The 72,089-nt window shown below is 41.3% G+C and overlaps 1 protein-coding gene across 1 annotated transcript; it reads left to right on the forward strand.

The window, feature by feature from the left end:
- The first annotated feature begins 19,445 nt into the window (after positions 1 to 19,445).
- On the forward strand, positions 19,446 to 43,327 carry OLFM4 (olfactomedin 4). The gene is made up of 5 exons (XM_004604677.2): positions 19,446 to 19,649; positions 26,032 to 26,184; positions 33,025 to 33,237; positions 34,429 to 34,591; positions 41,381 to 43,327. Exons 1-5 carry the CDS (start codon positions 19,446 to 19,448, stop codon positions 42,190 to 42,192), a joined length of 1,545 nt encoding a protein of 514 aa, XP_004604734.2. The 3' UTR covers positions 42,193 to 43,327.
- Positions 43,328 to 72,089: the final 28,762 nt, after the last annotated feature.

Genomic DNA, 72,089 nt, shown 5'->3' on the forward strand with positions numbered 1-72,089 from the left:
CCTCTAACCAAGAATATTTTACCCAACTAGGTTATCACTTAGAGTGGAAAGATTGACAAGAAAAAAATTCAGATAAATAACAGCTAAAGGAATACAGAGTCATTTTTGTATTGTTTTGTTGTGGGCCACATCCAATGATGCTTAGGGTTTGCTCTTGACTCTTCCTCAGGGATCACTTCTGATGGTGTTCAGGGGACCCATGTGTAATGCCAGGCATGCAACCATGGTCATTTGCATACAGGGCAAGAACCTTAACTGCTAAGCTATCTCTTTGGCCCCAGGAATCCATAGTCATTAAACCAGATCTTCAATGAATACTAAAGGATCTTCTATAAAAGACAGAAATCTCACTTAGAAGTAGCAAGACACTAAGACACAAAATGTGGGAAAGGAAGCAAGTAATTAAAGAGTCTCTTAGAATGAGAGACTTGCGTCCTTTAAACTTAAAAGGGAATATAGACTTAAAACACACTGAAGTAAATTTCACTGTAATAGCACTGTAGCACTGTAGCACTGTTGTCTCATTGTTAATCGATTTGATCGAGCGGGCACCAGTAATGTCTCCATTGTGAGACTTGTTACAGTTTTTGGCATTTCGAATACATCATGGGTAGCTTGCCAGGTTCTGCCATAGAGGCGGGATACCATTGGTAGCTTGCAGGGCTCTCCGAGATGGACAGAGAAATTGAACCCTGGTTGGCCATGTGCAAGGCAAATGCCTTACCCACTGTGCTATTGCTCCAGTCCTTTCAGTAATAATCAGACAAAAATATATAGAAAAATAAGAGGAAAATGGAACCTGATCACTATACAGTAGGCAGATATCAAAGTACAGGGGGTAAAATAAGAGAAAGCCAAGTAAGGACAACTACAAAAAAAAAACCCTATAAATCACTAAAACTGGCAATACATTTCTTAACATCAGTCATTTCTCTAAGTATTAATGACATAACTTACTGACCAGAAGGCATGGATCAGGAAATAAAACTCAATCTTCTGCTAATTATGAGATCTAATTTAATTTCAATGATAAACAGGGGCTCAAAGTAAAAGCTTGAGAAATGATCAAATAATCTTTTTTTGGCCAATGATAGCTTTTAAAAAGCAGAAACAGACATATTTATATAAGAAAAAGTAGATTTCAGACTGAAAATCTACTTTTATGAGACACTGATGTACATTATTTAATTATTGGGAAAGTAATAGATCAGAGGATGTAATATGTATTAATATATTGCATCAAATGAAGGGGCTTCAAAATTTACAAAGCAACTAATTGGGGTTGGCAAAATAGGACAGAGGTTAAGTCACTTGCTTTACATGTGGCTGACCCTGGTTTGATCCCCAGCATAGCATATGGTCCCCTGAGCAACACCAGGAATAATCAATCCCTGAGCACAGAGTCAAGAGTAAGTCCTCACCTGAGTATCAATGCATTGCCTGTAGCACTGTCGTCCTGTTGTTCATCTATTTGCTGGAGTGGGCACCAGTAACGTCTCCACTGTGAGACTTGTTGCTACTGTTTTTGGTTTATTGAATATGCCACAGGTAGCTTGCCGGAAAACCAGGAGAAGAAGAAAGCATCTAACTTATCTGTACAGAAATATTAGCAATTACACATTAGTTTTCTGACATTTTACCACCCTTCTCATTACTGGACAGATCAACCTAGACAAAAAAAAAAAAACAAACAGTAAGGAAACAGCACCTTAAAATGGAGTGTTGGAAGAGCTGCACATAATTAGATTTTCATAATGATTCTCCACTTCCATCCTCTCTAGGGCACATGTAACATTCTCCAGGATAGACCACATGCTGGAACACAAAAGAAATGTCCATAATGTCATGAGGATTGTTATCACATAAAGTATCTTTTCAGATCAAAATGCTATGAAGGTAGAAACTGACCATTAAATGAAAGGTAGGAAAAACTCAGGCACATGAAGATTGAACAAATTTGGATTAAAGATAAAAATCAGACAAAAAGGAATGAATTCCTGGAAACAAAAAGGAATAAAGACACAAGGTCTCAAACTATATGGGACACAGCAAAAGTGCTACTAAGGGGGGAGTTTATAGTTATATAGGTTTGAATCAGACAACATAAAAGCCTCAAATATTTAATCAAAGCCCATATCTAGAGGAACTCGAAACAAAACAATACATAATGCATTTCTTGCAATGCAAAGAATCTTTTGGAGATAGGAATTCTATGCCTTAATTATGTAATTATGTAGTAGCACTCCTAGATGTATACAACTGACAAGTCAATGAGTTGCTCTCTTTAATAGATATAGTCTTTTTTATAAAAAATATTTCTTATAAAGTTTAGTTTTGGGTGGTGCTCAGAAGCTACTCTAGTGTCAGTGCTCAGAGGAACAAGCATATAGCTGGGAATCGAACCCAGTCATTCTGCACTTCAAGACAACTCTCTGACACCTCAATAGTCTTAAAAAAGCAAACTGCTACATAGATATAGAATATTGATAGAGGAAAATGTACAAACCACAGGAGCACAGCATGAAGAATTTTCGCACAGCAAGCTTCCCTGAGTAACCAGTCTCTGAGCAAGCACAGAGCTTGCACACTCCTCAGAGCCTGCCCCCACCTGCCCTCGGGGTTTACCTGACTTGATTTCTAGCACCAGGTTAGTTTTGCCTTTATTTTAGTTTTCAGTGATGGGAAGTACAGTTGTTCATTCACCACAGCATAGTTCTGTATGGAGACATAGGTGACAGGAAATTATCTGGAGGAAGATCATTTCAGAAGATTCTGTTCCTTCCTTCCATCTCTTCTGGTGAACAGCAGACATAGCTTCTTGCTGACCTGGGCACTGCCAAAGGCTGTGGCTGCACATGGTTGCCCAAGAGTCATTAACAGGAAAAGAAAGTAGAGGCTTGTGGGGGTACTTAGAAGGGGCCCTACCTCAGCAATCTTGCAACCGGCTCCAGCACCTAATGGGTCCCCTCTAAGTGAAAGCAGAGCCCTATGAAGAAATGGTGCAAGGCATTTGCTTGAACTTGAACTTTTCCTTTCTGGCCCAGGCTCAATCCCAGATGTTCTGCCACCTGTGACACACCTATTCTAGCCTCACAGGGGCCTCTCGGTTGTCCATGAACTGCTGATTTTTAAAAGTGTTTGCTGATAAACATTGTAGTTGATAACAGCCCCTGTATTACCTGTCTGATAAGATGCCATCTTTCTTTTTTTCTACACCTGAGCGAGAACTCCTCCCTGGTCTATGTTTAGGGATCTCTCTATGTGGTGCTTGGGGAACCACAGCCCCCTGCGATTGAACTCCGGGCTTCTGCATGCAGAGCATGTGCTCCGTCCATTGAGCTGCCTCTTCAGCCCAGGTGCAGTATATCACAATATAATAAGCCAACAAACGCTAGCTCTGCTCTAGTGGGACCAGCCTGGGGCTTATTTGCTTCTTTCTCCTATGGTGGCTCCTCTTCTCCTCCAGACCCTAAATATGATATTACCCAAGGCTGAATCCTCAAGGTCCCTCTCTTTATTACATTGCCTTCCATCACAGATATTATTATTATTTTTTTGAATCTCTCATAAGTGCATACTAGATGCATTTGAGAGAGTCTGCATTTCCACTGCTAGAGAATCTTTTCCTCATGAGGATCTTATCTATGCTTCGGTCTCCAGCTCCTAAAAAAGTCTCCCCTTTTCCCCAACCAGCATGGTCCATCATTCCACACAATCCATGAATCATCTTCATTCTGCCTACAAAATGCACCTAGGCTTGAGACATTGCCCCTGTTCTTTCACCATTACCATCCCTCCTTTCCTTTTTAACATCTGTCTGTTGGTGATAGGCTGCCCATCTGACCTCATCTCTCTCCATCCTCTTATTCCCTGCATCATCAGAGACATTTTAAAAAGTCAGTCTTCAGGTGCTCAGTGACTGTGAGATAAAGTCTCATTCATTGACTGGACATCCAAGCCCTCTGTTGACCCAGCCACAGACACTCATCTCAGTGGAGAGCCCATAATTTCCCCAGATGCCCTCACACATAGATCAGCATTTCCCACTCTTGCTTCTGTTAATGCTGCTACTTCTGCAGGATGTAATATTTTAGTGCCGAAAAGATGAGAGGGATCACAGAGCTCAAGCCTCTCATTTCATGGGATGTCCTGGAACCTCTCACATTCCAATCGGTCAGTTGTCTTGGGAAACCTTTCCTGAAGATCAGGCAGAAAATGATCTTTTGTTTCTAGAACCTCACAGCATGTATGATCCTATGGTCTTTAGCTATCTTGATGTTCATTTTATATGTGAAGGTTTAATTTCCCTGTGGTTCTTAAATAATGCTCACCTGCCCCAAAGATGCCACATTCTAATCCTTGGAGCCTCCTGAGTAGTTTGTTAGTTACAAAGAGGAATTAAGGTTCTAAACATCTAGTGTAGAGATAAGAAAATGATCATGGATGGTCCATGTGGACCTAATATAATCATAACTTTTTAAAAAGTGGATAAGGAGCAAAGCGAAGAGCCAGGGTCAGAGTCAAGTGGAAGTAGAACTTCCTTCACCTTCTTGATTCATTCTTCAGTGAAAAAGAGACTTGGGGCCAGAGAGTTAGTACAGCAGATGAGATACTTGTCTTGCATGCAGTTGACCTGGGTTTGATCTCTGGCACCCCAGATGGTCTTCTGAGCCTGTCAGGAATAACCCCTGAGTACCACTGGGTGTAGTCCCCCAAACAAAACTAAACAAAATACAAGAAAACAACCAAAGCTGAACAAACAAAAGTAGGGGCTTGAAGTTGGTGAACCTTGAAAATGGGACAACACAGATTCCCCATCAGAATTCACTCAGGACTCCCTGTCACACCCAGGAGGAAGTTCAACCTCCTTCTTAAGGCTCCTAAGCCATCTAATTTACCTCAAGGGCCCCATCCTCACAATCTCTCTCAGATTCTAGGCTGCAGCAACAATGAATGACAATGTTCCCAGAGTGTGCCACATTATTGAATTCCTAGGTCCTTCAGGTGTGGCGTTTCCATCTTCCTCACATTTTTCATGCTCATTGCTGCCTCTTTCTTCCATTGAATCTGACTTTTGGAACTTCACTTCCTGAGGTAGACAGGTCTTGCAGATGCTGCTGCCTCTGATCTGATTAGTTGACACTTTCATACAGGCTACTAATGTGCAGCTTTTATCTCTGTTTTGACATGATGTGAATGGCCTGCTTACTCACCTGAATCCTCTTTACCCTAATAGCCTATATGTTTCTTCAGGGCGAGACATGTGATTTGTTAACTGTGCACTCTTCAGTGTCTAGAATTCTACTAGCTTATTTGACAGCCTCTAGTCACAGGTAGTTTCTGAGTGTACTTAAATTGTGGCAATTTTGATTTGAGGTGTGCTGAAAGTATGAAAACACATACTAGGCTGGAAGGTTTAATGGATAAAAAAGAATATAAAAATAACTGTTTTGAATTTTTGATTCCTTGTTGGAATGATACAATTTAGGATACACTTGGTTAAATAAATAGAATTAACATTAATTTTGCCTGCTTTTAAAAAATGTGACGATCACAAGAAAATAAAATATTTAAAATAGATGGCTTGCATTTGTGGTTTGTCAGCCCTGGTCCGGTGTGGAGGGTGCTACATGGCACACCTGTTGAATGAGTGAGTATAGGTGGGTCTACAGGAAGGGGTGGGTGACTGTTGTCCCACTTCAGTCTCCACACAGGCTGTGCTAAGTGTTGGTTATGCTTCAGTCATTATGTTCCTACTCTGGCTAGGGAAGCCTGACTCTCCAAGGCCTATAGATTGGGTCCTCAGGAGAAGGAGCACCCTACACTCAGGGTTCAGTCCTTCAGGCAAGTTTCATGCTTTGTCCATATCTCCAGGAATAAAAGATAACCTTGACATTGAATTGGGGATAGGCAGATGCTCATTTAAATAGTAGTAATCTCCTTTTTCCTTCTCAGTAATAATGGGTGAGGGCACTTAATAGAAATTCCTCATTGCATCCTATCTTGGCACTATAATTAAATAAGATATGATTATTGATTTGGGAATTTTACAAGGCTCTGTAAAACTTTTTTTGAGAACCCCTTTCTTGTAGTTTTCCTTGTATATAGAACTTTGACTTGTTCCTCATAATATATTTTGTGAAGTGATTATAAAACTGGGATGGGAAGGAGTTTGGTAGGTATTTATCACTTGGTTTTGAACTTTGGTTTTTGGGATTTGTTTCTTTTGGGCCACACCTTGAGTAGTGCTCAGGGCCTATTCCTGGCTTGGTGTTCAGGGGTCACTCCTGTAGGTTCTGGGAGTGGGGTGTCTACTTTCCTGGGGATCAAACCTGGGCCTCCTTCATGCAAAGCATATGCGCTGCTTGTTGAGCTATCTCTCCTGCGCCAAACTTCTATTTATTTGTGTATTTAACGATTTAGTCGTAACTTAGAATGGCCATCGTAATAGTGTGGGCATCTGGCAAGCTACCGAGAGTTTCCCGCCCACATGGGAGAGACTCACAAATTCTCCATGGCGTATTCATATGCCAAAAATAGTAACAATGATGGGTCTCATTTCCCTAACCCTGAAAGAGCCCCCAATATGGCACCATTGGAAAGGATGAGTAAAGAGAGGCTTCTAAAATCTCAGGGCTAGGATGAATGGAGATGTTGAGACTGCTCAAGAAATTCGATGATCAATGGGATGATGATGATGATGATGATGATGATGATGATGATGATGATGATGATGAATAGTGTGAAAATAAGCTTCTGAGTATCTAAGGCTTTAACTGTATCACTGTATCACTGTCATCACGTTGATCACTGATTTGCTCAAGTGGGTGCCAGTAACATCTCCATTCGTCCTAGCCCTAAGATTTTAGCAGCCTCTCTTTACTTGTTCTTCCCAGCAGTGCCACATTGGAAGCTTTTTCAGGGTAAGGGGAATGAGACCCATCATTGTTACTGTATTTGGCATATCGAATATGCCATGGAGATCTTGCCAGGCTCTCCCATGTGGGCAGGATGCTCTCGGTACTTTGCCTGTTTCCCTGAGAGGGAGAACTAGGCTATAAGAGGTCGTGTGGCTGCATTTGCATTTGCAGCCACACGCTTCCAGGAGCGTTGTTTTATAGTCTCTGGATCTTGGCTGTTGATGGGATCACAGCACTGGGGGGGCAGTTTGTGGGTGTGGCTGCCAAGCTACTGGAAAATGGGAGGTCTGGGTGGAGGAGGGCCAGTCCCAAATTGAGCAGGCTTGGAGGACCCGAGGACCTGGAACCCAGGGCTGAGATCTCCAAAGCTTTAACAAAATTCAAAAAATTCTTAGACCTAGTTACATTTGAAAGAGAATATTCTTTTTTTTAAGTTTTTATTTTATTGAATCATATTTTATTTTATTTGAATCACCGTGAAAAAAAATACAAAGCTTTCAGGTTTAAGTCTCAGTCATATAATGATTAAACCCCATCCCTTCACCAGTGCACATGTTCCACCACCAAGAACCCCAATATACCCCCCTCCCACCCAGCTGCCACCTAAGTAGCTAATGATCTTCACTTTATTCTCTCTATACTTTGAATACATTCAATATTTCAATAGAGAACTCGCTATTATTGCTTGGAATTTTCCTCCAACAATCAGGCCTGCTGAAAAGACATCATTTAATAATTTCTTTTCATTGCTGAGAATGAAAACTCTATGAGCTCTCCATAGGTTTTGGATTTCTGATATTTTAGCTCAGTTCACAGTCTAGATGTATTTCTGTAAGAAGCCGCTCTGGGTGCCAAAATGGGTTAGAAGACCTCTTGGATCATAGTCTTTAGGAGCAGAGGGTCCGTTTCGCGTGTGACAGCTCTGAAAGAGTATATTCTAGGACAGGTTTTTGCTCCTTTCATTGGCATTTGCTTATGCAGAGAGTATTATAGATTTTCAAAGTGCTTTTATACATGGAATTTGGTTTTTAGAATCATTTGGCTCCTCCTTTAAACAAACTCTTTGATAGAGTTGTCTGTACTTACTCTCATCAATTTATTTCTTCTCATTCTCAATGAAACCTTTTCAAACATGATTTCAGGCCCATCTGAAACAGTGCTCTCTTGAAGGGCTTGCCTGTCACACACCTCAGTAAACCCAGCCATTAATTGTCAGTCTTCTCATTTTTCTTGACCCATTGAATCATGTGACACAGTAGATCTCTTCCTCTTGAAATTCTTCATTTGGCTTTGAGGATGCCCCACTTGCCTGAATTTCTTCTGGTGTTATAGGACATTCTTTATCTCCTAGATACTCTCTTCACAGCCTCCCGCTTAATCTTGGAATCTTCCAAATCTTAGATCTAAGATGATTTCTTTCCTTTGCTAAAAAATATGTAATCACTTCTTAATTTTACCAACTCACATGATTTTAAATATCATCTACACACTAACAAGAACTAAATATTTGATTTAGAGAACTCTCATTCAAGAATCTTATATCCAACTACCTGCATGGCAACATCTAAAACATCTATCTCCAACTTTACATTCTCAAACCAAATTTGTTCTCTAAACATGCTCCTTCTGTCATTTCCTTGATTTCAACGAATGCTAACACCATCCTTCCATTTGCTAAGACCAGAGAAGTTAGAATCAACCTTGACACCTCAGTTCTGTTTCCTTTTCTGTTTTGGGGGGTATTTTTTGAAGGGGTGATCACAGGTGGTGGTTCTCAGGAGTACCTCCAAGCATAGTACTCATGGCAGTATTCAGGGAAACATATGTTGCCAGGGATTGATCCTAGCATGTACAAAACAATTCCTCAGCCTTTTAAACTATGTCTCCAATCCGACACTTCTGTTTTACATGATAGCTCACAACACATAGTTTCATCTCTACTATCAAGCTTCATCCAGAAGGAATCCAGGTCTCACAGTGTCTACTGTTGTCACTCTTGTCTGCATGGCTGTCTTCTCTGCCTGGATCATTTCAGGTGTGTCTCTATAACTTGCTCAGCGCAGTATGATCTCTGCAGAACAGGCAGAGATTTTGCTAAAAGAAAAGTCATGTCACTTCACTACTCTAATGGCTCCCTGTTTTCCTGACCAAAGGTCAACATTTTCCAATGATCCAGAAGACCCAGAGCAACATGGTTCTGCTTCTGACAACATCGGCAATTCTCTTTATCTTCCAGGTCAGCCATCCTGGCCTTCATGCTGTGTCCTTGGTGTGCAAGTGATGTACTCACCCTGGGATTTTGCATTTCCATTTCCCTGGAAGGTTTCCCCTTATTATAGAGCTTCTTGTCTTTCTCCCTCCTTGTCTTTCCTTTCCTACTTTACTTTTTTCCCCATCGCACTTACTGCTACCTAATATATATTTTGCTTACCTGAACATATCTAGTATTTGCCTCATACTAGATTCACAAGGGTAGAGATTTATATTTTATGTCTGTTGCTATATCACATAGTACCTGAAATTGTACCTAACACATAGGATGCATTCATTAGATATTGCAAATAAATAATTGTATCACATAAGCATTTCTATGATTATTTCCTCCTTTCTACAAAATGAATTTGGAATTTAAAAAAGACCACAAAAAAACCAAACTATCCAAGTAAACATTCACATATATACAGTTACATTGTTCATCGATTTGCTCGAGTGTGCATCAGTAACATCTCTACGCATATGAAATAATGCTTACCAAAGCACAGGAATAGAACTACTAGTATTCTATTCTAGACATTCTAGAATAGAATAGAGTTCTAGGAATTCTATTCCATATTCTAGGGATACAGAAAATGACGGGCCCCTTGTTAAGATTAGATATAGACTATATTTGGATCGATCTAGTCACCAGAGGGTTGTAACTAAGCTGTAAACTTTTAAAAATTCAGGTTAATGTTTTATAAATGTTATTTGTTTAAAAAGTAATCTTGATAGGGCCTGAGCAATAGTACAACAGTTAGGGAGCTTGCTTTACACGTGGCCAATGTGGGTTCAATCTCTCGTGCCACATATGTTCCCCTGAACCCTTCCAGAAATGATCTCTGAGTGCAGATCCAGGAAAAAGCTCTGAGCATATTCAGGTATTCAGGTATGGCCTAAAACCAAAAATAAATAATTAAAATAAAAAATAATATTTCAAGCATTTTATTGAATAGTTCTTTTTAGGATGAAATAAAAGTTATTATTTTAATTTTAAGTATAGTAGCAAACTATATATCCGTTAAGGAATAGTTGAAATTATAAATTATTATATGGCAACTGAAGTGCAGGATTCTTAAAAGTCAGATTAAATCTAAGAAATCCTACTTTCTCTCATCACGATGTATCTGTGTTGTTTTGGTTACCAATTACCAATTAGTTGCCTAATTAGCTGCCTCGTAGATATGGTTTAGAAAATAACATTTCAGGTTTCATTTTGGGATCTTACCTTCTATTAGAAGACTTTATTAACTCCCCAGAATTGATTATCTGTCCCAGGCTGTAGTCAGAACCAGATCCACGGTTCTGTAAACAAGCAGTCCCAAGAGCCCCACACTTGGAAGGGCCTTGACCTTGTTTTAAGGTTTGTTATCACTCTCTTAGATTTTTAATTCATTTTTTAAATAAGACACCCACATTTTTTTTCGCATTGGATTCTGCATGGAGCAGTTCTCATTGATAAATCAGAATTGGGCTAGGGAAGGAATGCTAAGTGAGACCCCCAAGGTGGAATCTGGGATCTCAACAAATAGCCAAGTTCAATTATGTTTAGATCATTATAGATGAGGTTGAGCTATTTGATAGTTTTGCAGTCATAGTTGCATAAATTTCCCGCACATGTTTGGCTATTGCTTCATTTTATGATTCATTAAGTTTTGTTCTATTTAAATAGCAGTTTCGGAATTTGTTTCATTGTATTCTGATTGTTTCCCAAAACTCATAAGTCTAAGTTTAGTGGTATGGCATGTAATCCTTGGTAATACATTTTCACATTATGTGTTTCTGCTGTTGAAATCGGGAAAATACAATATCCAATTTGGCAGTCTTTTTTTTTTAATTTTTTTTTCTTTTTGCCTCTGGAGAGCTGGTTTTCTAAATTGGAAGCCTTAAGAATAGTAATTTTATATCTGAAAGGTGTAGAAAGGCTAAATATAAGTCAGTCATATGAAGGAAGGAGGCTAGGTATAAGGGATTATGACCACTGAGGAGTAGGTGTGTGATTTTAAGGGGCAGCTGCTCAGGCCTCCTGCTCACTGTTTTGGGGAAGGTGATCTATTAACAGAGCTTTCTTTAACCTCCCAAGGAACTCCAAACAGAAATTTGAAAAAATCCTTTGAGTTTAAAAATCTGGACTCAAAATAGCCAGTGACCACTCTTGGAGAGTCAATTCTTAACATGACTTCTTCAGTTTATTCCAAATAGCTCTGAATTATTTCTCCAGTCTCTCCTATAAGATATAAGGGAGAAAAATATGTAATATTTTGAGGTTCTTTAGAAAGATTTTTTGTGACATTTAACATTTATAAAGAAATGTTAAATTTGAAATCCAATGACAGCAGTGCACTTGGTTACCTAACCTCCTGTCAGTGGAAAGAGCCATTTTGTACAACTTTTCAGATTTCTGTCCACTCCAGAAACTTCTCCATCATAGCTAATAATGCTGTGGCCCTGCCATAGAAATGAAATGTGAGTCATATATATAATTAAAAGTTTTCTGTCTAGAGGGTAGAACAGGGCTTAAACAGGAAGGTAAAACAGCCTTGCATGCATTCGACCCTGGTTCAATTATCCCAAGCACTGCTGCAAATGACCCCTGAGCACAGAGCCAGGAGTAATCCCTAAGTATATCCAGGTATAGCCTAAAAGTAAAACTTCCCCTGCCCCCTGCAGAAAGTTACATTAAAGTCACATTAAAAAATAAGAAGGATGAGCTAAATTTTATTTAATTTTAATAAAATATTTTATTTAATTCAATATATCTAGAATACTACAATTTTAAAACATGACCAATATAAAAATTACAAATGCCATCTTTTATGTTATTTTTATTCAAACTGAAAGTTTGAAATCAATTCCGTTTATAGTTCCAATACCTCTTAGTTCGAATTTGTGTAGCAGACACTGGTGACTGCCGCTAGTGTCAACAATGTTAGAATGCTCAATTTTCACAAATTCTGCTTTGCTTATTTACCAAAATCACTCACCTATGAAGCTGGTTGATCTAATAGTTTTGCTCACTGTTTTGGACTCTGCCCTTCTCACTGCATTTACGGGTCCCCAAGATGACAGAATTCTGACACCTTGCTTGGATTTGGCCTTTACGGAGCTTACGAAGGTTTGGGCGGAAAGAGTGGAAACAGAAAAATTAAGACAGTCAATCGGAAAATGCTGTATAAGAGTGCTATATTAGCAGCTGCAGTCACATCTAGAATTTCCAGGTGACAACTTCTCAAAGGTGCAGAAAGAGCTGGCTGCTTTCTCGAAGTGAGAAGTGCCTAAAAGTAGACATGTGCAGCTAACTGCAAGGGAAACAGGCCCAGCTGAGGACACCTACACTTTTCTAGAGGCTCTTAGGGGCTTCCGAGGTGAGATGAGCAAAGATTTTGCACTGGGGCAGATAGCAGGAGGAAGAGGCATCCTCACTGATGGGGGAACCGTTGTATCTGGCCTTTGAGGGGTCGATCACTGGGTGGTTTGCTGTATCCTACTCAGGAGAAATGTTTAGTTGCTGCAGTGGGCTGGAGTCAGGTCACAAAACCTCCAGGTGTGAGGAGTGTAGCAAGCAGTTCTTGGTATGGGCAGGGATAGAGAGTTTGGATAGAGTGTCTCTCTGCTGGGGTTCAGAGATAAGCCTGAGGTTTGGGGTTTCCTGGCCATCCACCTAGGTGGTGATGAGTGGTTCCTGACTCTACACAGATAACTCTAAGTAAGAACACTATGAGCCTTTTGTGGCTCATAGTCTAAATCAGTTGTTTTTTCTACCTTTTTTTCAGACCAGAGCCCCCATCTATGTGTTCCCTCCCTGTGGCCCTGCTGTCTTCCTCCTGGTTGGCCCCTTGTGCTTTGGTTCCCATTTACATGATTTTCACTTGTGGCCTACCTGGCATGTACTGGTGGCTTGCAAGGGCCCATATGGACCCTGGTAGAGAAACGCTCATCTAAACTATCTCTCTGGAGAAGGTAAAGCTCTCTTTTTCTTAAATTAGTGTATGTTACACTTGGGTTGTGGTTGTTGCTTTTCAGTGTCTGCATATATTTCACACTGGTTACCATTAGTTGCACTGTTTGCTTTATTCTGCGTTTGTCATCACTGATGATTTTGCTGCTAGTTGAAAGAATAGGTATTTGGTTGGAAAATTTGGTGAGTTTTTCTTTGTTGTTGTCGTCTTCACCTTGGTTTGGTTTGGGGGCCACGCCTGGCTCTTTTCAGGGCTTTGCACTCAGAGATCACTTCTCGAAGTGGGACCAGAAATTTAACCTGGGTCTGCTGGGTGGTGTTTTGTATACTGTACTTTCTCTCTGGCCCCAGGAAATCTGTATTTTGACATTTGAATCTTCTAAACTCTAATGGGGTGGCTAAATCCAGGCAGTTCCTAATGTAATATATGTTTAGGGAATTAGAATGTTATTTGGGGGTTTTGAGGCCAGACTGAGATACACCCTTAGCTTGTTAGGGATGGCCACATGGGATGGCAGGGGTTTGGTTGTAGTAGCATTCTGGAGATGCTGCAGGTTGCTTGAAGTTTTTTCTTTTTCTTTTTTTTTTTTTTGGTGTTTTTATTTATTTATTTATTTAAACTTAGATTAAATATTTTTTTATTTATATATATTTTTAATTTTATCACCATGTGGAAAGTTACAGAGTTCTCAGGTTTATGTCTCAGTTATACCGTATTCAAACACCATCCCTTCACCAGTGCCCATATTCCACCACCAAAATCCCCGGTATACCCCCCGCCCCCCACCCCAACTGTATAACTGATGAATTTCACTTCATTTTCTCTTCACCTTGATTACGTTCAATATTTCAACACAAAACTCACTATTGTTGTGGGAGTTATACCCCCAAACAAGATAACCCTACTAAGGAAGCATTTGATAATAAGTTTTCCATTAAAAGATTGTATGTTTTCAGGTTTTAGAAGAGGACGCGCGGCCGCTTATGCGGCCGCGCAGCTTGGATGTGTCCCAGTCCCGAATCCTGGAGCCGTGTTAGTTGCTGCTCAGTGTCGCCAGGACTCCATCTGGAGAAGGTGTGCTGGCGGCACGTCCTCCTTCCAGCTCCCCGGTGCTGCTGGCCCCAATTCGGGTCCGGAGCATTTTCCGGGCCGAGTTGCTCACCAGAATGCCTGCCGCTTCTCTGTTGATTGTGGAAGATGGCGCCGAGGGTGGGTCGAGGGCGTGACTTCCGGCGGCCGGGACCACTTGGAGTTTTGGGCTGGCGCCGCCCCACTCCAGTGCCCCCCCGCGGCTCGGATGTGTCCCAGTCCCGAATCCTGGAGCTGTGTTAGTTGCTGCTCAGTGTCGCCAGGGCTCCATCTGGAGAAGGTGTGCTGGCGGCACCTCCTCCTTTGCTTGAAGTTTTTTCTTACCTAATTTTTCTTGCTTGGAATTCGCTGCCCTTATGCCAACACTAATGGTTTAAATTAATATTTTCTCTAATAATGTCTAAAGCCAATCAGATTGGCACCTTTGTCCTCTGTCCAGTGGGGGTTGGTCGCAGACATAAGATTATAGACAAATACACATGGGCTGTCCAAGCATTAGGGTCACTGGGCAACCTTCAGTTGTCTCACATACCGGCCATCTATTTAATACTCTATCACTCCCATACCTCTCACTGGACTTCTAAACAGTGACCAGTATTGACAGAGACATTAGGGACAGTTAGTTGGCACATTCAATAGGTACATGCAGATCAGAGGCTGGCATACTCCACATAGCTAATCAGGAGACATTTAAAAGACTCCAAACTGTTTATACTATTCTTTTTTGGGTGTATTTTGCTTGCTCTGTTATCTATTTTATTATTGCCTGGGTGCACTTTTGCAAACCCTTTGCATTCTAAAACTTAATCTATTGTACCTTGGGGTACAATTATCCCATTTTTGGGGTTTTTCTGTTCACATAAAAGTAAACATTTTCTTCACATTTCTTACTAAAACAATCCATTTATTTACTCCCTTTTTTCACTTGTGCATATATTTATTAACACCTCCATCCAGTATATAAGCTCTAGACTAGGTGCTAGAGGTTTGAAATTAGAGGACCTTTGTCCTTATCTTTGAAAAAGTCATCAACTTGCAAATTCTCCCCACATTATCCCACTTGACTGGTTCACTGGACTCTACTCAGGCACAACTTCTCCTACTGCTCTACTCAGGTACAACCAGAAATGTGCTATCATTTATCTTCCATTTGTTGTGGATATTCCTAGTCTGGTCTCTGAGGTATCTCTTTTAAGTGACTAAATATTTTCCTTAGGAAAAAGAATGCTTTATTCTTTCTTCCTAACTCTTCCTAGGGCCTGGTACTTGGCACAGGGGGTTCTGATAGATATTCTTAAGTTTCTCTTGAGGATCCATGAAAGGTGTTAGTTGATTATTATTTTTGCACATGACGGATGAGATTGCTACTAGGGATTTGAGTTGTTGGGACTGGAATCAATAGACTTAAACGGTTAACTAAGTACAACCTTGAGAATCAGTTTGTAGACTAAACACTGTCTCTATTGTCCTTTTACACATCACATATTCTTTAGATAGTCTCTTCTGAAAGTTCCAGAGCATGTTTTTTTATTTTTTTAAAGAAGACATTGGTTTTTAATGAGGTGATCTCTATATGGGTATTTTCCTTGTATATTGCAACTCTTGAAGAAGTACAGCATTAGGGATTTCTCTTAATGAAGTATATACACAGTAACTTTCCTTCAGGCTGTCAGAGAGGAAAGCTGTATTACTCAAGTGAATTTCAGTGACCTCTTGCTCCAGAGGGAGCCCCGTGCCGCAACAGATTTTTATAAATAATATACTGTTTGCATTGCAACACTGATAATTTCCTCCTGTCTTTGAGGCTGTCAGAGAACCAGGAAGCTTGTTTCTTAGGACAATGGTATTTGCAAAGGAGCTGTTCCAACTATTATTATTAATAATCTCATTATGGAGGCATCACCAGTGTTTTTGTGTGTTTGTGACTACTAAATAGATCAAAGTTTCACTCTGAGAACTATGGAGGCACATGGGAACAAAGCAGCTTATGCACACTGTGTGCTTGTGTGAGTGAGTGTGCATGTGGGATTGTTCTTTCCTTGATAAGGCACATTTGTTTTTGAGAGAATCGATGCCTCATTCTTGCAAGAATGCAGCCCCCACCCCAGGAAGGATTCTCCTAAGAATAGGACAGAGAACCCCCTGGAGGTAGCCATGGCTACGGACTCCCATTGTGCATCAGATTTTTTTTCTTTCTTTTTTTTTCTGATGAGGCCACTGATATGCTCCTTGTAAAAGGGGACAAGGAAATCTCATTAGGGCCCTAGGCAGAGGCTACTTGCTAATGAGAAGGGAGTTTGTCCTTTGCTTTGGCGGGAATCAGAAGAGGGGATTTGTGATGAGAGGTAGAGAAAAGCTTCGGCCTATATCCATATTCATAGCATTTTAAGCCAGGATAATGGATTCAACCTACCAGTGTTCATTCTCGCATATGCCCTATGCTTTTCAAATCTTGGACTGAGTGTCTATATGTCTAGAACATTCAGTCGAAGAGGGCAAGGCTGAACTGCTTCCCACAGGGATCAGTGAACATCATCATTTACTTATTGCCCCAGGAGGGCCTGCCCAGGGGAAGCCGGCGGTTTTCAATAAGTGTGGTTCCCAGATAACTACAGTATGTCTAGTTTGGTTTGAATGTAAATAAATAACATATTTGTTTTAATACAAGTATATTGAAAATATTTCACGGGAAAATATGCTAAAAGTGGTACATTTTTAAAGACTAAAATTCACATTGCGATGGGTGTCCTCTAGTTTTATTTGCCAAGATGGTACCTTTGCCTAAGATAGAACAGGAAGCCCAAGCAGGGCTTCTCATATTTGACCTTGGTCATTACATAGATGGTCTTTGAAACATGATGCTCATGAAGGCTGTTGTTTCTAGAAACTTCTGGGAAAATGTTCCTGTTCTGATTCAGAGCTATAGTCCAGTGGGAAGGGCATTTGCATTGCACATGGCCAACCCGAGTCCTATCACTGGAACCCCTGGTGGGGGGTCTACCAAGAGTGATCTCTGAGTGCAAGACCAGGAGAAGCCCTTACCACAGCCAACTGTGTCCCTAAAACAAAAAATATAAATGAAATAAAATAAGAAATAAAATGCTCCTGTCCTTTCTAAGTGTCTGCCCCTAATTTCTACACCTATATGAACATAGGCAGAAGACTGGCCTGAGAGGACACATTACCTCAGCAAGTCTATTCAGCAGTGGCAGCCTGGACGGCTGTGGCAGTATGGAAAGGAAAATGGGGAAGACCCATCTAAATGGGGTTCATTTAGTCCACTGGGGTGGGGCAGTGTGGGTATTGACCTATGTTACAACCTAGTGGGCCATGGGTTACTACAAAGAACTTTTATTTTTCTTTTCCCTTTTTTCTCATTCTGTCTTTCCCTCTCTAGCCATTCGGCTGTAAACCTCCTTTCTAGGTGGTCCACTGAGAATCAGAATAGTGTAACAAAGGTGAAAGGCTACTTCTTGTAAAGTGCAGTGTTTATTCTGAGAGTTATTGTGGTCCATGAAGTGAAAGAACCTTCACACTCATTATTCAAAAGTGGCTGAGGTTGCTGTGATGGATATAAAATACCCCTCACCTTCTTCTCATGTTTTGAACTCAACAACTTTTTATAGCATGTCAGCCTTCAGAAAATTTTTTTTAAAAAGTAAAAAAATACATTAAAAATTTTTAACACTAGTATAGTATTTCAGAGCTTGTTAGAAATTTTTCATGTAGGAAAGTATCATGCTAAGTGAAATGAAAGAGAGAGACAGACATAGAAAGATTGCACTTACCTGTGGAATATAGAATAACAGAGTAGGAGACTAACACCTGTGAATAGTAGAAATAAGTACCAGGAGGTTGACTCCATGGCTTGGAGGCTGGCCCCACATTCTGGGGAGAGGGCAACTCAGAGAAGGGAACACCAAGTAAAATGTGGTCAGAGGCCATGCGGGGGAAGGGTGATGCATGCCGAATGTAGACTAGAGATCGAACACAATGGCCACTGAACACCTTTATTGCAAACCACAACAGCTAATTAGAGAGAGAGAACAGAAGGGAATACCCTGAAACAGAGGCAGGGTGGGGTGGGGGGAGATGGGACTGGGGAGGTGGGAGGAATGCTGGGGTTTACTGGTGGTGGAGAATGGGCACTGGTGAAGGGATGGGTTCTCAAACTTTGTACGAGGGAAACATGAGCACAAAAATGTATAAATCTGGAACTGTACCCTCACGGTGATTCACTAATTAAAAATAAATAAATTTTTTTAAAAAAGAAATTTTCATGTACCTCGCACCTAATTGTACAGTTTAGGAATTGTTACATCAGGGAACTAAGTGACTTGACTAAGGTCAGCAGCTGCATGTGACAGTGGTTAAGTGGTTTTGAATATCCAGGTCAACACTTTTTAGGCTTCACAGAAAGGAAGCAGAGGTGCCGTGATGTGCAACACAGAAGGGGAGAGCAGATGGGGCCTGAGGACCATTCTTTTTTCTCAGTTTCATAAGAAATAAGTCTTAAGCATTTGAGGGCCTGGCCAGCTAACGAGAGGGACAGAACCCTGGAGGTGTGATAGACTTGTCTCAGTGCCCATGGCTGGCTGGGCGTGGGCACTCTCTGACTGAAATGTAGCAGCTTCCTGCTGGGGTTCTTTCTCCTCCATCAATCTCATGAGGAGGCATACTTGATAGCGCTGAACTGAGTTTCAGAACATGGTGACCAAACACCTGAGATCGCTCTTCAGAGCTATTTGTTGAGAGAACTCGGCCCCCGAATCAGACCCTGCAAGGGAGTGGTCAGGACCTCCTGGGAAGAAGCAGCAGAAGAGAGCATCACCTCCAGGAGAGCCGCCATCTCTTGCTCCTTTTCCCTCACATTCTCTAGAGGGAACCGTGAATACAATGGGGAAAGGTGCTTATCTTCCTGGGGCTGCCATTTGTCTCTCTTACAAAGACTTACTCTGAGTCCATCTCTCTCAAGGAAGTATCAGGTGGGAAACCAGACCCTGGACCTGGAAAAGCACAGTTAGTTAATATTTGGCAGGAGATATGTGGGCTCAAGGGCAAGGCCAGTGTCAAGGTGTGGAGGTTGCACAAAGTGTGAAGGTTGCTGAGCTTTGTGACACTCCTGGGTTGGTCAAACTGGCCATGAGGAAATCCCTGTGAGGCCCTATAAGAAGCCCTTGGGCTCTGGGTTGCAGGCAGCGGCTCCAGCTCAGAGGACAAGATGGGGACAGGCCTCCTCTACCAGCTGACCCTTCTCTTCCTCCTTGGCCTGGCCAGGGGGAACCCGAGGGTTTTGAATTCCCTGGCTTCTACCCGCAGTGCCAGCTCCTTTTCTCCCACTACTCCCTTCCCTGAGCCCCACTTCACCCCTTCCTCCACTTCCAGCACAAGCAGCTCCAAGGCTGACTCCGTCTCTGAGTCCCAGGTAAGAAACGACCCCCCAGAGTCTGAGAGCTGCTTTCCATCCCTTCCTCTTGCTCTTTTTGGGACCGGAATATAATTTCATGGCTGGCTGGGCATGGGCACTCTACAAGATTTATGACTCTCTTTGTTAACTGTAGGGAATGAATTAAAACCCCTGTTGAAATAATCAAATAGTTAGCAAGAGAGAAAACATCCAGTCTCTGAGGGCTGAACAGGGGGCCTTTAGAGAGATTCTGAAAGTGGGCTGCACTCTAGAGTCCGGGGGTCCGTGTGGGGAGAGTTTACAAAGTAGTGCTGTCAGGGTTCTAGTCCCCCACAAGAACGTGAGGGGAGGGGCTTCTCCAGCAGCAGCTCAAGGATGGGGGGCAGTTTGTCCAGTTGATTCGTGCCCATTCAGATCAGATGTGGCCCCAGCGCTCCTGTGAGATCATGGCTATCTGAGCGCTGTCTGTGAGAAAGGTAAGTGACAGAAGTCCTCATAGACAGAAGTCTATGGCTTCAGGAAAGTGCATTTATACACAGATAAATGTATAACCCCCCTATAACCCCCTGGGGGAGTGTGGAATCTTTCAGTCTTCTTTGAAGGAAGTCTTTAGAGTGAACTTCAATGAAAATTAATGACAGCAGAGGGAGCAGAGGCTAAAGGAGGTAAGGGACTTGCCTTGTGTGGGTTAAATTCCCCAATCTATCTCCCCTTCTACCAAATAAACATTGAGGTCAGTTCCTGCACATGGTCCCCACCCACCACTAGGAGTGATCCCCGAGCAGAGACAGGAGTACCCTGGAAAACCACCTGAACCCATCTTCATTCACCCTGTCAGCCCCCTGCCCTTGTTCCCAGCAATAGCAGCAGAAAGCAATGAGCATCCCTACACTGGAAGAGGCTGGACCAGTAAGGCTTCATCACTAGCCTTAGGGATGAGCCTGGTGCCTTGGGTGGTGGGGATAAGTCTTCCTGGATTCTGAAGAAATAGGTAAGAAGCGTTTCAGAGTATGATGTAAAAGGGGCCAGACACAGTTTCTCATATTGAGCACATCAACTCTGGGCCTTTCTGGAGGAGCCCTGAACTATAGGTTTCTCTGCTAAGGTGTAACTTGGGGATGGGGCATCCCACTTCCGGAAAGGTTTTTATGGTTCGTCTGTGACCTTCACTGACCAGGTCAGGTTGCTGCCACCTTGATGTGTCTGAGTGACAGGGCTAGCTGGAAGGAAGGAGGAAAAGGCTTTGGTTAGTCCTTGGTATTTTTTGCCATCAGGACTGTAGAGGCAAATGAAAGCTGGTTGATTAACAAATGGTTTGGATAGAACCCAGATAGAAACAGCAGCAACGATGTTCATTGAGTATCTAATAAATGCCAGGATTAGGTTAAGTACATAATATATTATTATCAGTTTTCAAGCTTAGAGAAGTGGAATCATTGACTTAAAGTCATTAAACTAGAAAGTTATAGAGCTCCAACTCAGTCATCACATGTATTTACCATCTCTGCCATTCTGTTTCTTTATTTTCAGGAAGTTGGATAAAAATAGTTTGTTTAAAGAGCAAAGTGGTTTAGAAGTCATGAATGTTCACAAACATTCTCTGTAGTCAGAAGCCAGATGCATTATTTTATACATGATAGTAAGTGATTTCTGGGAGGCAATTAGGATTTGTTAACTTTTTTCTTCTTTCAAATGAGGCTTACAGTAATAATTTATTTTAAAGTATCATCACCACTCAGATACCAGACAAGATCATCAGCTAAAATAGTATATACTATTTTATATATAAAATCTATATGATTGTGTATGTATATAGATATATAAGCATATATATACACAATCATATAGAGATAGATAGGTAGAGAGATACTATTTTGTATATATATGGACTGGGGACATAGCTCAAATTGTAGAGCGCATGCTTTGCATGTGGCAATGCATGAATTTGCTCCCTGATACCACTGGGGGCCCCTCACCTCAGCACCTCCAGGTGTAACACTGTGCCTCTCCCTCCCATGAGTGTGGCTTTCAGAATCTGGCTAAGAGGGTTGTTTAATGTAGAGGAGAGAGAAAGACAGAGAGAAAGAGAGACAGAGACAAACAGAGACAGAGAGAGACAGAGACAGAGGTGCCTACTATAGAGAGGGGTAGAAGGAGAGAAACTGGGGACATTGGCCACCTGCTTTCAGCTCTATCAGGACTGGCCACTGAGCTCTGTTGATGTGGGTTCTTATGTATGAAAAAAGAAAATTTAGGTCAAGACACAGAGACATTCAAAATGCCTATTGTCTTGTAAGAAGATAAATATTTAAAAGTAGATAAGGAATGGTAGTTAAATTGTACTTAGGGGTTTTAATTTCCTTCCTGGTTTTCTTATCTCCCTCTGGTGAGCCAATATCACAACTCCAACTTCATTTTTATAGCAGACTAGGTGTCACTTCCACTATAAACCTAATTTTCTAAGGCTGCCTGTCAGCTTGATGAGCTCTTTGGAAAGTGGTGGAAAACCCCTTTATAACTGTCATTGAGCAAGTTCCAAACGTATCATTTTCTGTGCTTTGAAAATGTTGAGTACCATTATTTTATGCTCTGAATCTTTACAGGCACTTAGACTTGGCTGCTAATTAGAGCCAATTACAAACTTAAATCACAAATGTGAGTCGCACCTTCTGCTGTAGCTCTCAGAGCTCTCCGCGGCCTCAGATGTCGCCCTCCAAAGAGGCGCTCTCACTGTCCTCACTTCATAGGCAGAAAGGCTTCATGCTTTGCTCCACCGGTTACTGGCAAAGTCCGAGCCATGAATCATGTGCTTTTAATGTAGGGGGGTGGGAGTGAGAGGGGTGATGAGAGAGAGAGGGGAGAGAGAGAGAGAGAGAGAGAGAGAGAGAGAGAGAGAGAGAGAGAGAGAGAGAGAGAGAGAGAGAGAGAGAGAGAGGGAGAGAGAAAGAGAAAGAGAGAGAGGGAGAGGAAGAGAGAAAGAGAGAGAGAGGGAGAGAGAAAGAGAGAGACAGAGAGAGAGAGGGAGAGAGAGAGAGAGAGAGTACCTGCCATAGAGGAGGGAAACTGGGGACATTGATAGTGGGAAATGTAGGAAATGTACACACTGGTGAAGGTATGGGTGTTGGAACATTGCATGACTGAAAAATCATAAACAACTTTGCATTTGTAACTGTGTGTCTCACAGTGATACACAGTTTAAAAAAATTAAAAAAATTAAAAAATTAAAAAAAATTAAAAGAATAATAAGTTTTTTTAAAAAATGTAGGACACCAAGCCTTCTATCATTACAATAGGCCCAATGAATAGGTCCGGATCTGGGAACTATCCCTTTAGTTCACATTGTGTTGTGAACATCAATAAATGTTAATTGACCAGGTGATATATAGTAAGTGAGAACCCTCCTGTAAAGGGCAACTTGTAGGGTACAGGGCCACATATTCAGGGCTCTATTTGCTCTCCACCAGGGGGAATCACATATCCTTGTAGCAGCTAAGGGAACAAGCGCTTGTCTTTGACTCTCATCCCCCGTTACGCTCACATTGAGTTTAAGCAGTCAGTGCGGAGAGAGACCCATCACCATTAGCTTCATTGTCTTTGAACGCGAGGAGCAGAAATATCTCTAATGGGAAACACTGATCAAACTTATGGGCCATTTTGATGTCAGCCGAGCACACTGGACGGATGATAAGCAGGAGGGAAGCTGGGGAGTCCACAGTTCTGGGACAGCTATTCAATAGTATTTGGTGGAATGACTGTCATAGGGCTCATAATTATTTGCCTGCCTTTCAGGTGAACTTCAAGACTAAAAGTTGTTAGCTCTGGTTTCAACTGATTGTCTAGATACTGTTTGATAATCACCACTGATTGTTGAATTGACAAAGCCTTTCCAAGAACCCTAAGAATGGCCCAATCCTGTCTTGTGCAGCTAATTAACCTCCTCTTGTCAAAATGAAGTGCAAGATTTTTTTGTTAGTTATTATAATAAGCCATTTCCTCAAAAGTCTGTGACATGTTGGTCTTTCCTGTATAGCCTGGGCATCTCTCTATCTTCAGAGAAAGTGATAAAGCTGATTCCAAGGGAAGCCAGCCTCTCTAGCAGGCTCCCATTATAGCTTGTCTAGTCCTTATTAATGCCTGGCAAAGACCCTTCCCATTCCCCTTCTTGTCCACACATTCAACATTAACCTGTTTATTTCTTCTCCTAACTGCCCAGTTTCTGTAAGTGTGGGGTGTGGTTGGAAAAGAAAATCAAGGTCAATGTCAAGAACTTATCTGGAATAGGGGTTAGAGAGATAGTACAGTGGGTAAGGTGTTTGCCTAGCACATGGTAGACCCAGGTTTGATGCCCAGTACCCTATATAGTCTTCCAAGTTCACCAGCAGTGACCCCTGAGTGCAGAACTATGATAAACCCCAAGCTCTGACAGGTGTGGTTTCAAAACAAACAAACAAACAAACAAAAAGAGAACTTACCTGGAATAGAGAGTTTGGGTAAATACATGTTTGTCTATGCTAATTTTAAAGAAATGTAGGTTCAATTAACCAGCAGCTTAATTGCAAATGCCTGCATTGTTCAGAGTTCATTGATGGAATAGATCGGAATCATCTAAGCTTGTTGAGTTAGCTTGTTTGGAGTCTGGAGGCTAGCAGAGAGTAATGTTCAGAGCACACAATGTCAGCCACAGTCAGCTGTCTCCCGCACTTTAAGCGGACTATCCTTGGACTTTCCTTTTATTTCTTCAGACTCTGCAAGCCATTGTTCTTCCTGGGAATTTAAAAAAAAAAATGTCCCTTCAGTTTGATATTCAATGGGTGAACTTTAGGCTTTGTATCAGATGAGGTCATCAAAAGGAACAGCTGGTTGACTAGCAAGAGTTCCTCTTGGTAGGCAAAAGTAGCAATAATAATAATTAATAATGATGGTATTAATAAAGCTAATTTTGCCAAGATCCCCTTGGGGAAGTTCAAAAAAGGACAGAAGGAAAACAGGATCTTTCAATCCTGTCATTTTAAAATATGCAGTGGTATCAAAGTGTGAGCCTGAATATCTTAAAGAAACATCAAACATTTTAACATGACTCTTCTGCAAGTGTTAAGCTGGAAAACTTTTTGAAAAATTTGCACAAGACCTTCAAATTTATACACTGTTCAGCTTTTAATGAATGAAGCATTGTTTCTGTGTTGAAGGATGTTTATTATATAATTTCCTGGTTGAAGAGAGAGGATGTGAGTTTGCATTATATATTTTTCCACTGTGATCCTTACCCTTAATGTTTCCCTCATTCCTAACTGGTTGAAGTTAGGGCAAAGGTGAGGAAAAGAAAATAAGTAAAAAAAAGTGAAAATATAATTTATCATTATCTACCACAGACTGGAGAAATAGTGGGTAGGGCGTTTGTCTTGCACGTGGCCGACCCAGGTTTGATTCCTCCATCCCTCTTGAAAAGCCTGGAAAGTTACAGAGTATCTCGCCCTCTCCACAGAGCCCGGCAAGTCCCCCATGGCGTATTCGATATGCCCAAAACAGTAACAACAAGTCTCACAATGGACACGTTACTGGTGCCTGCTGGAGCAAATCCATGAACAATGGGATGACAGTGCTACAGTGCTGCCATAGGTCAGGGTCTTGCTTTATGTTACTAGTAATCTGTTTTGGGTGGGCACACTCATTGGTTGTTGGGGATACCCAGGGGAAAATTTGGGGAACCATGTGGTTTTGGGATCAAACCAGGGCTCCCATATGCAAAGCCATTTGAGTTCTCTTTCTGGCCACTAGTTAATCTTTTTTGGGGGTGGGGGACAGGGAAGGCATACATGGATGTTCTCAGGGTTTCCTCCTCATTCTGCACCCAAGGATCACTCCTGGTGGTGTCTGGGGTACCATATGGAGTTTGAAGGATTGAAGCCAGGTTGACTACATGCAAAACAAATGCCTTACCCCTTATCTGCTGTACTACCTTTCCTGCCCCACTACTCAATCTTGAGGACAGCCTTGCAGGTACTCTGGAAGAGGAAAAAGACTTAAAAAGGGTTCACTTCCAGTAGGTGGTAAGATTGGAATTCCAGTTTAGAGCTCATCACTCTGGATTTCCTTCTCTTTCTGTCAAGACAGTGCCAATATCCTTAAGATTCCTCAAGAAAAGGAGAATCTTGCTTTAGGAAAAAATGAATTAGCCTTATGGTGGGGGGGGCGGCGAAACCATAAGTAAACATTCAGTGCAATGACTGCCTATGAAAAATAGTGCTTTGAGCTTCTATTTTTTATAAGATTCTATTTATTTATATTTAAATGAATAGAAGAACTCGGAGCATTCTTTTGACAAGTCAGTTTCTGCCACTCCAATTGCCCAAAACATTATTTTCCAACTTAATACTGATATTGAATTTATTTTTCTTTTCAGTGGTCTTCAAATTTTACTGGCTCCTTGGATGAACATGGGACTTGCCAGTGCTCTGTTATCCTGCCAGACACTACCTTTCCTGTGGAGCGGGTGGAATACTTGGAAATCATAGCGCACAATCTCACCGTGAAGTTCGAGAAGGAGCTTTCTAAAGTAAGCATTTTATTTTGCTTCCCCCCCCCTTTCAAGAAATACTTGATAAGAACAAAACAAAAGACTTTATTCAGGATTTTTGTTAAGCTGCTGTTCTCCACTGTGTCAGAAACAGCAGGTCTGCATCCTATAGAGGCTTTGGCATTTATTGTACAGTATACCTAGAGAGCTCTCTATAGCAGAAAAAAAAGTCCAAGAAGAAAATGGGAAGGAGATTATGCATGCCGTGGATAAACTCATTTCAATATTGTGCTTTATGCAGCTGAAAAGAAACCTCAAGCTCTCTGCTTGAGAACCTCCGTCCTGCCATTTTTATTTCGTTTTGCTGTTTCTTCTTTCATTTGGTTCAGTCTTGCCCTTCCAGGTTATGTTTTATCCACTCTCTTCACCTCTGTCCTCTATGATCTATTTTCCTTCTTTATCTGTCTTCTTTCTTTCTTTCTTTCTTTCTTTCTTTCTTTCTTTCTTTCTTTCTTTCTTTCTTTCTTTCTTTCTTTCTTTCTTTCTTTCTTTCTTTCTTTCTTTCTTTCTTTCTTTCTTTCTTTCTTTCTTTCTTTCTTTCTTTCTTTCTTTCTTTCTTTCTTTCTTTCTTTCTTTCTTTCTTTCTTTCTTTCTTTCTTTCTTTCTTTCTTTCTTTCTTTCTTTCTTTCTTTCTTTCTTTCTTTCTTTCTTTCTTTCTTTCTTTCTTTCTTTCTTTCTTTCTTTCTTTCTTTCTTTCTTTCTTTTTTTGCTATTTGGGTCACACCCAGCAATGCACAGGGGTTACTCCTGGCTGTGAACTCAGGAATTACTCCTGGCTGTGAACTCAGGAATTACTCCTGGCGGTACTTGGAGGACCATATGGGATGCTGAGAATCAAACCTGGATTGGCCACGTGCCAGGCAAATGCCCTACCCACTATACTACCGCCCCAGTCCTTCTGTTTTTTTTTATTCCTTTTCCAGTCCTTGTTCCCTTGGTTCATTTTATATATATGTATATATATGTGTATATATATGTATATATATATGTGTGTGTATATATATATATATATATATATATATATATACCCTTGCTACAGTCATTTGCCTTGTCCATCGCTTTGTAATTTTTCTTCTTCCTATCTCTGTCCCTGCTCTCCCCTTCCTCCATCCCTCCCTCTCTGCCTGCCTGCCTGCCTGCCTCCCCCTCCCTTTTTACTTTCCTTCCTTCCTTCCTCTCCTGCTTTTATCCCCTCTTCATCCTATTCCTCCATCTCCCTCTCCTCCGCCACCCCTCCTCTTTTCTTCTCTTGCCATCTCTTATTTTGGAAAGCCCCTGTTTTTTCTTCCCCCACTACCTCCCCGATCCTCTCCTTCCCTCTCCCCTCTTCTGCTCTCTTTCCCTTCTTTTCTCATCCTCTCCACTTCCATCTTCCCTTTCTATCTCCTTCCCTTCTTTTCTACCCCCTTTTTTCTTTTCTTTTTATTCTCTTTTTTCCAATGAACTATCTTCCTTCTCTAATTTCTCTAGGTAGTTTTCCCTCTATTATCTAAGCATGAGTATTAGAAGTGTTTAGCATTAGACTAAAATTGAAGACTTCCCACAGAATTTAAATCAAGACTAATAGGCAATAGAAAATTGGTGGAAATTTTGACTTGAACCTCTAACTTCCCTCTAACAAGGGGCAGTTTTCTTGCAGGGGTTGCCTTTCTCTGAGCTGGTTGGAGCAATGTGATTTTACAGTTCAGTTTTGATTCCTTTCTACCTTTTAGTCAAGTTAAAAATCAATTAGAAAGGCTCCCATTTTATGTCCAGGTAAAGTCCAAGCTATAATCGTGCATGCATTATTATGATATGCATTATTTAATACAGCTCTATTAATTTACAAGGAGCTCTGGCTTCACCACACAATTTGAAATAAGTTCTTTTTTTTAAGAGAAATTTGCATGTAGCTACTTCAACATCCAGCCAAGTTGTTCTTTACGATAAAAATAATGGTGAGACTGAAGACACTGCCTTCAATCTGAATTGATAGATAAATATTCTAAGTTTAAATGAGTGTCCAGGAAGATGTGTTTGACTACTCTGGGAACTTAGCTTCTTAAGAAATAAAATGTCCTTGAATTAATCAGTAGAAAAGGCACAGCAGTAAATTATAAATTCCAGCCATTAATATTCATAGTCTTATTCCAGCATAATCAAGTACAGATAAGGAGTTATGCATAAAAACATAACAAGTGGAGGAAAATCCTAGGTAAAGATCTTTTCAGTTTGAATCATTTGTTCAGAAACAGTGGAAGTTAGGATTTGCATGTTGTCAGGACTGTAAGGGCAGCTTAAAAGCCCACACTGCTCCAAGGAGAGTATGTAGCTCACCAGCTTTGTGAGTCAGTATTAGATATTTCATCCAATCTTATAAGTAGAGGCAGGTGGCATCTGTATTGCTAAAAATTGGCAGAGAACTAGTGTAGGGTAAGTGGGAAATTGTAGTTCTGAAGATTTTCAGTAATTAGGCAACCAAAATTTGTGACCTATGCCTCAGAACAGGATTGACTTGGACTGAGATTTTCATAATAGGTCCAGTGTAACAGGCGAGTTAAAACAATAGCATTAACAATATCTTTTGTTGCTTTTCTAAGTATTTTGGGATTCTAGTCTACTCTTTTAAAATTTTTTTAATTATTTTTTAGAGCTTTGCAAGACCATTCATAATTGAAATTCAATCATGCAGTATTCTGACACTCTCCACTAGTGTACATTTCCCAACACCGGTATCCCCAGGTTCCCTCCCATCTCCCCGCCCCCCCCAAACCTTGCCTGCCTCTTTGGCAGGTGCTTTTCTCTCTGTCTCTCTCTCTCTCTCTTTCTCTCTCTCTCTCTCTGATTTTGAGAATTGTGGTTTGCAATATTGATGCTGAAAGATTATCCAGAATATCCCTTACCTACTTTTAACCCTTGGATCTTGTCCAGCATAATCATTCCCAGCTATTATGTCTTACTGGTCTCTTCTCTATCTTACCTACCCTCAACCCCACACACACTTTTTGGTTAGTTCCAACAATTGACCAGTCCTTCTAACCCTTGTTTACCCTGGCCATAAATATTCTATATTCTTCTTCTACTACATATATATAGTATATGTGTATATATGTATATATATACATATATATATACACCACAAATGAATGCAGTCATTCTATATTTGTCCCTTTCCTTCTGACTAATTTCAGCATGATACTCTCCATGTCCATCCATTTGTAGGTAAATTTCATGACTTTTTAAGCAACCCTGATGTTACTAGGCCCAGGTTAGGTGTTCTCGCTCCCTCTTTAGCAATGGGAAGACTGAAGGATGTAAAGGTGGAGAGTCATATACTTTAAGGTCACTGCTCTTCTTTGCTGTGACAGGACAGGAAGTTGGATCTTGGGAATCATACAGTTCTCTTTCCTCTACCCCATACCGTTACCATCCTCTAGTGCAGACCCAAGAAAAGAAGGAGTAGGTCAATAATGCCTTCAAATCCAAAGTGATCTCATAAGCTGAGGGCTTTTGAATTCCAGATGAATTATTATTGCCATTCTTAGGTTGCCAGGTTTTTGAATTCCAAATGAATTATTATTGTCATTCTTGGAGGCCTGAGGGAATGTTCATTTGGGCAGACCACCAGAAAAGGATTTTGACTACCTTACATTAGTTCATGATTTGTCAGTGCACAATGGAGATTGGGAGTTGCCTCTGCATAAGATATTGAAAATATTTTGGACTCTTCTATTGTTAATCTTCTTGTGACTATATTTAGCAAGAGGTTGGCACAAAAGGCAACTCAGGACTTTTTCCTCTGGAGGACTTTGGGTCTTTGGGGCAAGTTATTTATTATGACACATTTGCTTAGAGATCCTTATGCATGAGAAGGTTGAGCTAGCCTAGGAGGCATTTAAGTAACCCATAAACAAACAACATTGATTGAGCAATGTTTTGTACAGTGAAATATAATGAATTAAAAGGTCAGATTGAAAAACAACCAGAAATCACTGCTTATTTAATAATTGTGTCATTTAGAAGTCATTCATTATCATAGGCACTTAATACACATGATTCCCAGTTTACAATAATCTTATAAGCTTGATACCATTACATCAAGTTTAGAGAAGGGACACAGGGATTAGAAAAATTAAATGATTTGCTTTTCCAAATCCTGTCGCCTCATTGGAGCCTAGGTGGGCCTACTCTCAAGCTTTGTATTGTCTTGATGGTCAATTCAAGCTAAATTAATTAATTAATGGTTGCATTTATTTTAATTTTAATTTTTATTAAAAATTTTTTATTAGTGAATCACCATGGAGGTACTGTTACAGACTTAGCATTTATTTTTAAAGATAGATTTAAATAATGTAGTAGATGTTAAATATGTTATAAAATACACTTACTTATTTTAAGTTATCTGGCAATAGCTATCACCATCAGCTTGGAGGAACTGGCAGAAACATGAGCTAAAGTAATTATTTAGCTCAATAGCCAGTTGTACTGTATTCTGATTTATAACAAGACCACATTTATTACACATGACAGCACATACACCAGAAATCCACCCCACCCCCGAAAAACTCCCCTTTGTTTCTTAGATTCCATTAGTGACGTAATAAACACACAACAAACAAAAAGAGCAGAAGCTCTGAATGTTAGGATGATTTTTTAAGCAAAACATGTATGAGTGTTTTGAAGCTCAACATGCAGGAATGAAGACCACAGTGACACAGATGTGTCTAGACCCACAGCTCACTACACATTTCCAGGCACATTCTGAAGCCTCTGCTGAAGTTGCAACTTCTAGGGAGAGAGCTAGGTTGTTTTCAAAACTTCAGTGTCTTCCCAGTACTACAGTACTGTATGTGTGAAGGATTATACCTAACAATCCCCTTGAACGAATAAACATCACCCTTTCTCTGTGATCTCTCAGCCTTGTTTTGTTCCATTCCATGGATGGTTCCAGTTGTTCTGAACTTCTTTGTGATTTCCTTTAAATGTCAGTTGAAAGGATCTCAGGTTCTTGCACAAACATATCTTTACATATTGTGGCTGAGCTAGGATAGGCACGCCACCTATTCCAAGGGTAACAAGTACCGCATTATGCTTTGGTTTTTCAGCATTTATCTTGGGGAGCCACATTTTATTTAGCAGAGATGAAGGTTGAATTACTCATTTTTATAGATCAACTTCAGCAATGTGCCACCAAAATGTTCCAGGAAAAGTCAGAATGCTTTATTTATTCAAGAATTGGCAATGCCAAATTCCAGCAAGAATCTTTATTTTTCAAATTTCCATTTCTGTAGCAGATTGGAACTTTATTATTGTTGTTTTTATTTAATCACAGTCAAAGTTTTCATGCCTGGGTTTGGCAGAAATTGAAATTTGGCTTCCTTACTACCTGTATTTGTACATTTGATGAAGACTTCTATGTATTTCACATATTTTAAAATTACATATGTGTATGCATTTAACATTTAACTTCTTTATCCATCAAAATATCACCAGCCTTATCAGCTTCCAAGTGATGCCACATCTGATGGCAGTGAGTACCAATTGCCTGAGGAGATACACTAACAGTGCCAAAGGCTGCATTTTCAACTTTCATTAAAATCATCTTTGCCTGAAGCCCGAACCCTTTAGGTCCACAGCCTAAGAGTCTTCTCTGATTTTCACAGTGGGGTTAAGTGGGAGGGCTAAAATGACAGAAGTTAGGGCTGCCTTTGGTATTAGAAGGATTAGAGGCCAACATCTGGCTCTGAATTCATCAGGCACCATGGATCAACTCATGACATTAGCACAGTTTGGGAAAAAAATATCACTTCTGTCCAAGGAAATTTTTTAAGCAGCATAAAACAGCAACTTTTAATGAGCTGGTCTTTTAAAAAGCCATGGCACTTCTTTTAGAGATCAGATACAGTAAGAACCACCAACTGTGTTTATTGAAATATCCATTTGGAGATTCCAATTATACACTAAATCACCAAGGGAATTTATGGAAGTATTTTAACTTAATGATCAGACATTCAAATATATGCAACAAATGTGTAATTTAAAGGTCTGATTGCAATAATCAGTTCCTGGAATAAATGTGGATGCACTTAATGAAATGTATGAAATGTACACTTTTCAGTTGCACATACACTCACACGTTGTGGCAAGTTGGGTCTTTATGCCACTTTGCAAAAGACAGGGGCTCAAAATTTTTTGCATATGGCTGGCAAAAAAGGATTATCTACTAAGTCCATTTTCTTTCTAGAGGGATCAGTAGTCTAAACAGAATAATGATGGTGGTGGTAAATATTTTGTGCTGGGAAATATGTAGAATTTTGGGAGACACTTGGTTGTGACAAGCAGGTGGGTGAGTGCTATTGACATCTAAAGACCAGGGATGCTGTTGAACCTACTACAATCACAAGCAAGCCTCTCAACAAAAGAGAACAATCTAGCCCCAAACATTTGTAGTGCTGAAGTTAGAAAACCTAATTTAGAACATATACTTCGTGGGCAGTATGAAGGCACACGTTTCTGAATCAAATTCAGTTCATTCTAAAGAGATATTGTCTTCAAAAATGGAAATGGGGATTAAACTGCATTTGCAAATGATGCTTCTGCAGCAAAATGATTTTTAGTCAAGATATGCAAAATCCCTTTCCTACCATTATAGTAGTAAGTTCTTTTTAGTTTGTAGACATTGACATCTTGTTAACTATGACTGTGATCCAGTTCTTTGGCCCTCCCACCTAAAAGAAATCAAAGAGGCTGATAGCAATCAAACTGCCCACAAGGTTTGTGAGAGGAGGGAGACTGTATGGTATTATTGTGAATATTAACTTGAACTGTTTTCACCCTCAGGTAAAGGAGTATGTTGAATTAATCAGTGTGTATGAAAAGAAACTCTCAAATCTAACTATACGAGTCGAGGCTATGGAAAAGGATACGATTTCTTATACTGAACTGGACTTCGAGCTGATTAAGCTGGAAATAAAAGAGATGGAGAAACTGATCCTACAGTTAAAGGACACTTTTGTTGGAAGCTCAACGATCATTGACCAACTCGAAGTGGAGGTAATGAATGAATGTGCTATTCGTTGTATTGATAATCTTCCATAAGCAAGGACTCAAACCAGAATATGAATTCCTGTCTATTTTAAAAAAATTAATTTTGGGTGACCATACTCCTGGCTCTGCACCCAGGAATCACTCCTGGTGATGCTCCGGGGATCATATGCCATCCTAGGGATCAAACATAGGTTGGCCATGTGCAAGGCAAGTGTCATACTTGCTGTACTATCTCTCTCTCTTTTTTTTTCTTTTTGGGTCAACCCGGTGATGCACAGGGGTTGATCCTGGCTTTGCACTCAAGAATTCCTCCTGGACATGCTCAGGGGGCCATGTGGGATACTAAGAATTGAATCTGGGTCGGCTGCGTGAAAGGCAAACGCCCTACCCACTGTGCTATCACTCCAGCCCTAACTATCTCTTTGGCCCTAAGAATTTTTCTCTCAGGACTCTAAGGTACAGTCTTGCTCATAAACAAATCACCTTTCAGCCTTTCTAGAAAGGAAAAAAAAATTTCATAACAGCTCCCTGACCAAGCTAGATCAGATATTTCCTGGATTTACTGTCATGGGGCTAGAAAGTCACAGTTTTCCTGGCTGTACTTGCTTTTAAATGATCATATAATTCTTGCTTCTTCTTGAAACACTTTTCCTGCCATCTTCTTTAAGGGCATTTCTTGTGAGTATGTTTTAGCAAAGCCTTTTAAGCTCTGTAGATAAAGACCATCACATTAATGTCATGGTTGGATAATTTATATTGACAAAAACTTTACTAGCAGTCATGACATGGGTTTTAATGGAGAATTCTTGTTATGTGTTTTAAAATTTGAAATTTTCTTCCGGCCCTCACTATTCATTAGAAACTTAATTGTAATGCAACAGGAGTAAACACAAGTTTATAGGGGAAGGTTATGAGAAATGAACTTTAATGGACATTTGTGGATGCTCAGAATGAGCCCGTGCTATATTATTAAGGCAGTTAAAATCTTTGCCATTTCCTTCTTGTCACACACATCTGCCTGAGATCTGACAGGCATTCACGCTAAACCATAAAATGTATTCTTCCAAATGAAACCATTCAGAAGAATCTCGGGTGTATTCTTGAGAAATGTTTCACTAAGTGACAAATTCAGCCCCGGAATGTTTATGAAAGAAATTGCACAATAATGTAAAGTCACTTTGAATTTTATTTCCTTAGATAAGGAATATGACTCTCCTGGTAGAGAAGCTTGAGACGCTAGACAAAAACAATGTTCTTGCCATTCGTCGAGAAATCTTGGCTCTCAAGAACAAGCTCAAGGAATGTGAGGCCTCTCGAAATGAAACTGCTTCTAATCAGCCCCGCCCTCCTCCTCCTCCAGGTGAGAATGCCGTACATATATTTGAGGACAGCTCCTGGCAGTGTTCATATCCTGGCAATACTCAGAGATCATCAGGGCTATCCCCAGCAGTGCATGGAGGCATGTGTGATGCAAATCAAACCCAGGGCCTCACCTTGCAAGGCATGTGCTGGACCACTTGAGCCCCATCTCTGGTTCCAGTGTGCCATACTTGTGCAGCTTGAGCCGTGACCTATGAGGAGCAGAGAGAGATGGTGGAAGAGAATTGCAGTGTTGAAGTTATTTGGGGATTGCAGTGTTGAAGTGAAGCATGGGAGTTTTGCTGTTTTGAATTACTTGTCAATGCTTTTTAATATCTCCCCCTCCTCCCGCAAGCTCTACCTGTCATCACGTTCTGGGAATCACAGAACAAAAGCATGAATGAAGAGTTTGTTTAAAACAAAATCCACATAAGTACCCCCATTCCCTTTGCCTTTTTTCACAAGCAAACAACATCTCTATAGTGATAGGGTTGCTCTGTGGATGGGGGTGCTGAATAAAAGCCCTCCGGAATCCATGTGGATTTTTCCTTGTCCTATGGATTATAAGGGCCAGCTGACTGATTTATCTGATGAGTTGAGGTAATGCCTGGAATCTCCCCTAATCTACACCCTGCCCCAACTTTATTTTGCCTTATGCGTCCCTTAGGTGTATGTTTGAGTACCTGCTGTCTAGGATTCAGTGAGGGTTAAGGAGCTACCCCATGGGAACTTGTTTATGGGTGTGACTTGTCAACCCTTCTGAACTTGGAGTTCTTGGAGGACAGAGAGAGCTTCTTGCTCTCAACTAACCATGCTCAACTCAGGGTTGAGTATAACATAAAGGCGTGACCCTATCGAGACTCTTGTGCACGTGGGGTGGTGGAGAGGAGGAGGGATGTGGAGCCTGACTTTGACACTACAGACCTGAGCTTCCCAGTGATGGAACCACAGCAGAGAGATACATCATCTTATTATAAAACTGTCCATGCCTTGGAGAGTTGCTGTGGGGAATAATGAAACAAGACCAGGGAAGGGTAGAGCTCTGTGATCTTCATCTCCACACTGGCAATTGTTAGGAGAATTAGTGATATTTATGAAAGTGAAATCTGGGCTCCAGAGGAAACCAGTGCCTCCTCCTCTTCCCTCGTGGAGAATGAGAGCATTTTCTCCCATGGCTCAGCCCGGGGTTTCAGAGGCAGCTTGGCTGAAGAAGTGCACTGTGCAGGGTCCGAGCGTCTCGGGCTGAGTGGGACTATATCTTTTCACCTAATCATTCTTCTCACGATTTCCATTCATTCCTCTTGTTCCCAACATTTTCTTTCTTTCTTTTTTTTTTTTTTTTTGCTTTTTGGGTGACACCCGGCGATGCACAGGGGTTACTCCTGGCTCTGCACTCAGGAATTACCCCAGCGGTGCTCAGGGGACCATATGGGATGCTGGGAATCGAACCTGGGTTGGCCTCATGCAAGGCAAACGCCCAGCCCGCTATGCTATTGCTCCAGCCCCCAACCAACATTTTCTTTTATGTATGCATTTCTGAATCTTTGTCAGGGAGGCTGGCTCCTTAAGACTTTAATTAAACCCTTAACATAGTTCTTGGTGGGGTACAGGGGACTCTTCCCTCCTTTTGCACTTGAGGATCTGTCACAGTGTGACATACAGAGGCCGCTTAGGACAAAGGCTATGCTATGTCCTCTATGGCCAGTGAAGGTTAACTCAGTCAGGGACTAAAGATGTGAACATGCTTGGGAATGAAGCATTCTTGTTGTTGGGCCTCAGAGGGCCCCTGAGGTCAGGAGCTGATGCAATTCCAACCTTGGATAATACGGGAGCACTTTCTTCTCTTTCTTAACCTTAGTAAATCTGGCTCATGGAACATATTTTTATGGCACCATTCTCTGTGCATCCCTAAGAATGAGGACAGTTTAGAACAGGAAAGAATATTCCAGGTCACTGCGCTGAGGGCCATCATGTTTCAGAAAAAGGGATTTGAGCAGTGAGCATGCAGCTTGCTTTGAAGCCACCCAAGAAGTGAGTGACAGGCTCCTTCCTCCCTGGTCCTCTCAGGACTTAACGTGTCAGGTGACAGTAACCCAAAGCGGGTAGTGAGGGGAGAACGTTCACTGATTAATGTGTAGGTGGAAAACAGGAGAGACTGTGGGATTATTTTTGTTTGACATTTTTTTTTCTAGAACCTTCCCTTAGGTCTTTACACTTAGACTTTTGTGAACTCTTCTAGCCCAGCTGTGTTGTTTAAGCAAATTGGACCCAGATTTCCTCTCACTTTCTTGCAACCTTGGCTGCATCTGGCTCTCTGCCAAACCACTTGGCTCTGCTCCAGCTTTGTTCATATTATATTTATGATGTTTATATTAAACTGACTTTTTTGTCATGTTTTTAAATCAATTTCTTTCACTTGCTCTCTTTTCTGTTTGGATTGGTTGGTAATGCAGAATTGGAAAAATCCCCAGGCACCTCAAAGTTGTGGGCCTGTGGAGGCCTTAATTAAAGTTACTCACTATTATGGGACTTTAAAATTTGGCCTGTCTGCTTTTTTTTTCCCTCCACTGCAGAACAAAAAAGACCGTGTGTAAGTCTCAGCTCTAAAGTAATTCTGAACTCTCTTGGCCCCGCTCTTGCAGCTGCAGCTTGCTGGCCTTGTGGTCAGCTTGCTCTTAGAACCAGTGTGTGTCGATAGGATTCAATAAAATATGCTTTATATTTGGTTCATGCTGCAAATGGCTTCCTTTTCTGCTCCATTTCATAGGACTTGCTAATCTAAAATAATCGGTCTTGATCTCACTGGCTGTTTTCCCTTTATAAAAATGGTGACTTAACCCTCTCCCCGATTTCCCCAGAGAGTAGTGATTTCCAGTACTTTTATGTAGTCACTTAGATTCAGGCAAAAGGTGATGGGGTCAGTGCTCAGGGGTCAGTCACCATAGTACTTGGAGGTGCTCAGCTCTGTACTGGACACATAGTATGTGTTCAGTAAATGGGTAGGACATGAATGCTAAAGGGATGAGCTGCCAGATCTGATATCTAGAGAAAAACAGTGTTGGAGGTATCTGATTTTAGTCTCATTTTAGGATTATAGCCATTTAGTCTCATTTTAGGATGATAGCCATTTTAATTGTTGAATTCTCACTAGTCCATTGTATCCTCCTCTTGCCTCAAAGTAGTTGCGCAGGTTAGAGTGCATTTTCATCCCATAGCTTTACCTCTCTAAGCAAAGGATGTCTGGCTTTAAGAAATAACCATGCCATTCTTGAAAAGTCAAATTAGATTATTCTAAACTCTCACCCCATGACTTTCCAGGATGTTTTCAAAACACCATGACAATATCTAATGAAATGCATGTTGAAGAGACTGCCAATCAGCGGTACATTTTCAGGGAGGGTTCTTTATGTTCTGTGGCTCTGGAAAATTTATATATGTAGCAGAGTAGTGGGCTAATGTTTATAAATAAGGATTAGTTTTTTTTCCTTCCTATATCCCACAAGCATAATTTGGTAGTAATATGTAGTAATATGTGGCTGGCCCTACATGAGGACTGGGGTTACCAGGAGGCACCAAAATCAATAGTGATTTAAGCCAATCACATAAGTCTCCTAGTATAACACAATGTGTCATTGTAATGCTTAGAGTTACCATAGATTGAGTTATATTCACTTACTTTCTATTCCAATAATCCTGCAAAATAGGTAAGCATTTTTTTTTACACGAAGAAACTGAGAGATAAAAGGCTAAAGAATTTATTCAATGACTCAGTAACATGCTAGGTAACTTCCAAGTTTATATAGAATTGCAGTCAGGATTTGAATTGGAATCTGGCGCTATTTTACAGAGCAGCTGCTTTCTGTTGATACTCTAATAGAGAGGTGCACCTGTGATTCCTGGCACAACAGGGCAGTGCCAACAACTCACAACCTGATTAACACCAAATTATCTTTTCTTCCTTGTTGGTGGAGTGGCTAAAAGCTTACCTTTGCTCTCAGTTCTGTGCTATGCATTTTTTCCAGAAAATGGAAAAGGTCATTGTGGTTTTTTTCACAATTTTAGTACATATCTGGGCAATGAGTTGATGTCCCAGTGGTCAAGCAAAGTTTGGATGGGATGGGTAAGGAAGGGGATGGAGCATCTCTGAAATCTTGAGCTGAAGGCTGAAAATAAGAGAGTGGGGGAGGTGGGGAGAAGCTTACTGTAGATGGGTTGCGGGTGATGGGGGCTCAGGCTGGGCTAGATGAGCAGCAGGCACCAGGCTGGAGGTCATGGTAGGTTTGCAGCAGGAGTCACAGAAGCCCATCATAGTCATTTTTATTGCATTGTGACTGCTGTAGCCATATCTGTAGTATTTATGACTCTTAGTTCTTTTCCTTATTTCCACTTCCTTTAACATTAGCCAAGATCTAAAAGTTGCCCCAAAGAGATAGAGGATAAAGAGTGGATAACCAAAAGGACAAGGAAGTGTTTAGGAGTTTTGGGAGAGGTGAGGCAATTTAAAATTTCATGAGATTTTAATATTTATAACATACAATTTTTAATTTCCTGGTCAATTTATGAAAAGATGAACCATTATTAGTAGTAGTAGTGGTTGTAGCAATTTTTAAGACTTCACTTCATATCTAAGGATTTTTATATTGAGGAGAGAGTAGTTTACTATCTTTGACCCCATATTATGCTTTAATTAGTTATATTCATCATAAATGTTCCTTGAATATTCTATTTCTTCTGATTTGGAATATTTTCTTCCAGGAGGCCCACAGTCAATTAAGCAAATAGTTTTTACATCTTCTAACTTGTGAGAAAAAAAAGGGACTTACATTTATATCCTAGAGTAAAATGTTGTTGAATAAATAGGTTCCCAGAAAGATATTTTAACTAGAAAATCCAGTTGGTAGCATATGGAAACTCATACATTTTTGTTATCATTAAACAGAACACACCACTAACTTTATTTTAATAATTCATGCATTGTTTCATAAACAAAAGCAAACAAGCATTCATCTGAGAGATCACTTTTAGGAGAAGAAATAATAATTTATAATTTTATTTATTATTTCTTTAGTGGAGAGCAGTCTCTTGACTGAACACACGTTGCTTTCTTATTTATGAAATGGTGCATGCATTATTAAAATAAACCCGCAACTGTGTTCTGCTTAATGATATGCAAAATTATTTGAGGTTGGGTACAGAGTGGTTTCATTTCTCTACCTGTTGTATGGTTGGCTGACTTTCCCACCAACTGTGGATTTATGAAAGCATTTAAGAAGCACATATTTAATTCTCGAATCAAAAAGCCAAAGCAGAATGGAAAAAATAAAGGCAGGATTTTCAGTACTGGTTTCACCTCTGAGCAGTTTGCATAAAGGGGAAGAAAGAGGAGGAATTTAGCCAGTGAAGGATGGGTTTTTCCATGTTGGCCATAGTTAGAAACTTACAGGCAAATGCTTTTTTACCCTCTTCCCACACGTCCTGTGTCCCGCTGCTAATCTCAGGCAATTCTTTGGAGTTTTGCTTTTGGCTCCAGGTTACCTCGTCTCATGTGCTCTGCATGGCTCTCTGATTCCCTCCAAGCATTTAAAAAGCTGGATCCAGCAGTCATGTTCTGTTTCTCTCTCCATCACCTACTCTGCTGCCGGCTGCAGGAGGAAGGGAAATGACCTCAATGTACTTGAAGTTGAATTTTCTTTGTTACCCAATAAACTATCTTTCCCGTTTTTTTTAAAGCCATTATTAAGATCTCAGAAAATGTGTATTCAACTCTTGGACAGTTATAAAAATTCTGGAGGAATTTTATTTTATTCTTTATAACTCATAAATGGTTTGGATTGGCAGCATTTCAGGTGGGTGCACAATGTGAAGGACTGATTTCCCAGCCTGAGTCGTTCGTCCAAATATTACAGGCAGCATTGATTCAGTGGACCAGTAAATTTGGTCCCACCTTTTAGTGCACATTGTGACAATGACAGTGTAATAATGGGTAAGATGAAGTACCTGGATATTGTTCAGTGGTTCAGGAGACTATGGACAACAGCACTCACCTTCTAACTGTCACAAGATGATCAGCAAGTGATGCTTGATGAGTCATACTTTGGCACAGAGCAAGAAATATTGCCCTAAAATAACTTTCATAATATATCAAAGATGAAATGTCATCTTATTAGGGTCATCATTTGGAATTTGAAAATACATATTTAAAAATGACTCTTCTGAAGTTAGTCTGAGGCCTCATTGATACCAGCTGTGACTGTATCTTTGGGGTCTTGCTATGGAAGAGCAAAGGATAAAGAACTTAAGGACTTTCTCAGGAGAGTTTTCAGCATCACAATTCTACCTGGACCTTGTGGATTGCCTGATTTTATAGAAATGGGGTATGGTTCTGGGATGGGATGAGCTTGCTTTCATGATTCCCCTATAAGAAAAACTAAAACCATACTGTAAAATGCTTTCAAATGGAAGAATATATATTTAAATTTTTACCAGGTCTTCTTTTTAATCTTTTTGGGAAGTTAAACCTTTTAAAAATGACTTGGAATTTTTCATTATGTCCATTTTCCAGAATGAAAGCTCATGCATGGAAATAGGGTTAGTTTTCTCTAGAGCTGACAACGAGTTTTCTGTGCAACTGAACCCCCGAGAAGATTTTGGTTATTCTCTGCCAGCACTACAGGTGTCCTTAAACCTTGATCAAAAAAATATTAAAAGATTCTTTGGTTATAAAAATAGTAAATGTTTCATAGTTTGTCACTGATTTTCTAAGAATTCCCTTTTATTTTCTCTTTTACAGGGAGCTGCGGTCACGGTGGTGTGGTGAATATCAGCGATCCACATGTAGTCAAAATCAACTGGAGAGGGTTTCAGTATAAGTATGGTGCCTGGGGTCGAGAATATTCTCCCCAGAATCCAGACAAAGGGTTATACTGGGTGGCACCTCTGGAAACAGGTGGGAGAACGCTTCAGTATTACAGACTCTACAATACTTTTAGTGACTTATTAGTGTACAAACACTCCCATCAGTATGAGATTCAGTATGGTCAAGGTGGTGGAACAGCAGTTTACAATAATACCATGTATGTCAACTGGTATAACACGCAAAACATTGCTAGCATCAATCTGACTAGCAACAGAGTTTCTCTTAATGAACCTCTTCCTAACGCTGCCTACAATAACCGCTTTTCATATGCTAATGTTGGGTGGCAAGATTTAGACTTTGCCGTGGATGAAACTGGATTGTGGGTAATTTATTCCACTGAAGATGATGGTGGTAACATAGTGATTAGTAAACTCAATGACACTACACTTAAAGTGCTAAACACTTGGCATACCAAGCAGTTTAAGTCAGCTGTTTCCAATGCCTTTATTGTATGTGGGACTCTCTATGCCACCCGTGTTGTGAACACCAGAACAGAAGAAATTTTCTACTACTATGACACAAATACAGGGAAAGAGGGTCAACTAAGCATCAAGATGGGAAAGGCCATGGATAATGTGCAGAGCATTAACTATCATCCTTTTGATCGCAAACTTTATGTTTATAATGATGGCTACCTTCTAAATTTTGATCTTATCTTTGACCCAGAACCCCGTGAATCATTTTAGATATAGAGTGATTAAAGAGTGAGACACTTGTTGAAAAATTTGATCTATACATTAGATATCCAAGGGGATCCTGAAGTATATTGATTTAATAGTAGTATTTGAAATCATAGTTCTACTACACTAGAAAGTGTGACTATTTGCCTTAATTTGATAAGTGTTCCTGGAAGCCATTTGCCTCTTATAGTGCATCCCACTACTGAAACAAATTTGTTCTAGGTTGGGTGGTTATGATGTAAGCTATGATGCAAGGAGTTAAGAAAGCCCTTGATGAAGTGGCATATGGGAATTGAGGAAGTTAAAGAGTGCTCTGTGAATACTTGTACAGGAGAGAGGGCTCAAAGAACAGTTCTCTATGAGTCCTGACCAGTTCTTCTTTAATTCTTCTTATCTTCCCTGAAAGAAACTTGGGGCTTAGTTAGGCAGATTAACAACTAAAACTCCTCTGAGCCTACATCTCCAATTTTGATTGTTTTCAGTGGTATTTTTTTTCCTTACAAACACTTGGAATGATGGCTTGTATATAGAAGATAAGTAAATTTAGCAAGTTTGTATAATAGCTATAAAACGTTGGGTTTACGACAAAAGGTACTTTTATACATTGACTTTTATACATTTTATACATTGAAAATCAGTTCTAGATGGAGCTACAGATGAGGCAATTACTTTTTCGTTTTCCCCATTGTCTACTTATATAAGGATTAGCAGAACACTTGTGCTGCATACTTTTTTTTTTCCCAAATGCAGCTCAGAAGAATAGAACAATACTTACCAACAATCAAACTTCCTGCCTTCTACTTTTTAAAAATCTTAGCCAGTTAATAAGGGAAGACATTGGATGACAGTTATTTTCCATTTTACTTATATGAGTCTGAGGCCACAAGAAAAATAAGATGACAGTGATAAAATGATCACACTTGTGATTATATATAATAAAAACCTTGGAGCATAGTGAGACCTGTATTAGTCAGAGCAATGACTTTATGCAATTTTTGTCTTTACTCAAGCCTGAAATGTGTAAGAAAGTGAATTTTTCCTTGATGAAAAAAACACATTGGAAATACCTGGTCAATCTTAGCAAAGTTTGGAAATCTTGCAGGTGTATATGCTTCTGTGCCTTTGGATGACATCACCTTGGTCTCATTCTATTTTCCTGTACTTCCAACGAGTCAATCTCTAAAATTGATTCATTAAATATGTTCTTCCCTTTTAATAAATGGTTAAATATGTTTTGAAATAAATTGATGTACGTTGTTTTATTTATGTTTTTAATTCTTGAAATAAAATATCTCAATAGGGTAGTCTACATCTTGCTGTGAAGTAGAGAGAATGACTCACTCCCAAACAGAAATGTCCAGGACTTCCTAAACCTAATAGTGCTTAATATTGACAGCTTTTTAAGTCAGAGATGGCTACTCTGTTTTCATTTCCCTTTTCAATCTGTCCTTTCTGGCAGCTTTTGTTGTATGAGACCGCACTCTCTTCTTTTGGGATATGGCCTTATGTATACTTACTAATTTGCATGACTGATCTGATTACTTCCAATGTTAGACTATATTTGTGTGACTTATGTTCCTTTTCCAATTGAGCTATTAACATGGGCCATGAGTCTCCAGCTCTCCCTAAACAGAAAGTCTTGGACAGCAAATAAAGCAAATTGGCTGCATTGGGGAGAGAAATATGCACATTCTCCCTAAATAGAATGTGTAAGGGGACAGGTGACCGACAATTGGAAGGACAGACAAACATAGCTGGTCTTTTAGAAATGCTATATTTATTTTAATTCACAACAAGGTTTTTGAGGCAATTGCTGCCTACCAAGGTATTTTTTACAAGTTTTTTTCTTTATATTTCGAGGCTGAGCCTAGAGCCAAATATAGCCTTCAAAACATAAGAACATATAAAGATAAAGACAGGTATGCCATGAGAGATATAAGTTAAAAACAGTGATGTTATATTTAATCTGGCTGTAGGCAATTTTCCAGATGAGTGTTTCTACCACATACACAGAATGACCTCTGTAGAAGCAAAAAAGGAGGCAAGAAGTTAAGGTAACCCTAACAATCAGCATCTTGTTTAAACCACAAAGAAGTCTTTGCCTGACAATTCCCTTCAGAGAAACATCTTCCCTAGGAGGAGGTTATCAGCACAGTAGCTGCCATCAGAAAATCCCATGGGGTACCTGAGAGATCCAGGTTGGTTTCAGGATTTACTGTAATGTGGTTGTATAACAGAAGTTGTGGTCCAGATACATCCTCCAGCACCCTACTGGGAAAAAATGTGCATATGTATTTAAATAAATTTTATTGAGATGTCATTTAAAAATTTTTTTTCGGGGCCGGAGCGATAGCACAGCGGGTAGGGCGTTTGCCTTGCACGCGGCCGACCCAGGTTCGATCCCCGGCATCCCATATGGTCCCCCAAGCACCGCCAGGAGTAATTCCTGAGTGCAGAGCCAGGAGTAACCCCTGAGCATCGCTGGGTGTGACCCAAAAAAGCAAAAAAAAAATTTCGGCACTGGGATTTACACAGTTATTCATAGTTGAGGTTCTGGCATGCAATATTCCAACACAAATACCACTACCATTGTCAACCTCCCTCCACCAATGTCCCTAACTTTCTTCTCAGTCCTCAACCTGTTTCCTTGACAGACACAGGTTCAGAATGCCCACAAGATATAAAGCTAATTTTATAAAGTAAACATTTTCATTTTCTCCGCTGTGAGTCTAACTGCAAATAACGACTCTAAGCAGGGGCTGTTTTGACCTGAGTTGCCATGACTGGAAAACCTTCTTTGCATAGGTAACCCTAACACTGATCTTCAGAATGGCTGTTTTCCATGTCATGCCTCAAAATGACAGACTGACAGGAGCAGCAGAATCAGACTGCTTCTCCTCTTTTTTTTTTTTTTTTTAGCCCTTGAAAGCCAAATACTGGCTTTCATCAGACCCCCCTGGATGGGACCAAATTGAAGGCATACATTCTCTCCTTTACTTTGCTCTAATCTAAACACATCAGTCTTCTCAGAGCATGAATGGGTATGTCATACCCTACGTTAAGAAAATATTTTTATCTTTCAGGGTTTTGTTTGCATGCTCCCTGTAAAAAACGTGCCTTCCTTCTCTTCTTGATTCATGACCCATTTTTAAAGGAAATGACAATGGATGGGCTGAGGGCAACTGTGTGGCTGTCTTCAGGATGATGTAGTGAGGTTCTGGGCCCGAATCCCTCCATCATCTCAAACTGATGTCACACTGTGAAGGATGATTACCCCCCTACACTCCAGAATGTTCCAGAATAACAAAAGGGTAAATTGTGACACATCAGAAACAAAGGCAGGCCCATCTCTGAGGCAAGCTCCCAGGCCATAGAAAAGCCCAGCTGGCCTGGCTTGTGGATGAGACATGCTATTTGAGTTGTCAGTTCAGTTGCCAGCCTCACATCTGTAGCTTGGGCTGTGCCTGCCTGTCTGTGAGATCAGCATCTGCTGCTGGAACCTATTCAAAGGGAACAGGCTTTGGGATTGAGGTCCATTGTGGAGAAAGATAGCCTTTGGTCATTCCAGAGGGGAGGTTACTTTTGGAATGCCACCCCTCAGCATCTTGCAGCCTGTGGGAACAGGTTCCCAGACCTTGGGTTCTCTGTGGAATATTAAAGACACATAATGACATGTTTGGGAACTTTCAATGATTTTCTGGAGCTCGGTATAGGAGGGAAGTGGAAGATGGCGATGGAATGATCAACAGAGGTCAGGAAGCATATGATGACAAAGGAAGTTGATTTCTGAGCCTCCACCCAGGAAACTTATAACAAGCTTGGAAAATTTCCTCTCTTTTAAATTGGATTCTGCCAGATCATGTGTGTTCTTGGGTTGTGACCTATAATGTTTTCATGTCAGTATCATCAAAGATTTGTTTCGTCTTTCACCTTGATGGCTGTTACCAGAGAACAGTGCAAGGTCAGAGACAGCTTCTTTTCAAGAACTGCTGACAGCCCTGAGAGAAATCTCACAATCCCAGTGACTTAGCCCAATTATGTTTTTCTTCCCCTCCCTCACCTCTGTGAGAAAAAGAATTTGACCATTGTCTGAGATCCTATTTCTATAGCATCTCTCTCATCCCACACAGCAGAGGTGGTCTTGACTGATGCTACCATGATGGGGGAGAGTTTCTCTTAGTGACTCAAGGGCCCAGCCCCATTTTATTCCAGCTTGAGCCTCACTATATCTACACAGAGATTCTAAGATCTTTGTTTTCTGTCCAAAAGAGCATAAAAGTAGAAGGGAAAGGTGCAAGGAATTCTGGATGCAAGGTTGTTTAACTCAGATCTAAAGAAGGTATAATCACTCTGCTCACAGTTCATAAGGATAGGGTCACACCAAGTTGTAAAGGAGGCTGGGAAGCAGAAAGTCTACTAGGTACACAAAAGAAAAGGAAAGGTGTTGCTGAGTGGCTAATTAGTCTCACCACTCTGGATTTTTCCAGTAGAAAGAATTTTATTGAGAGTGAGGTGCTGGAAAACTCATTTGAAAAACTAGAGGCTTTCTAGCATTTGGCTTCAGGATCACACCACTATCAACCTCTCAGAAGTCAAGAAATAGCACCTACCATTACCTGTGATGTCATCTCCATACCCACCAAATTGGTACCAGACAATGAAACATGAAGCCATCTGCTGCCAACACACCATCGTGCTGGTGCCCATTCTCTACCCTCTTACCAGGAAAGCCTTCCATCTTTCAAAATGAGCATCAGGGACTCTCATTCACTCAACCTCATTCATTACTTAGGAGACTGAAAAATATAGTTTTAATTTCCCTTCTTGGTGATACCAGGAAGATATGATATGGAAGAGGATGGTAACCCATGCCAAGTTCCATTGACAGTCATAGGGTGACTGCTGCCTTCTCCCCACTACAAATTATTCCCATAGTCTCTGGTGCCAGGTTTGTTCAGTACCTCTGCGTATTACCCACACCCCAGTCCTTTATCACTATATGATTTTAAATCTTTACACTCAGTATGGTTTTGTGTGGCCACACCATAATAGTGATCACCATAAGTGACGCCAACTGCAAACACTCTGAAAGGACATCTGTGATTTGATAACTCCTTTGCCAGATGTCAGAAATATTAGAATAATTCCCCAGGCAAATCCGCTGAGGCGTGGGCTCTGCAATTCCACCTTTGAGGATAGCTATAAGACTTTCTGCTAATTGTGGGCCCATCCAGAAGCTTCCAGAATTTGGAATATCCTCACCCCATCTTCCCTTATTCATCATCCTTAGATATTAGCTGCCATTTGACAGCTCTAGGGAATCATTTGCTCAACAACCCCTTGGGAGGTGATCCTTCATGCAGAACTCCTGAAGGATGAGTATAACTTCCTGCCTCTCCCCCACCGAACACCCAGAACCTTCAGCAATCTCTGGGTTGCCTGAGGAGAATTCCTGTAAGTCCCAGGGTGGGGGTTTCCTTCCTACTCACATTGCACATACAGGTTGAATTTTCTTAGAACCATCCAAGGGCTGTTGAGTACCACACCCTTGTCCCTATCAGAACCAGGCTTGCTGGAACCTGGTGGCAGATGTCTAACGGGATCTCAGAGAACAAGGAGTGAGGCAGAGCTGCCCTGGAGGGGAGGGATTCTAGCAGCATAAGCTCAGGGAGTTAGTTTGCAAAAGTTTATAATATCAGTCTTCTAGTTCCTGCTGAATAAAACATTCAGAGAGCATTTCTTTTCCCAGCAGAAAACGAAAATAGTCTGGTGGCAACAGAACGGTTATTCATTTAGAATGTTGTCTTTAATAAAAATCACATGGTTGCCATCTTGTGCCCTTTCCTTTCTGATCCTGTCTTGAGGGGACATCCCTGGGGGCCTACCGAGGGCCACCACATCTCCAAGCTCTCACTGATGTAGACGGGGAACAATAATTAATGGGGACATGAGCTTCAAGAAGGTGCAACTTGCTGCAACCAGATCAGTAAATATGGTTGTTGCACAGGCGGGCCGTAAATGTACAGCAATGCAGCTAATGCAGCTAGTTCTAAGATGGCCATTGGTAGACCTGGGTTCCACACATCCAGGGAGGAAGGACTCTGGAAGCTCTTTTGGTGCTTTCCTGCTAAAGTTGCCAATAGACCCAGCCAGTTTCAAAGCTCCAAGTTTGCATAACTGTCATCACAGCCTTCGGGGGAGACACTTCACTGTTGTCCACTGGAGAAAGGGGATTCTGGAGTGGGCCCCATACCTGTGGTGCTTCCCGTGTGGTTGAGGAAGGCAGCCTGGCACATCATGCGTTCCCAGCCTCTGACTCTCACTGACAAACCCTAAAGCCTATTAATCCCAGGGATTCAGTTTTCCTGACTGCTAGATTATGCCCTTAAAGCCACTGGCAGAAAGAAGGGGGCAGAAAGGCGATTTTTTTTCACCCCTTAGAGGATTTCTGAGCAGACTGCATGGGTTTCTGGTGACCTTTTGTAAGATTGCAGAGAGCCGCTGCTGTGCCTGAGGGATTGATTCCCAGTGGCTCATATGCAAATATTTTTGGCCCAGAAAACTTACTGGGAATGGTTTATTTGTTCACACTTTGCCTGGACAGAGTGGACAAAGGAGAGTTTAAAGACATCCAAAAAAGATGAGAGTCCTGACAGGGGGAAGGATACTCCTCACAGTTTACAGACTAGGGAAGAGGGAAATAATGGCCCAAGGACTTGTTTTACCTACCTATATGCTGCTCTTCCCCCTCCAAAAATTGTAGCCCTTTGCCTTCTTGTTTCTCTTAGATGTTATTAAAGGTATCAACCACTACTACCACCACCTGCTAATATGCTATGTGCTGCCTGGGAAAGAACCGTGAACAGGGGAAAAAATTAAAATTAAAATTAAATCTTCTATTAATTAATATTAATATCTGCTATTGATATTCTGCTCACAGCACAGAACACAGGAGAGTCAAAGCCAAATGCAAGCAATGCACAATAGAAATCGGCCAACAGCAGGCCTTTTCCTGAGGGGCAGATTCTGTTACCTTCTTGTTTAGGGGCATCAGGAAACACGAGAAGGGTCTTTGACAGCATCACTGAGAGACAAACACCCATGCTCTGTCTCATAGGATCCACCTACAGGATCCTCAGAATGGAACTCTGAGCTGCGTTGCCTCAGGTAAACCAAACACTCTGAATCAATCTCAACGGATTTACTTGGGGAACCATTCCAGTGTTTCTGACACCTGGCAAAGGAGCAATCAGTTCATAAATGCCCTTTTCAGGCTGAATGCTGTTGGAGTCACTTGTGCTGACCACTCTTACAGTCTATTTATGTTTCTGAAGAAAATTCCTGGAATTAATATTAATATCGCTATTAATATTAAATTGCTATTTTTATTCTTTCTATTTATGTTTAAGAGGAATAATCAAGCCACGACTCTCTGCCCATACATCTGGTTCAGCATGGGCCAGTCTGACTTAAGCTCACTGTCCTGGTGGAAGTATAAACAGGGTTTTTCCACATAGAACATTCTGGTTTGAACAGTCATTCATCTGTAGGCAACTCTACCTGTAAGCACCTTAACAAAAATGTTAACTTTATTTTATTTATTTATTTATTATTTATTTATTTATTGTCCTTGGGCCATACCCTGTGATGCTCAGGGCTTTCCCCTGGCTCTCAGCTCAGGCTAACAAAGGTTGGTGGACCATATGGAGTGCTGGGGAATGAACCTGAGTTGGCCATATGCAAGGCAAGTGCCCTACCCACTGTGCTATTGCCCCACTGTGATATTGCACTGGCTTCTATTTTATCTCTCTCTCCCTTTTTCTTTTTTTGCTTTTTGTGTCATACCCAGCAATGCACAGGGGTTACTGCTGGCTCTACACTCAGGAATTACCCTTGGCGGTGCTCAGGGGACCATATGGGATGCTATGGGATGCTGAGAATTGAACCCGGGTCAGCTGCATGAAAGGTAATGCCCTACCCACTGTGCTATTATTCCAGCCCCCTATTTTATCTCTTTAGTTCAATCTCTCTCTCTCCCCCCCCCCTCTCTGTCTCCTTTTCCCTAGAAGTGCTCAGAGGCTAATGATGATGTTGGGATGGTGGCTGGGGTGGACCACAATGCGGTTATTAAGCTGGGGTCTCGTGCCTGTCAGGCATGCGCTCCAACCCTTTGAGCTATTTCTCCCCTTCGCCATATGTTTTTTTCCCCTTCTTGTTTTAGGAAAGCATCAAGAACACCCAAGCTTTTATTTTCTGTAGAAATTTAGTGACAAGCAGAAATGTGATTCATTTTCAAAAAAAAAAAAAAACCACACAAGGCAAGCCAAAGAGAAATCAAGCTTTGCTGGGACTCGAACCCGGATCGGCTGCGTGCAAGGCAAAAGCCCTACTGGAATGTACTGGAATGGAAGTTGGGATGGGGCAGGAGATCCCCAGTTCTTACTCGGGTGCCTGCCGCATTGGGCTGGCTGCTCATACCAGCACTTGGCAGTTGGAAGGAGGTTTTGGAAAATCACAGTCTTGGGACTAAGAGCAATAGTATAGTGGGTAGGGATGGTGTTTTGTCTTGCATATGACCAACCGAGGTTTGATCTCTAACACCCCATATGGTTCCCCAAGTGCCAACAGAAATAATTCCTGAGAGTAGAGCCAGGAGTAACCCCTGAGCATCGCAGGGTGTGACCCAAAAGGAAAGGAATTCTTAATTTCTTCAGAATTTTCTTAAGAAAATAAAATAAAATTATGTAGTCTGTCAATTAATTGATATCCTGAAGGTTACCTCCTGGGTGCAAGATGCTGAAGATGTATCTATATGATTAGGGTGTCATGTGATAGAGAGATTGAGAGTGGAATTAGGTCACAGTCACAGTCTCTTAAAAAGCCAGCAGTTATGTGAAGGCTGGTCACTTGAAATGGGGATGCTTCTTGCAAATTAGAAAACATGGTCATGGGCTTGGGTAGTTCAGACTGATAGTATTCAAATTCCAGGATATTTGGAGATCTGTGTAAAACATACACACATACACATACACACATAGGCACATGCAGAGTTACCATATGTAGGTACTGATGGTTTGATGAGAGGTGGGTGATATAGTGGCATAACGGAAATAAATCTGGTTTTGGAAATCATGAGTCTTGGATTTCAATCTTGTTAGTTCCATGACTCAGAAGCTGTATTATCTTGAATGTGTTTTTCAAATGCTCCAAACCTCAGTTTCCATAATTCTGCAGTGTGGTTGTCATGAAACTTTATTGATAAAATATCTTGCCATGCTTAGCTCCAGGTCTGACCCAGGAGATTAATCTTAATATTGGTCACCAGTTTCTCCTCATTCATATTCCAGCTCTACTTTTAAGAACCTTTAGTTTGAGCATGGGACGGCTTGCAGAAAATGAAAATGACTTTTCCTCTGGCAAAAGGAGCCTGCCTACAGTCAATCTTTTATTTAATTTCAGTTTTCATATTCCCTCTGGCAGCATGGAGTTCTGACCCAACTCACTCAATTGCAAATACTACTTTATAGGGTCTGGTGTGTGCCTGGCTGGCTAACTGTGTAGTTATTGATACTGAAGTTGGGTAGGACGGTGGGAGAATGTTTGGCTTACCTGAGGCCATGCAGCTTGGAGTTCTGTTCTGAGGATCCTGTAGGTGGATCCAATATAGACAGATGCTTGTCTCTCAATGATGCTGTCCAAGACCCCTCTCCTTTCTGTTTCCTGATGCTCCGAAACAAGAGGGTAACAGAATCTGCCCCTCAGGAAAAGGCCTGCTCTTGGCCCGTTTCTATTGTGCATCGTTCGGGTTTGGCCTTGACTCTCCTGTGTTCTGTGCTGTGAGCAGAATACCAATTGGAGTGGAAGAGAAGCAAGTCAGGTGCTGCCTGTTCCGTGCATGCATTGTCAGGGGGGAAATCACGCAACACACACAGAATATAACTTCCTTTTCTCATTTTATAAATTAACTCAGCAATCCTTGGGCTTATGAACCCTTATTCCCATAGATGGTGCTTAAAAAGTAAAACAAAAACCTCAATAACAAAGGAATCAGGATGTAGCCCTGTAGGCAGTTCCCCAAAGAAAGCATAGGTGGGAATGCAGTCTGAGGATCCTTAGGGCACCCCAGCCTTCTCCATCCCACCTGATCCTACTTTTCCTTTGTAACATCATTTCCATTTTGGCTGCTTTATCACCAAAGGCTTCGAAGAAGAAGGCTTGTGATCTCTGCTGGGGCCTCTGAGAGGAGGAGAAGGGGAGGGTCCTTTACAGAGGAGAAAGGTTGGTGAAAGATTGGATTCCCATACCGGGTGGCCTGCCAGCCTTTTTAGATACAGCTTTGTCCTCTAGACTGACTTTGTCACAGAAGCATTGACAGGAAAAGCAAGAAATGAGCCAGGAACCAAACCAGTGCCTTTGTTCCACAGAGAAGGTCGGGGGCTGTCACCTGCAGGGCTGGCCAGGGCCAGGTGAACCTCCCTGTGTTGCTGGCTCATTGCTTCCCCTAGCAGAGAAACAGCCTTAGGGTTCCTGGGGGAGAATGGGTAGATGGCTCCCATTTCATTTTATTCCAGAGTGAAAAAATACATTCCTATTTGTTCTTAATCTACTTGTAACTCTAATGACTAGTTCCAGTGTTAAGTACTCAAAATAATTTACTTAATTAGCTAATGACTAACAATGGAAAGTAGTTTTCTTTGCCCTCTTGAAATTCATGTTCTTTTCAGAGAAGAGAAGTTCCAACCATCAGTGACTGGGTGGCACTGGCAGAGGGATATTGGCAGAAAAGGTGAGTCGCTTGGCAGAACACCACAGTTCAGTTTCTGCAGGCCACACTTTATTTATTTTTTAAAATTCTTTTAGCAAGTGAGTGGTAGAGGGAAGGAAAAGATCTTTTTAATCACTTTTATCACTTGTCATTCCTGTTGATCCTCGATTTGCTTGAGCGGGCTGATATCCAGGAACAGGAAGAGCCTCAGACCATTCATTCAGGGTTTTGACAAAGAAGTCTGACCATCTCGTTGGTGGGCAGCCACGTGGTCTTTTGATGTCCCGTGGAATACAGTCAGTAACAGCTCTAGTCCAGCGGTTGTCTCTGAATCGCATTACGTGTCCGGCCCATCTGATATTCGATGCCTTGGTAAGTGAGACAGCCCATCTGATTTACGACACCTTGGCAAACGAAACAGTGTCCCTGATTCTTTTTTTTTCTTTTTCTTTTTCTTTTTTTAATTTTTATTGAATCACCGTGAGATAGTCACAAGCTTTCATGTTTGGGTTACAATCTAACAATGATAAAACACCCATCCCTCCACCTGTGCACATTCCCCACCACCAATATCCCTGGTATACCCCCCCTTTCCCCTCTCCCCCTGCGTCTATGGCAGACAATATTCCCCATACTCTTTCTCTCCTTTTGGGCATTATAGCTTGCAACACAGACACTAAGAAGTCATCATGTTTGGTCTATTATCTACTTTCGGCACACATCCTGTTTGCGTAGGGCCCAGGTCTCTGAGGCGTATGTTAGTGCATGGAGAGTGAACTGAGTAAATAAATCTAGGAAGCTCAGGCTGAGCTTTGTTAAAGTCTTGCTTTTATCGTTTTTTTTTTTTCAGTCAGAAGATAATTTTAAGTAAGGAATCTTGGTCTAAGCCTGTTTCCTTAGTTGCAGTGTGAGTGTGATGATTGCACCGATTTCAGAGAGTTTTGAAGATTGAAAGGGTTGACATGCACGGAAAGTTCCAGCACATAGTACGCCATCAATAAATGCTAATTATTATTATTCTTAAAAAAAACTTAGAGAAAAATTAAACTGTTCATAAAGGCCTGAAGAAAAAAGCTGATTCGATTTCACTTCTCCGAGTCTGCTTCTCTTCCCATTGTGGCCTCACCATGATTTATGCATGTATAATTAAGCAGGCTGCTTTTTTTCCCTTAGCATTCTTTTGTGAACATCTTCCCTGATGCTTCAAACACATGATTTTTAATGTCTGTACTGCATTCTATAAATAGGCATACCATAATTTATTTAATTTTCCCCTTGTTGTTGCAATTTGGTTTGTTTTCTCTACTTTTCTCTTCCCCCACCCACCACCCCCCCAGGCAAACGTAGCATATAAATCTTCATCCGTACTTCTCGTCATTTTCTTAGGATATAGTCCTAGAGGTAGAGTGATTAGATCAAAACATAAACGTATGTCAGAATCTAGAGTCACTGTGTCAAGCTGCTTGGCAAAAGCAAACGATGTTTTGTAAAAGCTCATTCTCCAAAGCTGCACATGTCACGGTTTGCCCATTCTGCAGCTTCTGTGAAAGAGATAATCAAACACCTCGGAGTGAAATCCTCCGTCAGTCAAAAGTGATTTTCTTCTCTTCCTGGGCTGCAGATAGGCCCATTGCAAATGTTCTTTACTTGGGGATGGTTTGGGCTGTCCTCCTACAGAAGCCCCATGTACCCTGGTAGAGTGACCCACCTGGGATAACCTTGAGACAGCTGATCTTCAGTCTCCTGGCCAGTGCCATGGTACCCTACATCATGCCCTGCCATCAAAGTTTTCAGAAAAAAAACAACAACCTGGTTCTTTGTTTAGTCTATGGATATCATCTCACAGTTGCTAGAAAGTCACTACTTAATGTTAACCTCACCCTGAAACCCTTGACCCATTGGGCTCCAGTAAGCCTGATGTGTCTTTTCTTCTGAGTGGCGACAAGCACTCACAGACTTGCTTTGCCAACACCTCCCCAGGTCCAGAGCTGAGAACACTTGTTACAGGTATTGTTAAACTTCTCCTGAAGCTTCTTCCCTCCTGTACATCCCAGAATCTTTACCTTCCTCACATCAGCCTTTCTAACCTCACTGCTGCACCCCCAGCTCCACATTTCCCTACCTTCTGGCTTCAGGAACTGCAGACTTGACTAATTGGTCTCTCTGCTGCCTACTTCTCCTTCTTCCAATCTGTCCTTCACTCCCTTGCCAGATTTATCTGTTAACGTAGTTCTGAGGCTGCCACTCCTCCCAGATGACCAGAACAAACACTCTCTCAAGACCATTCCCTGTGTGAACAGTTTCCTGGTTACCCCGTAACACTTTCCAGCCCAACCACATGACTCACCATTCCCTGGGTAAACCCAATTCTTGTCAGATCTGTCCCCCCCACCCCTGTCCCTTGCCATTAATTGTATCTCTCTAGAAATTCCATCTCTTAGTGCCTATACCAAAGATTATATAAAGGCTCTCTTAACTGCCTTCCCAAGGATAAGAGCTCACCAATGCAAATGCTTTTCTCAGTTTGCTTCAGACAACAAAGGTTTCTGCTCTTGCTTTTATCCCAATCTAGATTGATAATACATACGATTTACCATGATTGTCTATTTTATCACTATCTATTTGATTATCCATTTGTCTCATTTCAGTGGATTATAAACTCCTGGAGGGCAGGATAGTGTGCCTGCCTCTCTTTACCTCTTTACCTTTTCCTCTCTTTACCTGCCTATTAGTGCTTTGTGCATTGTGGACCCTCCTATTCCGAGCAAAATCTCTCTGACCCAGCCCTCTTGCCCTGCTTCCTCTGAGTGTGAGAAACATAGTTGCCTGGATTTATTGCTTTTCCCAGGAGAGGCAATTATAACGCTTTATCTTTCCCCTTTGGCTTTCAGCCAGTGGCTCTACACCTAGTCTCTCATTTTCTTTTTGTTTAAATGGATGTTCTGTCTACTCAGTCAAAGCAAAATGTGGATGATAATGAGAGTTGCTATTTATTGAAAGCCTACTACGTGTGAGAACCTGTTATTGACATACATGATCTGATTAATCTTTGTAAAAGTCTTATAAATGAGATACTCCTATTCAGCGGAAGGGATGAGAAAATTGAAGCTCCAAGAAGTTAAAAAAAAATCTGCACCCAAATCACTATTCAATTAGAGTTGGGAGTCAAGAGTAGAACCCTGATCTATTGGCCTGTCTTTTTTGAGTGCATTCCATTAAAAAGAGATGACCTAGCACTGCAGAGATAGTTCAAAGTGCTGAGTGCATGCTTTGCATGCTGAAGCCCAGGTTTAATCCCTGTTTCTGCTTGATTTCCTGAGCAACCCCTCAACCCCTGACTACAACTGGGAGTATCTGGGAGTAGCCACTGAGCACTACCAAGTGTGAGCTCCTCACACTCCTCACCAAGTTACTATTTTCTTTTTAAGGATGATTTAAATGTTAGGATCCAACTCCCCCCCCCGTCCCCCAGTCAAAACTCCAAAGGCTTGGAGTGCAAGAGTGGAGGAAGGATGGGGTGTAGGAGGAGGTTCTGACCTCTACTCAGTAATGCCAAGTCCCTGAATCTGTCTTTTCAACTGTTGCAGTGTCTAGGAGAGGACAGAGAAATGAGCAAGTCCCTCTCTAAGTGCCCTTAGCGAGCAATTATGGGAACCCAAAGGTCTTTGACTCTACTAATTCTTGCTGTGTCTTCCTGAGCTCCCCAGCACTCCCAGCCACATCCATGGGCAACTTGTACTCTTGATGGAGAACCTGACTCCTTGCTCCTCTCTCAGGTCCTCTGTCCTCTGCAGAAAGGCAGAGGGAAATGGTTACGATTTGCCACAATTAAGACTTGCTCAAATTGGGGCAGAGGGATAGTATTGTGGATAAGGTACTTACTTTGCTTGCAGTTTACGTAGGTTCTATTCCCCGCATCCTATATGACATATGGTTTCCTGGAGCCCAGCTAGGAGGAGCAAGCCTTGAGCACAGCCAGGTGTGACCCCAAAATCAACCAAACAAAAATTGCAACCTTAAATATCTTGTTTCAGGCATTAAACCTATGTAATGATAATGTAGTGTTCATTTTAAAATAAGTCTATCATGTAAACTAATATCTCAATATATGTTAAAAAAATTAAGGTAGAACATAACAAAGGAACCCTGGAGGAAGGCATCATGGCACAGTGTTTGAAATAGGAGTTATTTAATAAACATCAATTGGATAAGTGTGTCAGTGAATTTAGGAACATAGGAATGGCTGAATGACATTTAGAGTTTGTATTTCATGTCAATCAATGGGGAAATAATGAAGAAAATGGCATCTTCCTGTTATTAGCAGTAAGACTTTGGATAACTTATTCTCTCTGAGGTTTAGTTTTGTCACATTTAAAATGGTGATGATAATATCCACTGTCAAGAATCTGAAACATCTGAAGCATTGCCCCTCTTCAAGGTAACAGATTACTTTCCATAGGCTACCAATATGCGTGCAGAAGACATGAGCTTCTGGGTTAGGTATAACCATAGCAGAAAAAACAGGAACATTACTATATTTGTGTGAGTTCCTGTGAATGGCTTAGATAGGTATGAGGACACATGGTGAACTGTGTTATAAGAAAGGACCCCAAACTTTGGAATACTGAATTTAATTATGTATTTATTTATTGTTGTTGTATTTGGGTCTTCGGCCATACCCATCTGTGCTCAAGGCTTCTTCCTGCTCTGTGCTCAGAAATCACTCACTCCTCATGGTGCTACAGGGATGCTTTGTGGTACCGATTACCAAAGAGGGGTCAGCTTCATGCACAACAAGCACTTTCCCCCATGCGCTCTTTCTCCAGTGCTGGGGTAGATAATCTCATCTGAATAATCTTGCCTCAATTACTTTTCCTGCAGTCTCAGCCAATATCTTGCTCTGGGGAAGCCCCAAAGTGGGTCCCTTATCTAAACTGGCCTTTCACAATAGCCTCCTGGCCTACATCTGGGGTAGGCAAGCACCTTTACCCTTGTAATATCTTTCCTGCCCAGGGATCCTGAATTTATAATGGGCAATTAGCATGCCTGCCCTTTCTTCTAGTTGATACTATCTCTACTTTTCCAGGCTGTTTGCTCTGTGATTGTCCTTGAGAGGCATTTTAGAGCAAGGGAAATCATTACATCTCCCGTAAGACCTACAGAAATGCATGAGACCCACGAAGGATTATCTCCAAGCACTACCTCAGAATCCAGGTTAGGCTGCAGTAACAAACAACTTCCCAACTTTTAGTGCTGTAAACCTCCAAGGATTTAGTTTTTCTTAAAACTTCTGTAGATGTGACATTGCTCCTTCTCATATGTCATCGTCCAAAGCAAATAATGAGGTTAAATCTAACTTTTGGAAGGAAGCAAAATGTGCCCAGAGGAAGAATTTGCAATATTTATTTGGTGGGCAACATAAAAGACTGCTGCATGAATGCAAAGTCCTTGTACAAGACCTACTACATTAAAATTATAATCCCTTTTCCATTCTACTCTTGGATCCATGAGTTTGGACAAGGTCAGAATGTGGCCTTTGGATCAGAGGAAACCCATAGTAGTCATATATTCAGATGATTCTCTGATTATCAGTGCGATGGCTGAAGAAAAATGCAGAAATTCTGATATAAAGTTATGTCCAAGCTTGTAAATTATGTTAATCAATGCACATTATTAACAGGCGTCAAGGTCACAAATTTGTTGGTCAACATTAGGAGAGAAGGAACAAAGAATTTCTCCTGATCCCCAATTATTACACAAAGATGATAACTAGATTGGGAAAGAAAACAAAAACTATGTTAATTTATTTTGATTTATGATACAGTACAATCACAGATTCAATAGCTGGAGTACTCTCTGACTTGAACCAGTCCCCCCATCTGACTAGAAATCATTGACTGCCAAAAGTGAAATAAAAACTACTGATGAACAAAATCTTCATGCTTAACAGTTTAGAGCTCACAGGCAGGTCTTAATTCATATCTTTTATAAATAAATCTTTAAAGAGGCTTCCCTGGCTATTAGGTTCTATGGGAAAGATCTGAGCACAGAGCTTGAGAAGCACAAAAAGATGGTTCTTGACTCCATGGAACTTAGCATCTAGAAGGGTAAGAATAGCTGATGTGTGGCTATGTAATACAGTTCTGTTTCAGAGAATTATTCCTCATGATAAATAACTCTAGAGGCAGTGAGAACCAAGACCACTTGTGGCTCAGAAAGGGTGGTCAGTTTCTCCTCCTGTTTAGTGTTTAATATATAAACTGCTGGATTTGTCAAAAAAACCCCACCAAAAACAGTAATAATAATGGGCCTCATTCCCCGACCCTGAAAGAGACCCAGATTACGGCAGCGTAGCATTGGGAAGGACAAGCGAGGAGAGGCTGCTTAAATCTCAGGGTCTTTGTGTTCCTGGAGCAAGCAGACACCATTGTGCTACACCAGCACGTGACAGGGACGAATAGAGACGTTACTGGTTCCCGCTTGATCAAATGGACGAGGAATGGGATGACAGTGATTCAGTGATATAGCTACATAGTATTCCACTGTGCATAGTTACAACACATCTTGATTCATTGATCCACAATTTGGCATTTGGCTATTGTGCTAACTATTGCAATGAACATACATGTATTTATATTTTTTTAAATTTAGATTCCTATGTTTTGGGGGATAAAAACAAAAAAAATGATATTATTGAGTCATATGAAATTTCTCCAATTATGGAGAAACCTTCTGAAATTTCTCCATATTCCTTTCCACAGAGGGTAAATCTTACAACATTCTCACCAATGGTGAAAGGTGTTCCTTTGTTAACACAATCCTGCCAACACTGAGTATTTCCAGATTTTTTTTTATATTCTCACTGGTGTGAGATGCCATGTCATTATTGTTTTGATTTGCATTTCCTTCATCAGGAATGACAGTGATTGCTTTTACTTTTTTGGCTCTTTGAATAATGCTCAGCAGTTACTTCTGACTCTGTTCTCAAGAACCACTCCTGGCAATACTCAGAGGACCATATGGGATGCCAGAGGTCAAATCTGGGTCTGTTGCATGCAAGGCAAATTCCCTACCTGCTCTGGCTCCAGTAATTACTTCTTCATAAACCTATTCATCTACTGTCTTCTTTGGGAATGATTCTCTTCCTATTTTGGAATGGGGCCGATGGATATTTTGTTATTGAACTTTGTGAGTGCTTTCTAAAACTTGGATATTAGCTCCTTATCTAACGTATTGTGTGCAAATACTTTTTCCCATGCTGATTTTTATTTCTATCTTGGGAGGTAGGGATGGGTCACACTAAGTGGTGCTTGGCAATTCATAATGTACCAGGGATTGTACCTGAGCTTCCTCTGTGCATCTTATTCTGTGTCGTCCTTTGAACTATTGCTCCATCCTAACTAATTTAATTTTGTTATGATAAAACGTAATTCTTCTGTTATTTCAATTCCTTTCCCTCATTGAACTCACATATAATTATGATGTAACACAAGTTATTTATATAGATTAAACTGATATTAATTGGTCAGTCACCTGAGAGTCAGCAGGCCAGAACTAGCATGGGTCACAGAGAAGGGAGCTTCTCGATTTCCTTCCATCCATTTATGAATTTTATCTCACTGCACACAGAGGATGATTCCAAAAAAAAGAAAGGGTGGTCGGTGTATTAGGGATGGATAGCAGGACAGAATTCCTATTTCAGTCGTCTACCCAAATACAGACACAGCAACAAAGCATTTTCACAAAGGGATCCTAAGAATAAGCCTTGTTCAAAGGCTGCACCCCCCAAATCCCAACACTATGGATGACGAATTGCTCAGAGAATTGACAGCATGCCTATCAGGCATCAGGAGCTGTGACCCAATAAAGATCTTTCTCCAACTTTCTGAAAGGTTAGCAATGATTGCCACTACTTCACCAGCGAGGAAACTGCAGCTAAGAGATTTACCTGTTATCCAAGACTCAAACTTGGTCAGAAGAGCCAGGACCCAAGCCCCATGTCTGAGGCAGAATCTTTCCAGGGGCACAGAATTGCCCCTCTGGACGCCAGGCCGGCCAGGCCAGTGGTGCTTTCAGCCCTGTCACCTGGCAGGCATCCCTGAGTCCCCTTTGCAATAATGCCAGGTTTGGAAACCCAGGCAGCTCTAGCAAAAACAGATTCCGAGAGCACCTGCTTCTCCTCACAGCAGCAGGCAGCAATGCAGCTTGTCATTTTTTTTCTTTAAAAACTCACCTATTCTAATTAATTCAATAAACACCAAACACCTCCAGGGTGGTAGGCTCCAACGCTGACAAGGGAAACCCAACACAGCCTCTCCAAGGGCTTAAAAAATTTGCTGTGATGTGAGCAGACTTAACTCAGGGTTGTAGCAAGTAAAGTGCAACAGAAGAATTAGAAGCAGGAACAAGAGGAAAAGAGGGAATCAGAGAAAAGAGGAAGGGAGGGGAGGAGGGGGGGAAGAGTGCAGAAGGGAGAGGGAGAAGAGAGGAAGGGAGGGGAGAGCAGACAAGCTCAATCACAGGCGGCAGGCGGAAGAAGGGGTCCGTTCTTCCAGAAACCTGTATGCTGGAAATTGTTTATCCAGAACTCAGAAGTCTGACCCATTCGCACTGAGCCCCTGGGTAGCGGCGGGATGAAAGGAGGCAGTGGATACTTGGAGGTCTCATTGGAAAGGGAACCATCTGGCGCTTAGTGCCAGGAGAGATTCTTTACTTCTGACTGCTTGCTCTGGTGTCTAGTGTGCTAGAGAGCTGTTTCCCGGTCCCGGAGAGGATGGAGGATGCGGGATGAACTCCAGGATTGGTGAAAAGCTGTGGCTCCTGCCTGGTGCCTGTGTGTGTGTGTGTGTGTGTGTGTGTGTGTGTGTGTGTGTGTGTGTGTGTGTGTGTTTGGGGATGGGAAAGGTGTGAAGAGAGGGATGTCATCCAAACTCCACACCTCTGCAGAGAGCTGATCCCAGCAGGTGAGCTGATGAGCTGACAGCTGTCTCTTTTTTGTTTGTTTGTTTGCGCCACACCCAGAAGTACTAAAGGACCGATTCCTGTCTGTCATCACTGGCTCAGAGTTCATTCCTGGAGGGCTCGGGGAACCATATGGGATGCATCCTACCTGCTGTACTCTCTCTCTAGCCCTTGGCAGCTGTCTCTTTAGGGCTCCCTGATCTCCACTGCCTCGTGTGCCTATTGCCTAGAGGGGGAGACACAGAAGGTTTCTAATCCTGGCCAGTACATCTGGAAAGAACGGCGTGAATGTTGATTCATCAGGAGAGAGAGAGAATCCCACCTTTCCCTGTCTGCATCCTTTCTTTTTCTGTCTCTGGCTCTTTAAATATCATTAGGATGCCAGAAACCAATGCCACCCCTCACCCTTCAACCCCCCACCCCGTCTTGTAAGCTGGTGTCCCAGCCTTGGGCAGCCCTTTCAGCCTCTCTTTGTGCTTGTCTCCTTCATTTGGACGTGGCACAGCTCTTGCGATAACTAAGCAGCCTCACTACACCCCCATGAGGAAAGAGGTGCTCATGACTTGTTTTTTCCCGCTGGAAAGGAGACAAAGACATGCTGAGGGCTGAGGGATGACCTGGTTTGGGAGTTGCAGCCTGGGAGCCCGGGAAAATCAGCCCAGAGGGCCACCCCTGAGCCCCCCCCAGCCAGCACCAGCAGTGGGCTGGTGTGTTCTGAAGGGGATGCACTGCATTTCTTCCTGCATAACCCTTGCATTTCTTCCTGCATAGCCCTTGTGGGGAAATGGCAATCGATCACCGAGGCCTGGAACGTGCCACTCCTCTAGACTTCATCTGTCTTCCAGTGCTCCAGCCTGTTTCTACCCCTTTCCCGGCTCTCTCCCACTTTAGCACTCCCAGTTTGCCAAGATTAGAACTCCAGCTTGCGCTCCACAGTCCCTGTTTCTCTGCGGTGTGTGTCTCCAAATCCCTCCTCCAGATTGCTGGTGGGAGAGCGATGATCTTTCTAAAAGGAACGCTTAGGTCACACCTGGACTCAGCTCCCTGTTCCGACAGGCTAAGGTTTCAACGTCTTGTCTAGGTATGTAGGTATCAAGGCTGCGTGCTCCATGCTCAAGCCATCTTCCATCAGTGTCTCATTGGAGTATCACCCACCATTCCTCACCCCTTTGTGTGTGCCATGCATATTCCTACCCTCCTCAGAGCACGTGCTACTCACCCTCAAAAACAAACAATGTATTCTTTTGGTTGTGTTTTGGGACTGGGATTGGGGCTTGGGATGGAAACATCCTGAATTTGGTGATGGGAAGGTGTAATGGTGATGGGATTGGTGTTTGAATATTAAATGTAATCAAATATTGCGAACTAACTTACAAAATAAATTTCTTTTAAAAAAAAAGAACTGCCACTTCTGAAGTGACATGATAGTGTCTTGGGTTGGGTCAATGGGAATAGAGGTGGGAGAAAGCAGGCTTAATATTGGATTTGGAGGAAGCCTGAAACAGGTATAGAATGACTGCATTTATTATGGGATATAAATATATCCCCCATATACATATACATATATACATATATATGTATATATGTGTGTATATATATGTATATATATGATATTAATAACCAAGGTGAGAGTAAACAGGGGCCAGGAGGACAGGTCAATTGTTGGAAGCTTCCAGAGAGAGAGAGAGAGACAGAGAGAGACAGAGAGAGAGAGACAGAGAGACAGAGAGAAACAGAGAGAGAAGAAAAGTGCCTGCCAAAGTGGTAGGCACTGGAATGGGAGTAGGAGGGAAACTGGAACCATTGGTGGTGGGGAAAGTACACTAGTGAAGCCATGGATGGATGTTGGAACATTGAAATCCAATCATGAACAACTTTACTAATGTGTATATCACTGTGATTCAATTTTTTTGAAAAGTGAAAAAAAATATAGTGAAAAAATAACTATATTTTTCATCTGAAAAATGAAATATTTTTCAAATTGAAATATTTAATGTAATTCAGAAATTCAAACGATCATTAGAGATTACTTTGAGAAGCTATATGCCATGAAACAAAAGAACTTAGAAGAAATTGATAAATTCCTGGATTTCTATAACCTCCTGAACCTGACCAAAAAGACTTAGAATATGTGAACAGACCTATCGCTATGGAGGAAACCGAAATAGCAACCAAAATCTTCCCCCAAACAAAGAAGCCTGAAACCATCCTCACCATCAGAGTGGCCAGGCTAGACTCCTGCTCTGGAGAACAGGCATCAGCCATTGTTCCCATTGCACGACATCGAGGACTATAGTGTTCAGTAAGAGTCTTTGCAGGGAGTCGGGAAAGGGTGCCCTCTCTCCATCTCCCTGTGCTTCTGGTTTCCTGGCAGTCACATCCACGAACTGCCTCTTGTGCCATATATGCTCATTAATAGCCATTATCCAGAGACTCACAAATAAATTCAGAAGAGAGCAACATGTTGTAGGGATGTCTCCAGATCCCCAAATCACCATCCAGTTAAAAATATACCTCCAGCTCTGCCACCCTATTTAAAACTTTAGAATTCCTGGAGTTACATCTCATACTTTAGCCACTGATATACCAAGAGTAGCATATCACATTTGATGAGATGTAAGGTAGAAAAAGTAATGTATCTTGATCACTATATAAACATATATATGTATATATATGTATTAGCACACAAGGCTCAACCTGTAACAACATATTAGTGATCTCTTATATAGGGGCCTAATGGCTCCTATAGAGATGCAACAATTTTCATGCACTTTCCTCTAAGGAAAACTTTTTGGATCATTTTAGTCAATTATTCATAAAAGCAATATAAAATAAATTGCTCAGCCATCTGCTTTTGGGGCAGGCTTGGATGATGGTAGGAAAATTTGAAATAGTGGTAGTGGGATTGGTGTTGAAATATTTAATGTAATAAATTATTGTAAACAAATTTTTATAAAAATAAAATTTTAAATACCATAAAAAGATTCTTGAATCTAGGATATATTCCAATATACATTTATCACTGGTTGAATCGGTTTGAAAGGGAATCAAATAAGAAATCAAAAGATTCCTGGAAACAAATGAGAATGAGGATATGAGCTACCAGATATGCTAAAGCAGTATCAAGAGGAAAGTTTATACCTCTGCAAGTGTTCATCAGGAAGGAGGAAAGGGTCCACACAAATAACTTGATTTCCCAGCTTAAAAACTTAGAAAGTTACCAACAAAAGGAGTCCAAACCAGGAAGGAAAAAGGAAATAATAAAAATCAGAGCAGAAATCAATGAGCTGAAATTCCAAAACACCATTCAAAAGATCTATAAAACCAAGAGTTGATTCCTTGAAAAAATAAATAAGATTGATAAACCACTAGCAAGAATAACAAATAAAGAGAGAGAGAGACAGAGAGACAGAGAGAGACAGACAGACAGACAAACACACACAGAGAACCCTGATAAACTAAATCAAAAATAAAAAGAGGGGCATCACAACAGAAATTTAAATGATCATCAGAGATTACTTTGAGAAGCTATATGCCATGAAACAAGAGAACTTATAAGAAATTGATAAATTCCTGGATTCCTATAACCTCCCAAAGCTGACCAAGAAGACAGAATATGTGAACAGACCTATCACTATGGAGGAAACTGAAATAGTAACCAAAATCTTCCCCCAAACAAAAACCCAGGTTCAGCTGGATTCACTAGTGAGTTCTTCCAAACTTTTAAAGAGAACCTATTGCTAGTCCTTTGCAAGCTTTTCCAGGAAATTGAAGAAACACCAACACTCCCAAATAGTTTCTATGAGGAAAAGATCACCCTGATACCAAAGGCAGACAGAGACACCACACACACACACACACACACACACACACACACACACACACACAATTACAGGCTGGTATCAAAGAACCTCAACAAAATATTAGTAAATAGAATACAATGACTCATCAAAAAGATCATACACCATTACCAAGTTGGATTCATCCCAGGGATGCAAGGACGGTTTAACAATTCACAAGAATCAACATAATACATCATATCACTAAAAGAAAAAATTAAAGCCATATGATAATATCAGTAGATGCAGAGAAAGCATTTGACAAGATCCAGCACCCATTCATGATAAAAAATCTCAACAAAATAAGAGTTGAAGTAACTTTCCTCAATATAGTCAAAGCCATATATAACAAGCCCACAGCAAGCATTATTCTCAATGGGAAAAAACCTAAAAACTTTCCCTCTAAGATTGGAGCCAAGAGAAGGTTGCCTGCTCTCTCCACGTGTGTTCAATATAGTAATGGAAGTACTTGCCATAGCAGTTAGGGAAGAAAAAGATATTAAGGGAATTCAGATAAGAAAGGAAGAAGTCAAGCTCTTACTATTTGAAGATGACATGATACAATACATAAAGAACCCTAAACTCTACCAAAAAGCTCCTAGAAACAATAGATTTGCATAGTAGAGTAGCAGGTTACAAAATCATTTATAACGAGCTGTTTCTCAGAGCCCTTCAGACTCCTTCACTTTATGAACAATATTATCAAAGCCCTCCTTTGGGGGCACTGACTTTTTTCTTGTACCTCTTAGGGTCAGAGATGATATGACCCTACACAGAGATAGTGGTTATAACATATTATAACATATTGTAACCACTATCTCTGTGTAGGGCTAGCCTGAGTTTGTGTGTGGACTTGTGCAATTTATCCCAAGGGCCAGTAGGATATAAGAAGAAGATGGGATTTGGAGTGGCACAGCCTTTATTTCATGCTTTGAGACCTGGGGGAAAGAACTTTAATTTTTTTCAGCCTCAGTAGACTCACCTATAAAATAAACACCAAGAACACATGTCTCAGAGTATTTGTACAAAAATTTAATGACATACATTAAGTACTTGGCAGCACTAGTGATTCTTGGTTCTACTCCCAGAACCAGCAGGAGAGGTAAAGGGAGGAGAAAGCTCAGAAGGGAGCAGTATCTTCACATTTCTTTCACCCAGGACTGTACAATCTCCCCACTGGCTGTTGCATACTCCCAGAACCAGAATTGGTAAACTTTGAGATTGGTGAGCTTCAGAGAAGAAAACTTCCCTCCTGGCATGTGGAACCTTGAGGACACACTGGACGGAGCACAAAGCATGCATATTTTTCTGTCTCTAGTGAGGACGACCCTAAGATAAATCACGACATCAAGATGAAGAGGGTGTCTTCATCAGCGTCAGCTGTCATCTTTCATCAATTCTGTGCAATTGGCATTTTTTCACCTAATTATGGGAAACTGGGTGGAAGGATAGGGTGAGACACTTGTGAAGACCCTTCTCTTGCTCTCACATGAAAGCAGGGTTTGAGGTGTTGAGCAGAGAAGCACCCTTCTGTGGACTCCTTTATCATAGATTATTCTGGAAAATCATTAACTAGGAGACCAGAACAGTGAGTAGAGCACTAGCCTTGTGCATGACTGACCCAAGTTCAATTCCTGGCTGACCCAAGTTCCATCCTGGTACTCATATGATTCCCTGTGCTGGCCAAGATTGACTCCTGAGCACAGAGCCAGAAGTAAGCTCTGACCACGTCAAGATGTAGTTACAGTGTGGTTCCTAAACCTTTCTCTCTCTCTCTCTCTATATATATATGTATATATATTTATATATACTTATATATGCAGATATTTTTGCTTTTGTTAATTAAAATTGTTTTAAAGAAGTAAGTTTTTAAAACATGGAAAACATCTATTGTAAAAATATTTTTAAAGATAAAAAGCAAGAGGGAAAAATAATTTTTGGGCCTTTTTTCCTATTTGTTAGCTTTTCTTTTCCTTCTTTTAAAATCATTTTTATTTAGGTACCGTATTTTACAATATTGTTACTCACACAGTTAATGGATACATTAAAATGGATGCATCATTGCACCACCACATAAACCACCAGAGCCCACCTCCCTCCACCAGGGTCCCAAGTATCTCTCCAACATGCCCAGAATTTTCTAGCTTTTTTTCAGGGTTTGGACTTCTTTGACTAAAGTAGAGAATCCCACGTAGGTTGTTTCTCTAACAAAATTTAGCTGTTTATGACAGCTAAATACATAGAACATAAAATGTTTTATTTGGACCACAGTAAGGTGGACATGTAGCAGTTCATTCACAATGTTGTACATTCATCACCACTATTGACTTTCGGAACATTCCGAAAAGGAGATTCTGATCCTCATTAGCCCTCATCTCCACCATCCTCCCACTGCCCCTGATCCCAGTCCCACTCTCAGCCTCTGACCTTCCTGCCTGCCACTTTATGGCAATGGAGAATCGGGTGCTCTTTTCTCTAGTGAGCCCCGTGTCTTCAAGGTCCATCCGAATGTGGTGTGTGCCAGTAGTACATCACTCCTTTCACATCTGAATATTATTTCTGAGTGTGGATGGACCACACTGTGCTCAGAACTGAGCCCCTGGGTGGACATTTGGGTTCTTTCCAGTTTGGCTTTATCACCCTGCTGCTATGAAGCTTGCATATCTTTTTGTTTTCACTATTGATCTTATGCAGTGACCTTCATCCACTCTCAACTGCAAGACACCTTTGGCAGCTGCCTCCACTTGTGTTGGTTCTGGCTGTGACCCCAGGACCTGACTAAGACCTGTCATTGGGGATACTTCCTACATGGTAGTTGAGAGATGGATTCTGTCTGCAAGCAGTGGCGGGCAAGGGAAAGCTTTGAGCCATCTGAGGCTGACAAGCGCTCTTGCACTCTTAGTGTCAGCCACAATGTCAAATCCATGCGGTGAGTCCAAACTACCGCAGACCAGACAGGAGGGGATAAGGGCAGTGCCTACTCTAAGTGCTGTCGGGGGAGGTCATGGAAGAGGCAGGCACTTTATTCCCTGTGAGACCTTGACCCTGGTTTGATCCCCAATACTGCATATGGTTCCCTGAGCAGCACCTGGAATGATCCCTGAGCACAGAGCTGGGAGTGAGCCCTCTGAGCACCTTTGGGTATAGCCCCCAAACAGAAACAAAATTTCATCTAAACCAGCCATCTACCTCAGTTCTCACCCAGCTTGCTTGGTGAGTAATGTATCAAGTGGCAGATTGAAATAGGTGTTAACAGAACGGGCAGCACGTCTCTCTCTGCCCCCTTAAACCAACCCATGCTAAGGACTGGAAGTTAAGGAAGTTAGCCTGTCCTGCCTCCCGTAGTGTTTATATAATTACCCACAACTGTTCTTTCTGTTTTTCTGACCTCAAGCACCGAAAATCCTGCCCCCTAGGGGTAGACGTGGGCATTAACTTCAGCAGCAGGCATTACTGACTGCACCTTACCCTGCCCTTCCATAAGCAGCAGCTGCAACTGACAGAAGACAGAAAAAAAGGGCGGTGGCAAGTTATTATTATTATTATTATTATTATTATTATTATTATTATTTAATTTTTGACGGGTTGTTGGTTGCTTCTTGGAGTCGAGAGTCTGGGGCAGTACTGAATGAGGAAGACTGCGGAGGTTGATTGGTCATGTCTGCCCCTAGCAGCCTGGGAAGATTCAGCCACGTGTAGGCAGCAGATTGGTCATGTCTGGTGTGTGCCAGTCATGACCAATGAGCTCCCACTAGAAGGGCAGGCAGAGGGCATCCGCCCCCTCCCAAGGGTAAAGATGGGTAAACTGCAACGTGTAAGCCAAATAATCCGATTGCTTTTTAGTTTTGTTGATTTTTAATATGTATCACTCCTCGGAGTAATCTTCCAAAAATGTTATGGCCAGTTGTCCACGTTGTCGCAAGAGATTGGTGCAGGGACATGTATGGGCTGAATAGGGGGACCTTGAGTCTCCTCCTTTGCCTCTAAGTGCGTTCAGTTCCAAGCTTGCAGACATTTCTTCATTTAGCTCCCAAGCTTTTGGAAAACCTAGCCAAATATAGTTCATCAGTCATCCAATTCTTAATTTTTCTCTTTTGACCACACCCAGCTGTACTCAGAGTTTACTACTATTTCTGTGCTCAGGGATACAGTACTTGGGGGTGGGTCCATATGGAGTGGCAGTACTTGGGGGTGGGTCCATATGGGGTGACTGGGATCGAATCCAGGGTAGGGCAATGCAAGGCTAATAATGCCATATACTGGCTATACTATCTTTCAGGCTCCAAATCATTCAATTCTTTAAAAAAAAATTCAATAACAGTGAGGGTTTTTCTGGCCATAAGTTATACATCTTTATTTACCAAGACAGTATAATTCCTATTTTATTTGCTTTTTGAATATGTAACTTTATTGTTTAAAAATTTATTTTATTGAGTGACCATGAAGTTACCAAGTTACCAAATAATTAACTTGGTAACTTACAAAGTTATCAAGTAATTAACGATTGAATTTCAGGTATACAAAGTTCCAACACCACTCCCTTCACCAATGTCTACTTTCCTCCACCACCCGGTACCCTCCTGCCCACCAGCCTGCCTCTATGGCAGGCATTTTATAGCTCCCTCAGTTCTTAACTCCATGAGAAAAAGAGGGAAAAGCTGCCCAGAAGGAGAAAAAAAAAACAAGACTTGAATCAAGTGCACATTTACCTAATGTTTATTGTTTATACATTTTTAATGTTTAATGTTTATACATTTTCTTTCTGTTTTGTAAAAACCACTTTGGGATATGACTGACATAAAAAGCTATGTACAGTTAATGTCCACTTAATATGTACAAGTTGATGGGTTTTGAGGATTAAGTATGCACTGCACTGCACTGCACTGTCGTCCCGTTGTTCATCGATTTGCTCAAGCGAGCACCATTAACATCTCCATTGTGAGACTTGTTATTACTGTTTTGGGCATATTGAGTATACCACAGGTAGCCTGCCAGGCTCTGCCGTGCGGGCGGGATACTCTTGGTAGCTTGCCAAGCTCTCTAAGAGGGATGGAGGAATCGAACCCAGGTCGGTCTCGTGCAAGGCAAATGCCCTACCTGCTGTGCTATGTGAAATCTTTGCCACAATACAGTCATAAACCTAGCACCTTGCACATATTCCTTCCACCACACTTCTGCTACTACTGCTACTACTACTACTGTCGTTTCATCTCACAGTTACAACATGGGATAAGTACTACTGTCACCCTCTAATTGATGATGAAACTGAGATTGAGAGGGATGATAACCCCCTTCTTGGCTTATTTTTATGGTCTTCCTACACACACATGTTTGGTGCCTGTGGCAGTGTTTTCAGATTTGATGCAGTTACTTTAGCATGAATTCCCAGAAAACTGAACTCGCAAAATCACAATGAGGGAATGACCAGAAGAGTCTGTGGAGATTGTAACTGGGCATCAGGGGCAGAGAGGAGAGGTCTGGAGCTGTGGGACTCCAGAACTTAGACACCCACTGACTGGCTGGACTCCTAAACTCTGAGGAGACCTAGATCCAGAAGGGCCTCTAGGGCTGCCTGTCAAGGCCTTTGTGCATGAAATGCTTTGATTATTAGTTTTTTTACTTGGTAAGTCCTACTGATTTGTTTTCTTTTAGGGGTTGGGGGAAGCATATATACCTGTTGTGCTCAGGAATCACTCTGGGCAGTGCTTGGGGACCCACATGTGGTCGTAGGGATTGAACCCCTTTAAACTGCCTCCAAGGCAAGCAGCATGCGAGCTGTACTTTCTCTTCTGTTCCTATGTTATTCGCTTTATTCTAGGCACCCTGGTTGACAGTACTGTTAATGATAGGGTTGCATGCCTTTAGCGGCCCAACAGCACACCCTCCACCAGCGTTCTTCCCTCCACCGTTGTCTCAGTGTGCCTCCACTCAATAGCCACCCCCACCCCAGCTCCCACGTCCTGTCCCCCAGCCTGGTAAGCTCAGTTCTGCACACCAGAATATGAGAATGGGCTGCAGAATTGACCTGCAAAATGTTTTTAATCACAAGATTTGCTATACGAAGTTTTTGTTAGAATTGCAAAGCACTACATGAAGTGCTCACTCAAGAGTTAACCCTGAATTAGCTCGGGCAACTAAATCGAAGCAAACAAGGAGTCCTTGGGTTCATGTGTGGGTGGGTTGGGGTAAGGAGAAGGCATGAATTGAGTTGATGTCATTGTGAGTATTTTTAGAGATGCTTTGAATCCTCTGTAATTACACTATCTATACTTTGGGCCTAGTGTTATTGTTCAGTTGACAAAATACTTGCTGGTAATTACAATAAACAAAGGATTTCA

Source organism: Sorex araneus, chromosome 1 (genome assembly GCF_027595985.1).
Source record: "Sorex araneus isolate mSorAra2 chromosome 1, mSorAra2.pri, whole genome shotgun sequence".
Taxonomy (NCBI): domain Eukaryota; kingdom Metazoa; phylum Chordata; class Mammalia; order Eulipotyphla; family Soricidae; genus Sorex; species Sorex araneus.

Excerpts from the sequence above, each read along its gene's own strand:
- OLFM4 (XM_004604677.2), top strand. The coding sequence starts at position 19,446 with ATGGGGACAGGCCTCCTCTACCAGCTGACCCTTCTCTTCCTCCTTGGC. Across the intron at positions 19,650-26,031 it reads ACTCCGTCTCTGAGTCCCAG|TGGTCTTCAAATTTTACTGG; the intron begins GTAAGAAACGAC and ends TTTTCTTTTCAG. Across the intron at positions 34,592-41,380 it reads CCGCCCTCCTCCTCCTCCAG|GGAGCTGCGGTCACGGTGGT; the intron begins GTGAGAATGCCG and ends TCTCTTTTACAG.